The sequence below is a fragment of the Solanum dulcamara genome, chromosome 11, assembly GCF_947179165.1.
Source record: "Solanum dulcamara chromosome 11, daSolDulc1.2, whole genome shotgun sequence".
NCBI classification, from domain to species: Eukaryota; Viridiplantae; Streptophyta; class Magnoliopsida; order Solanales; family Solanaceae; genus Solanum; species Solanum dulcamara.
This window is the reverse complement of record NC_077247.1, coordinates 33,180,808-33,234,349: the sequence shown is the minus strand read 5'-3', so window position 1 is coordinate 33,234,349 and position 53,542 is coordinate 33,180,808. Positions and strand designations below refer to the sequence as shown.

General features: G+C 33.3%; 2 protein-coding genes, 3 long non-coding RNA genes and 2 pseudogenes across 5 annotated transcripts; 2 read left to right on the top strand and 5 right to left on the bottom strand.

Moving 5' to 3' along the window:
* Positions 1-7,462: 7,462 nt before the first annotated feature.
* Positions 7,463-9,399, top strand: LOC129875088 (uncharacterized). Its single transcript, XR_008763071.1, has 2 exons — positions 7,463-7,637; positions 8,827-9,399. It is a non-coding gene; the product is annotated as an uncharacterized LOC129875088 (long non-coding RNA).
* A 3,232-nt stretch (positions 9,400-12,631) lies between these two features.
* On the top strand, positions 12,632-15,302 carry LOC129873917 (uncharacterized). The gene is made up of 3 exons (XR_008762810.1): positions 12,632-13,246; positions 14,111-14,152; positions 14,992-15,302. It is a non-coding gene; the product is annotated as an uncharacterized LOC129873917 (long non-coding RNA).
* Positions 15,303-24,875: 9,573 nt separating this feature from the next.
* LOC129872516 (uncharacterized) lies at positions 24,876-25,373 on the bottom strand. The gene has a single exon (XM_055947483.1). It carries the CDS (start codon positions 25,371-25,373, stop codon positions 24,876-24,878), a length of 498 nt encoding a protein of 165 aa, XP_055803458.1.
* A 2,733-nt stretch (positions 25,374-28,106) lies between these two features.
* On the bottom strand, positions 28,107-29,091 carry LOC129874118 (receptor-like kinase TMK3; annotated as a pseudogene).
* LOC129872515 (receptor-like kinase TMK3) lies at positions 29,084-30,661 on the bottom strand (annotated as a pseudogene).
* Positions 30,662-31,397: 736 nt separating this feature from the next.
* LOC129874281 (uncharacterized) lies at positions 31,398-33,200 on the bottom strand. The gene is made up of 3 exons (XR_008762863.1): positions 32,372-33,200; positions 32,072-32,285; positions 31,398-31,860 (listed from the first exon to the last, which is right to left on the bottom strand). It is a non-coding gene; the product is annotated as an uncharacterized LOC129874281 (long non-coding RNA).
* Positions 33,201-34,444: 1,244 nt separating this feature from the next.
* Positions 34,445-39,952, bottom strand: LOC129875111 (RNA polymerase II transcriptional coactivator KIWI-like). The gene is made up of 3 exons (XM_055950543.1): positions 39,798-39,952; positions 39,580-39,685; positions 34,445-34,694 (listed from the first exon to the last, which is right to left on the bottom strand). The coding sequence occupies exons 1-3, from the start codon at positions 39,918-39,920 to the stop codon at positions 34,612-34,614; spliced, it is 312 nt and encodes a 103-aa protein (XP_055806518.1). The 5' UTR covers positions 39,921-39,952; the 3' UTR covers positions 34,445-34,611.
* Between the last annotated feature and the right edge of the window lie 13,590 nt (positions 39,953-53,542).

Here is a 53,542-nt window from a genome sequence, read left to right as displayed (position 1 = left end):
TCAATTCAGAAAAGATTAAGTAATAAAAGTATTTTTCATTTTATTAAAATAAATTATCGTTATCTAAATAAAAATTAATGATGGAGTTATTATGATCTTATATATATGACATATATTATTAATTAAAAAGGTACATGGAGTTATTCTATTTTAATTGTTAAAATAAAATTAAGAAGAAGAAAATATTATTTCCTACTTATTTATTAGTTAAAGTAATTTTAAAAGAAAAGAATCAAGAGTAAGGTTCTTTAAAAGAAAATTTTTAATTGGAATACCCTCATAGTAATTATTCTATGCCCTCATCGTAACCCCGTCATTTATATTCATGTAGATGATGAAAATGTTTTTTAATAAAATAAAAAATATTTTATTCCTTAATCTTTTTTACGAATTGAAGTAGGATAAATATTTTTCTAACTAAAAAAATCATCATAAGAAATGAATGTGTATAAAAATAATAGAAATAACATATTCATTTGAAAAAGGAAATATTTTGACCCATTAAAGTAACAATAAGACATTTTTGAACCAAACTATTAAATGTAATGACATTTTTAGACTAAACTATCAACTGAATATATTTTTATTCATTTTACATAATTTAAGATATTTTGACCATTTTCCATAAAGTAAAATAGCAGTACTGTAAGAGGAACTCATTTTTTTTAAAAAAATAATTAGACGCAATAAATAAAATTGAATGAAGAAATACTTATGTCAGTAAGCTGGGGCTAGGGGTGGAATAGAGGTGGGTGATTGGGGAATTTAAAACCTATTTGAGCCACAAAGAGATAAAATTGATACAAATAAGCCACATTTTTTAGAATGTAACTAAAATAGGTTTAGTGTAACTTTTTTTTTATTTTATAAAAAATTTCAAACGGCAGGCGTTAAAACTGTTAACGTCTGATTTTGATATACAATGAAACTTTTTCCTCTACTTTATAAAACGGAAGAAATTCTTACACTTTATAAGAAAAGTTTACTTTACTAAACTTTTCACTTTCTTCCTCAAATTTCATAGTCCTACACTGGTCCCCAACCCGATAACCCAACAATTCGAGCCCACATTAAAAATTCGAAAATCGATTTGAAGGTTGAGTTATCATATGTATTTGCACATAATTTTCTCACTTAATTACCGATAATTACTAAACCAAGAATGTGGAGAGTGAGAGAGAACAATTCATGCATTCAAACCGTAGTTGGTTATCAGAATCCAAATGATTAAGCAATAACTCTTATCCATTCTCATTGAACGACGACGGGGGAGCAAATCCAATAACAGTTTTAAAGAAAGTATAATTAAAGCTAAAGTAAAATAACTTACAAAACCATACTAGTTTTATTTGTATAGTTTTTTAAAAGAAAGATAATTTGAACTTAAGCCAATCTAAAACGGAATATTTTTAGATTGAATTCGACCTTTGATTTTTTAATGTGGGGTAAAACTATTGGGTTGTCAAATTGGAGACCAATGTAGGGCTATGAAATTTCAGGAAGAAAGTGAAAAGTTTGGTAAAATAAATTTTTCTTATAAAGTGGAAGAATTTTTTTGTTTTATATCAAAATCAGACGTAACAACTTTAACGTTTGTTGTTTGAAATTTTTTATAAAACAAAAAAAACTACACTAAACCTATTTTAGTTACTGTAACTCCCCAAAAGCCCTAACTCAGACCAACTCAGAAAAATCCAGAAGAAAGCGAGAAAAGTCCCTTAGAACTGTGAACCACGAGTAGTATCTACGGACTGTAGATGGAGCTGTGGATCATAGGTGGGGCTCGTAGCTCACTCCCAAACTTAGAAAAAATTGGTTTATCTCCCAACTTTTCTGCGGATGGCTTTTACGAACGGTAGGTAGTGCCCTAGATAAAGTTCAGAGACTCAGAACTTCAAGTGTGAAGGATGAAGGGCTTCTACGACTTGTAAAAGATTTCACGGACCGTAGAATGTCCCGTAGACCAAAGTCCTGAGGTCCATTCTTAGACCCCTTTCCACGAGTAGGGCCTACATGTAACACCTCAAATTTTTTCGCCAAGACTCAAACCATTTTTCATATGTGTGTAGACTTAAAATGAATGACTTGTAATTTTATATGTGAGTTAGGATAAATTTCTAAGTATTTGAAGGGTATTTGATGTGATTTAGGGTCATAAGGGATTCCTAAAACCAAGCCAAGTCCAAAGAATTTCTATCGGCTAAGTTTTTGAATGAGTTCGTATAAGGGTCAACTTCAAACGACTATATATCCTAGAATATAACGAATTGATGGCCCATGAACTATCAAATTAAAGGTCTTTGAGTCTTCTTTCCAACACCACCAAGATTGTAGTTTTTGGAGTTTGGAGTAAAAAGTTATGATCATTTTACTGAAGCATGTCCGAAAAAGATAATTCGGCGAGCTCACCAGCCAATTTGGTGACTCGCTGAATAGTTCGTTGAACCATGACCTAGCTCGCCGAATAGTGCCTGAAATCCTTCAAAAACTATTGGATTTGGCGTGCTAAAGCACCATTTGGCGACTTGTCGAATAGGTCGGTAAGGAGACCTCTAGCTCATCAAAATTGCCGACGGGATTTATTAAAAGGTGATTTTTTTCAATCTTTCAACATAATAGTATTTTTATACATAGAGATATTCTCAAAATCCCAAATTATCCTTCTCCCAAAGATCAAGAACTTCAAGAAAGGGATTTCTCTAATATTAGGAGACCTAAAGACTCCAAGTTCAAGATCTCCTTCACAAATCCATAGATTGGTTTCTCAACTTCAATCTACAAGGTTCCAAACCCAATACTTTTATCCAATAACTCCTAAGATTCAATTATGTAAGGCTAACACAATGTTGGACCGAGTTCGTCCACGTGTCCCTTCATCTTTATTGATTCAAGTTGAGTTGAGTTGGAGTTTTTGAGTTCCATAAATTGAATTCTTGAGTTATCTATTGTCTTTTGGGTTCCTTGTACATATTTAAAATACGCATTGATGTTGTTCATGGGTTGAGTATTTGATTTGGATGCATTTTCATGTCTTCATTCACATGAACCCTTATTGAAGATTATATTTGAATTTGAGCATTGATTGTACAAGAGTTTGAGTTTTCACATAAGTTGATTTTTTTTCATTATTTTGAACATGGATATCTTGGGAATAAATGATGGTTTTGAGATAAAGTTTTAATGAGTTGTGATTGATTTTCCAAAATATATTTCTGAAAGAACTTGATGATTCGAGCATGAGTCGAGCCTGAGTTGAATTGAAAGAGTCTTTAAGAATTTTAGTCGTTTTGATCGTGATTTCGCTATGCATTATTTTGAGTTGAAATTGCATGTTTTAAAGATATTTAAAAGAGTTGAATATTTAATCTCAATGAGTGGATTTGATTGAGTTGATTTGAAAGAGCATAATGATTGAGATGAGATTGAGTTTCGATGGGAGTCCAATGAGACTAGTCAAAAGTTTTAATTGAACTGATTTGTTTAAGTTGCATGAGCATTTTGAGTTTTGGGAGTAGTATCGAAAATTAAATTGAGCGAGAGTAAAACTCAATAACTACGTAGCTAGCGTAGGAGAGGATTGGACCATTAAAGTTGGATGTTTCCCTATTTCATTGTCCTGAAAAGATAGGACTTGATTGATTGGTGGATCCAGATTAATAGATTTGTCCTTTACCTTGGCAAGTATTGGACAGACGTGGCAATGGCGTCGGTTCGTTGTGCATCACCTACTTATAGGTGGTGGAATTATTGTCGGTTAAGAGAGACTCCCAGATTGTGCATAAAAGTATATGACATGTTTTAAATAAGTTGCATATTAATGAGTCCTTCTTAAAGCATTGTTATATTTTATACTTGCATATCATACTAGGTTGGGTGAGTTTTATTCTATCTTAAGTACCTTTGATGTATTGTCATTTCATTCTGTCATATTATATAGTCGTACATTCCACGTACTAATGTCCATTTAGACCTGCATCATTTTATGATGTAGGTACAGGTGTTAGAAATCATCAACAGACGCTTCGTTGAAGATCTATTTCTTTTCTAATAGTGGTGAGACCTCCTTGCCTTCGGAAGGATCATATTTATTCTTTCCATTGCTTATGAATAGTTTTTTTAGGTAGCCATGAACTTGTCATTGACACCATTTAGGTAGTAGAGATAGAGGCTTCATAGACTAGATAGTGATGGATTTATTTTGATGTCGTTAACTCTTAATTAGTTTTCTTTCAAACTATGTTTTTGATTTAAAAGATGGAGATTGATGATTGAGTTAGCCCACTAAGATTTGTTTTTTTCTTAAACTAAGTCTTCCGCTGAATTAATGAATGTGTGATCAGGCCAAGTGGTTCGCTTGGGAGCCAACAATGGCTTCTGAGTGCCGGCCAAGCCTAGAGTACCCTCTCGGAGCGTGACACTACGACCTGTAGAAGGGTCCGTAGATCCAACTTCAGGGGACCATCTCTTAGTGCCTTCCTACGATCAGGGTCTATGACCCGTAAAAGGGTCTGTAGACCTAGAGACCCCCAATTGTTCAGTCAGCTTCCTAAGACTGGTCTTCTATGACCTTTAGAAGGTTTTACGGTTTGTAGGTCGACTTGTAGACGACCCAATCAGCTTTTAATTAAGGATATTTTCATCTTTTCCCACCATTTCAAGTTTAAATCTTGACGTTTTGGGACCAAAATAAGTCCCTTATCAATATCATTCAACCCTTTCCTCCTCATAATCACTTCCAACACTTAGAGAAAGGATACAGAGGAGAAAAAGTTAGGAATTCAAGAGCGTTCATCGAATTATTCAAGTTTCTTCAAAAAATATTGTTCTTCCAGGTATGTAAGACTATTCATAGTGTTGGACTAAGTTTGTCCTCACGCTCTACATCTAAATTCAGTCAGTAAAGAGATGAGTCTAGATTTTTTACCCTAAAGTTTCATGAATTTCGAGTTTAATTTGTGTGTCACATGCTAAATTTTGATTCTTTTATTTATCAAAATTATGATTTATATAATGTTTGATTTCTTTGAGTTATTGTTCATGCTTTTGGTCACATGAACCCTAGTTATTGATAATTTGATTGAAACCCTTTATGCAAATATTTTCATGCATTGATTTTGGAAAATTAAAGCGATTTTATGGATGTTTTTAAGGTTTTATGGTAAAAGAGTCTTAGAAAACATAAATAATTCCAATTATATTATTTTGCTTTGAGAAAAGAGAAAATATTTCGAAAATAGCATAAATAATTTTCGGAAAGCATTTCAGTAAAGTAGAGTCAAGTAAATTTAAAGTAAAGATCAATTTTTTCCCTAAAGAGGGATTTGAGTATTAACTCAACACAAATGTTATATGAGCATTATTGATATTGCATGTTTTTGGGAGTAGTATTGAGCATCAATCTGGATAAGAGTTCATATAACTCAAAGTCTTATAAACTATGTAGCTAATGTAGGATAGGATCGTGCCGCAAATTCGGGCGCCTCCTCCTTGCCTTTGAGAAAGCCTATTACATGGATCAATAAGTTAAGGTTGTTATCCTATATCCCGGCAAAGTATAGGATGGATCTGACAACGTGGGCAGGACATTGTATCATCACGAGGCTCATAGTGATGGTTGTAAATTAGAGAAATTCTCCAACAAAGTTATTTTAAATCTTTTGCTTCTCTTACATATTTCATTGTACAATTTTAATGGTTTTTATTTCATGTTTATGTCTACTTCAGTTGAGTTATGTTCAGTTCAGTTATCTATTTCTTTAAGCCATATTACATACTGTACATTTCATGTACTGACATTATTCAACGATGCATCTTTTCATGATGTAGATACATGTGTTCAGGATCATCAATAGGCGTTCCATTGAGATCACTCATCCATTAGCTTTGGTGAGCTTCCTTGCTTTCAGAGGAATCTTTTCATTTATGCTCATTTCAATTTTAGTAGACATTAGAATTTTGAGGAAGTCGGAGGTCTTGTTGCAGCACCGACCACCAGTTTAGTAGAGACTTTATGGACATAATTAGAGAGTTAGTTTAACATTTCCTTTTAAAATGTTTTGAAAACACTTTTAGTATTTATATGGATTATTTTCAGACAATTGTTTTAAATTTTTGTTAGATGGTATACATGTTCATTTATTTAAGCTTCTGCAAGTCATATTGAATTATATGTTTTGTAGTTAGCCAGACCAAGGGTTCGCTTGGAACCAACAACGATTTTCGAGTGCTAACCACGCCTAAGGTGTAGACTCGGAGCGTGACAATTACATTATAAAAATGTGACTTATTTGTGTCAATTCTGTCTTGTTGTGGCTCAAATAGGTTTTGAACTCGTGATTGGGATACTAACAAAAGTGGGTTGAATGCACTGTGTCCGCAAGAAAAGTGGTCGAATAGTCATTTTGAGCATTTAATTGAGTTATTTTAGGTAAGAAATTTTAATTCAATGGATATTTTGTTTAATTTTTTCTATATTATTTTATATATTTAACTAGCAATTACCCCTACGTTGTGGAATTTCACTGGATTGTTGTTGTTAACTAGCAATTGCAATTATTTTGGGTGAGCATTCAAATATTGGGGGGGGGGGGGGTGTACCGATCTATTTGGCCTGATTTTGTGTATTAACAGCTTCATTTATCAGTTTTCAAATTGTAAACATGGTAAATAAATAATCAAATAAATAAGATATGGGGGGGGGGGGGGGGAGGGGGGTGTACCGATCTATTTGGCCTGATTTTGTGTATTAATAGCTTCATTTATCAGTTTTCAATTTGTAAACATGGTAAATAAATAACCAAATAAATAAGATATTCGCTATTGGTTTTCGGTTAATCAATTTTTTGATCCTTAACGATTTAATTTTTGATTTAATCGATAAAAAAATGCTCTCTAATTTTCATTTGTTCTTATATACACTACCTTCATGCATAAAAATCTACACAAATTACAAGATAAACAATTATAAAGAAGGCTAACGGAGTTGTTTTCTCTTTGGTTAAGCAGCAAGCTTGAATACAGTAGCAACTATAGTAATCTCTGAAAAAGAAAAACAAGGTGAGTTCACAGTTTACACTGATAGGTAGAATCTTACCTACTCAACAACTTTAGAAGAAACAAAATACCAAGTCAAAAACTTTAAAATGCAAGAAACAATAGGCTATGTACTTAAAATCTCAAGCCACTATTAGGGATAATAATATAATTTTAATATAATTTTATTGGGTTATAGATTCAACTATTAACTAAAACCTAAAAATCGAAAACCAACCCAACAATTCAATAAAAAAAATTCACAAAATCATTTTAAAATAGTTAATCCAATAACTTGATATCAATAAACCAATAACATTTTTTTCAAATCGATTTATCTGTTATAACCGAATTTTTCACGCCCCTAGCAAAATATGTTAAAAGCCCAATGGTCAAATTTGTAGAGCCCAACCTTACCACCAACATGGTGGGCCTTAGCCCAATAGATCAGAAAAAATAGGTTCTGACTCTTGGAAATTAGGTAACCCTAATACCAAAAGTACTTTGATACAGGATGAGGCTGTGGAATAATAGCTTGCTGAAAATCTGTTAGACAAATTGTTCACTGAAGAAAAGTGGAGATCGGAGCCAAAGCAATGAAAAAGGTTAGAAACTTCATTTCTCTCTCAAATCATATTGCCTTTGGTGATAAGATATCTCGAAACATCAACAACACGAATGCTTCTGAAATAGAGAAGATGTTTGTGTCTGTAATAGGCTTGGGTGGAATAGGAAAATCAACTTTCAACTGCAAAATGAAATTCAATATCACTATACAGAGTTAAAGTGATATTGTCTTCAAGCTACTCCATGTATAGAAAGTTTATAGACACAAATAAACACATCTAAACAAATTGTGTTATTATAATTATTATATAATGGTTGCAACATCATTTTTTTTTTGATGGATTTCCTCAAATGTTCACAACTAAGTTTACTTCATGTCACGAAGAAGAAGACAGTCGTCATCCGTCACATAGCATGTTACTCAACCATTGGTGGTGTTATATTTTGCAAGTGGATTTATTGGGAATTAGTACGGGTGTCCGAAGAGAGTGTCGTAGATTTACTCGTAATCCCGCATGTTCGTCAACCATTGGTGTCTGATTACGAGTCAAAGTGGATTTACCTGGGAATCAGTAGTTATAGGCTTACTCTCCCCTTTTCTATTAAATGGATGTTAGCATGTTCAACCAACAATTTCACCATACTTCGATGCCCATATCTTCTGAGTTCGTGCTAGGTCGTGTCTTCATTGTTGTTGGTAATCTTCAAAAATTACTGTGCTAATTTAATGCCACATCTTGAACATCTTCGAGTTGCCTCACTCTTCTCTTTTCAATGGGTTTGGATGAGATTGAAATGGTCTTCCCTTAGCATAAAGTATCCAGATAGCTTTTCATCCAAGTTTGAATCCACTGTAGCAAGATATTTTCCAGAAGATTTTTTCTAACAGTTCAAAATTTTGTATCCAACCAACTTCATTGTCTACTAATTGGTTAACGTCTTCATATGCCGTCATCTCCATGGAAGTATGGAAATCCAATTTCAAGAAATTCTCAAAGTTATTCCTACTCCCCAAGGATCATGCCCGGATGCGACTACATTTATAAAGAAAGTTATTTGTGAATGTTTTGGAAATTTAAGATAGGAAACTTTGTTTTGGATTCATTGTTTGTACAACCTATCTAATCATGTCTCAAAATCCTGAATTTTGGCATCAAGCAACTGTAATCTTTCTCGCACAATATTAACATCAACTATGACATAGTTACTCTTAATCTTCTCATGTAGAGCCATTGGCAAAATCAATGCTCTCCATGTCTCTGCAAACTTGGTCATCTCAAGAATAGGATGCTGGTTTGATCATCGTCAATTTCTAAATCACTGGCCATCTATTTGGCTTTCTTTAAGTAGCTGGACAAGAACAAAATACCAAGAAGGCCGTCAAAACAGAGATGTTTATTGTGCCTGTTACTTCTCTTAGCACTCTTATCACCAATGGCGAAGTGTTGCCCTTTGTCCCCAATAAAAACAGAAGATCCAAGTTTATTTTCCATATGCTTCACTCTTCAAGTTCTCTTTGCACTCTTGCATCTGCAGTTTTTCACCTTAAAGCTGACTGAACTTCTTGAACATTTTCCTTAATCATATGCAAATTAAGTTTCTAATGTTGACTCAAGTGTCAAGCAATTGAAGGGAACGTTCAAATGCTTCTTCCACTCCTTGTTTCTGATGGTATTTAAAAATGAACATGAATCATTTATAGCTAGATTGTATTCTTATAATGCTTTCCAAAATCATTTACTCGTTTATATTTGGATACTTCATTGTAATTTTATTTATCTGAAAAATGATTTATATTTATCTAGGTTTCAAATTAGCATTTACAATACAATTTTAATACAAACCAAAAAAATTAAAATTAGCATTATTATTGTTAGCTGTTTTGATATTTATAAGTTGGTCTGATTTTTTAATTTTTTTTTTTACTCCTCCCTAAGAGATCCCACCATTTTTGCTCTCTTGGGTGACTTGAACTTACAACATTTGGGTCGGAAGTGAGACCATTCAAGCAACTCCCTTTTATCTGTTATTTTGTCAATTAAAAAGTTGAAGTTTAAATTTATATGCAGGATTGCGAATTTTAGACATTTGAATGTTGTTTATTCTACAAATAGGTAATCATTATACACCAATCATGTCGTCATTGATCAAATCAAATTTGACTTATTTGATAAATAACTTATTGTGGCGACCCGCCACATCATCACGCCATATAAGTGCCATGTAAATGCCACATGGCATAATGTTGCCCATGTGGAAGCCTTACATAGGAAAAAGGCTTGTTCATAGTGGAAGGTTCAAGAGACGTGTGGAGAATTTCTTTGGAAAACTTTAGAATTTCATGGATTTGCATGGAAAGTCCTTAGAATTTTCTAGTTGTGTAGAGTATTCTAGAAAGATGACTTATTTGTAAATATAAAGGAACTTATATATAAATTATTATTTGTACTTTAGCCCCTAGGGAGTAGTATAAATAAAATGGGTCATTCATTTGTATCAATCAAGCAACAGACAGTCTTCCAAAGCAATACGAAACCTTCTTCATAAAAGTTTTCTTGTCTTTCTTATAATCTAGCATTTTCTTAGCGATCTAGTCTTAAAGACTTACTCGAGCTTGTAATATCGTAAAATATTCGTGTGTAAGTTGTGAAGTACCGTACGGAGGTCTTAGTTGAAGTCTAATTATATGACATTAGGCTATTTAGGACGACGTGGTTTTGTCACTTGCTTGATCTAAGAAAGTGAACATGCAACTTTAGCTTTATTCATTGCCTAATGGTATGGAGTTGAAACACACTTTAGATGATGCGTTTGTTGTAGAGTTAAATGACAAGACTTTTTTTTTTTCTTACAAAATTTGGTTTTTGTATGTTGGATGGTTGGAATACAAAATAAATTAAAATACAACTAGTTGAATATACTGAAAAAAATTATAATGAATACAATATATTTTTGGAATACAAAACAAATAAGAAATACATTTTTTTGTCATAAAATACAATGTGTTTGTAATACATTTTTTCTGAATCTTACTATGATTATAAATTTGTATGTTTGGATGCTTGGACTACAAATTTTGGTAGAAAAAAAAACTAAATATCTTTCCATAGAAAAATCTTTCTCCACTCATTTTGCTCTCATTTTTTTCACTCAAATCAACAAAATGTCAAACAAAATAATGTAAATGGCTAACTCCCTAACACACGTCCGCCCCCTCACTTGCGCCGCCGCTGCCGCTTACCCATCACGGTTAGTGCCACAACCATCGAACGTCATCAAACGGGTCAAAACTGGAGGTGGGTTTGTTCACAAATCCATAGCACAAGATTCTTGAATCAATGGGATTGTTGTGTAAATCTTTTAAGAGATTTTTTCAATTTCTAAAAAAGAAAGCGGGAATTGGATAAGAGAGAAGCGGAATAATTTGAATTGAAGAACCAAAGAAAAAGAAAATTTGATGAGAGATTTTGAAATATTGTGAAAATTAGAGAGAGTGCTTGTTAGGGGATTGAATGAGAGAGAAATTTTTTTTCAATTTGTGCTTAAAACGTGGCCTTAATATGAGTTAAGTTAGTAACTAATTTAGAATACCATTATTTTGCTATACAACTAAAATATTATTCTTTTTTACAATATTTTTAAACTATAGTTGTTTTCAATAAATAAATTACAATTTTTTCTTAGTTAGATAATTTTTCCTAACAAGTAACTCTAATCTTTTTAATTTACGAACTTCAGCCAGCCCCCATATCTCCTTCCATTAACCCTAGTCTCAATGAGTCATTAAAAAACAATGATCATAGCTAGAGAGAAGATAAAATGTATATAGTAAATATATAATATATGCATATAATACAAAGATTATACATTAAAATTTGCATGATGTAATTTGGTTTAAGTACAATAAGTTGTTTAAATCGAACTGAAATTATAAGTATATGATTTGATTCTCAGTCTCAATTTTCATTAGTGTCTCTTTGAACTAATGATTGCATATATATTCAGATATTGTCAAGAGTACTTTCACCAAATTATTTGTCCAAATATACAATAATCAAAGTATTGTTTTATAATATTGAGTTGCTTTACATTGTGATAGACTCCCTTGAAACTCAAAAGCTCTGCATTTAGTGACGGAAACATGATTTTTCATTAATGGGGAACCCCTTGCTTCACCACTCCCAAGCCGAGGGCTAAAAAGAGCAAAATAAAGTGAAGGTGGATACCGTTCATCAAGAGTTTGGCTAAATATGAAAAGTAAACGTATGAAGAAGTCAATGAGGGTTCAACATCTATTATGTATATATAAAAAATAATTTTAACTTTAAATTAACAATGTACTTTTCCATCGAAGGAGTTCATCCAAACTCCATTAGCTCTATCTGGCTCCGCCCATGTCTGCATTCCACCAAATATCTCTAATTTGACTCTACCCCTTGTAATAAGTGCTTCTGGTTAAGGGTGTGCATACTTTGGTAAGTATCGAATTACTATATTGAAATTGAAATTTTTGATATCATGATTTTGATATTTCAGTATATAGGATCTAGTGTGCATTTTTTTAAAAAATTGATAGTCGTCAGAATATTTGGTTTTTTTATATAAAAAGATACCGCAATATTGAATACAATAACAACATATCCAGTGAGGTTCCACAAGTGTGGTTTGGGGAGGGTAGAGTGTACACACATCTTATAACCTACCTCGTGGAGGTAGAGAGGATGTTGACCCTCAGCTCAAATGCAACAAATTCAAGTACAAAGAAGAAGAAAACAATGCAAAATCATAGCAACTAAACAGTGCAAAGCCTATAAGAATGGAACAAAAGAAATAAAATAATGCAATAATCGAAACATTGTAAAACAACAAACGGTGAAAGATATCAAAAGCAAGAACTATAATAATACAGCTAGTACAACGACAAACACCAACAAGCCTAAAACCCTCTAAGATCAAGACAACAACTCCAAACCTACTGTTACATTCCGTATTTTTGCATTTTGGATTATTCGTAAGCTAACGATTATAAATTCAAGGGCTTTTAATTTTGAATTTTTAAAAGGACATGATTTGTTGTAGATGCCAAGTTATATGAATAAATTATGTGTAGTAAAATACATCTCAAGAAGGACCCTTAAGCCGAATCAAAATAGAAGCCATCAAATATGTTTTTCTTAAAGTTACGTTTCGGGTAAGCTGACTTCGGGAGGCCATAACCTCTTTATAATTTGAGAATTTGGGAAAACTCTCAACATGAAAGTTGTAGATAATTGAAATATCTTTCCAACCATAGGTCGTGGGACGAAATGTGATATCGGAGTAATAAGATATAGACGTTTTAAATCTGACAGGCCAAACTAAATAGTGAATTCGGCCCAACCCAATTCTAATTCGGGTCAGGCCCAATACCCACAAAATTAAATCTGATTTTTTGTAACTATTCCTTCATACAAAGATCAACATAATTCTGGAAATTTCCAAAGAGAGAGAGAAAGGGAGTTCTTGAGAAAAATCCCAAATCCGACCAAAATTAAGTCCCGAAATCCGAAGCTCATGAAGAGAAAATTGTTGTACGTCGTGTTGGCTTCAATTTGAGCTAGAAATCAACCAATAAGGAGAAGATTTTATGTGGTGCTGCAAATTCAAGGTAATATTAAAGTCTCCTTTTCATTGTTAACAAGTTTAGTTAGAGTTTTAACGGATTAGAACGGAGAAAATAGTGTTATAAACTAGTTTGGTGATTTGTTGAGATTTATGGGTTAAAGGGTTGTTTTAGGTAGATTAAATGGATGAAATTAGGTTAGTGATGATGTATAATAATGGTTGATATTGTTTTGATGTTGTTGATGAGTTGTTGTTCTTGAATTTGGAGGAAAAAGGTGTATGAAGATTTTGAATGTTCAAACCCGTTTTTGGAATTGAGTAGCTGGTAGTAATTCTGGAATATCTCATTGTGTAGACCTTCGAATTTAGATATTAAACATGTTTTGGAAAGCTAATACACGTACCTACAACTCTTATGTTTATGTCTTAGTCTATATCTGCTGTTATGATGTCGAAAACTGAGCATGAATCTTAAGACAAATTCTGTCCAGATTCTGGATTGAAAATTCCTTCATGTATAGCTGTTCGTATTTTGATGATATCTCTTTGTAGAAAATGAATTTTGAGTTGATTTCTTTTGCATTGGAAACTTAAGACATAGATCTAAATGTTTCATGAAGGTTATAAAGTCCAGTTTTGCCGTTTTCATTTTCAAAATTTAGATACAACGTGAGGTACTTGACTTTCCGAATTTACTGCTTTGGTAACATGAATAATAAATCTTATTTTGTGTCAATATTTTGGATTGTTGATGTTGGTTGATGATTATATGGCTGGTTTGAAAGTGGGAAAAGTGAGCGGTATAGGGGAGGTGTTGTCCAATTTTTTTTAGAAATAACCTACTAACGATAGACTACGTTTTATTTTTGTCCATAGCTTAATCATAGTGCTTAACGTTTTAATATAGGTTGAGACAATATTGGACAACATATACGTATAAACGCTAAAGGTATGTAAAGTTAACATTTTCTTCTTTTGGCATGATCCATATGAAACGAACGAATGACGTATGCTTAAATTCCAAAGAAACTCTTATTCGTAGATATACTCGGATGGCTACCGTTCTTGATTTTCAAAATTTATATTGTTATGTCTTGACTCATGTGTATAATTCCAGCCATCCTAGTTGGTATAACTCATGTTGTGGTATAATTCATATTTTAGTATAATCCATAATTGGTGTGATTCATAATGACTATTGTCTTGGTTTTCAAATGATGGACTATTTTGCTTATTCTATTAAGTCTCCGATAATGATCAAATTTCGCAAGGTTGCTAATGATACCTTATTCGTGCATATTGTTATGGTATTATTCACCGAGTCCTACGATAGGCCGGGTATGTTATCATGTATGGATTCCACTACATTATTCACCGAGTCCCTTACTAGAGGGCCGGGTACGTGATATGATAATATGATATTATGATGATATGACGATATGATTATGGCACCGAGTCCCATAATGGGCCGGGTACGGTATCAGTGTACACTACTCTATTCACCGAGTCCCTTGCTAGAGGGCCGGGTATGGTATATATATACATATGACGATATATTGATATAATTGTGACACCGAGTCTCATAACGGGCCAGGTACGATATATGATGATGATATGCATGTCTTCATTTTATAAGACATAGGTACAGTGATTTATTGATTATAATACTTGACTCCTGAATCTTTATTTCAGATGTGATCTCCTTTACGGTATTTTATGCTTTATATACTCAGTACATAGTTCGTACTGACCCCCTTTTGTTCGGGGGGCTGCATTTCATGCCTGCAGGTACAAATACTCATTTTGGAGAGCCGCCAACTTAGGATTCTACTCAACGGGTTTGAAGTGCTCCATTGTCTCGGAGCCCAAACTTTGGGTACTAATCCTTATAATGTATATATTTGTGTATTTAGGGGTACGACGGGGCCTTGTCCCGTCATATGCTATTGTTAATTCTCTTAGAGGTCTGTAGACATATGAGTGGGTTGTATATAGATGTTGTCCGATGTACTAGTATGACTTATGTTTTTGGACGTTTACATTCAGAATGGAAGCCTTGTCGGCTTACATATTATGTTATCTTATTTTTGACAATTAAGACTCCCCAAGAAATAGGTGATTTTAGTATATATATAAGTAACAGTTTGAGACAACGTGCTACCCATATAAATTCTATATCGTGTTTAATTGTCGATTGACAAAAGATAATATGTGTGTATACGAGTGTCCAATTCGGACACTAGTCACGGCCTACGGGGCTAGGTCGTGACAAAAGTGGTATCAGAGCAGTTCATCCTCGGAGTGTTTACAGACCGTGTCTAGTAGAGTCTTGTTTATCGGTGTGTTGTGCACCACATCTATAAACAGGAGGCTACAGGACATTTAGGACGTTGCCTTTCTTTCATATCTAAGATCGTGCGATAGAGCCCAGCCATAGGACATGAAATTCTTTTTTTCTATCTTTTGATTTCAGCTGAAGAACGACATCGATAGAAGAAAACGATTGATGATATTGGAAGCTACACAATAAACGGATAAGTAATGATGCGAAAGAGGTATGGTGGATAAGGTAAGCATATTGAAGTATGATTGAAATGTAAAGTTGAAAATTGAAAGAAAAAGTAGACATGAAAGTGTAACAGGTGCAGTTCGAGTCGGACATAAGAGGTAAGTCCATCATTTTCATACTGTTGTTGATATTGGGTGCCCTGTGTGGCTGCGATATGATATGAATATATATATGTTGAACCTGTGAGGCATTGTTGGTATTTTCTGCGTGCAGATTTTGGGATAGTAAGAAATACAGAGGAAACTCTACCCATTTTTTATTTTTTTTTTCAGAAAAAAAAAAAGAAGAGAAAGTGGGACATAAGTTCATAATATATTTTGAAGGTTGATAACCATGAGGTAAATTTATTGTGTTGTAGTAAAGAGTTAAGAAATACCCCAATGTCATCATTAAGGGACACCATTTTTATTTGGGAAATTTTATTTCGGAAAAAACCTATTTAGAATTGATTTAAACGAACCAAGATAACTTCCAATCGCATGTTTTCCTTAAAAGAAGCTTTTGTTGAAGGAAAAAAAAATACGTCTCATAATTAAGTTTTACTTCCATTGAGAAGTACAAGGCACTCAACAATTAGTTTGTGAATTAAATAATTCATTCAAAATTTAAGAATAACCTTGGAGGTAAACCAGGTGCATCAAGCATTAAGAGGTCCGGTGGTGCTCGTTGGATTCTAGCTTCCTTTTGGTGGTGGTTGAAGAATGCCTTATGATAACATTTTATTAGTCCTTAACCAATTAATTGGAGATGGAACTGGTGAATGGAAAACATAAACTTGTGGAATATTCAGGATCATGTATTTCATGTGTTGTTCATGAAATGCTAGGATGATTCGAAAGGGGTTTTGATACTAAGGGATAATTTACAAAAAAGTTAAGTACGCTTAGTCCACCGAGTATAATTGACCCTTAGTAAGAATCGTGAATAAGGTTAAAAAGTGTTACACTATGGGATTGAGTAAGAACAGAATATAATGTGAGTATGATGAGAATCGTTATGAAAATAAGTAAAGTCTAGCGGAAAAGTGGCTAATGGATATGATTTTGAGTAAGATTAAAAGTTAGTATTGGGTACACGACAAGGGTGAAAGCGTATAAGGCATAAAGGAGTATTGTGTATATGTGACTTCACCTCGAAAAATAGTGAAATCCTTAGATGATAGGAAATGTAGATTTGCAAAAATAACGGATGTATTGTGAGTTTACTAGAGGAACATGTGATATTTATTGAGATAAAAATAGCGTTATAAGAAAGCTTGGAACACTGATCACTAGAATATAAGTGCTACCGAATAGAGAATTTAAAACGATTATAAACACTAGCTAATTACTGATTAGAATAAATGGAATGTGGCTTTGAATGAATTGCTACATTAATTATATCATTTGAGTACCATTTATCAGACGAGATTTTGTACTATATATCGGAAATTCTCATCACCTTGTGATTGTGTTAAGGTTTCGTACATGGGTAATCTAAGTTATTGATGATATAAAGAAAGACAGAGATAATGTATTGGAAAAGAATCGCATGAATTTGAAAATTTGAAATGGGGACATAGAGTAGAATATAAATAGATAATGATATGGGTACACCCTAAAGGGGGGAAGTGGATGAGAAAAATATAACTGTAAGATGAAATTAACTGACACTGCAACACGTTAAGGTGAACACATAAATTTCATATGAGATCCCATGCTGGAACAAGTTAGAAAAATTTGAAAGTCAGCAATAAATGGAAAAATAAAACCAAGATGATATTTGAGACGGTGCTCAGAATTATTGGTAAAGATCTTGGATAGTGTGACATCAAAAGATGGATGCTTATAAAAAGGACGAATACAACATGAGAATAGTAACAAGTAGCTCGAAGATATTATAAATGATAGCAAGGTTATACTGGATTAGAGGTTGAGATGTTGGCAACGTAATTATCGGCTAATAAGATTGGGATATACAAGTAGCAAAGGAGAGAAATCTCTCATATGGTAGAATATGAGAAAACTTAATAGTAAGTAAAGGAAGGGATGCAAGTATGACAAAATAGACAGCAAGTGAGTGTTAGTACAATAAGAAATTTATAGCAGAATAAGCCAAGAGAAGGAAAGACTATGATTAGAATTGAATACACGTTGTACAAATTCTACAAGATTGGTTATGCAGCCTATGAATATTGGTATGCTAAGGGTGATATCAAGTGATTACTTGATAAGCAGAATAAGAATTTAGTAACCACAATGCGATTGCAATATTCCGGATACATCAAAGAAAAGTATAAGATGGTTTGAGGAAAAACTATAGAGATATAATTAGTATTGGGGGCAAAAGCCATAGGTGAGTCCTGATATCAACTGAAAGAGGTAAGAGAAAATATAGGGACTGCATAAAGACTAACGTGGCGACATTTAGGTATTTTCTGGGCTGATTTAAGCACCTACACATATTCGTATAAAGATTGCAATAGTATGTGTGGTAAGAGAAGTAAGAGAAAATTAGAGTAAAGGGGCAATAGAAAAGTTTGAGTCAAAAATAGAGAAATGACTCAAGATATTATGCCTAAAATATTGCCAGTTAGGGTAAAGGAAATTATGAAATGACTTAACCGAGACAATCAGAATAGGCGGGTTACTGGTTACTGGATGACGGTAAGGTTATAAGATGAAGGAACCTTAACACTAATTGATAACCAACCCAAAAGATCAAGATCAAGAGGTAAAAACAAATGATAGTTAAAGACCTTCAAGTCAAAGTCAGAAAGTTACACATGATGCCGAGGATTCCAGAATACGGATTGTCATAGTAGGGTAAAGAAAGAATATTGGAGTACCAAAATATTACCCTGGTGAAATTTCGATTTACTAGTAGAACTTGGAGTGCGTTATAATGAACTAAAGCGAGTCGACAAACGGAGGAGGTCTATGCACGGCATAATTAACTAAGAGAACACTTGAGAAAATATTGGGAAGCAATTAATATGATTTTTTTTTACAGGCTTACCTAGCACTCCACAGAAGTATGATTCCATATGGGTGATTGTAGATAGGCTGACAAAATCAACCCACTTTCTTTCAGTTAGAACTACATATTCAATAGAGGACTATGCGAGGTTATTTATCAAAGAGATAGTAAGACTTCATGGGATTCCCATATCTATTATCTTAGACAGAGGGGCTTAATTTATAGCTAGCTTCTGGAGATCATTTCAGAAGGGAGTGGGAACACAAATAAATCTTAGTACAACATTTCACCCTCAGACTAATGGGCAAGCTGAACGCACTATTCAGACGCTAGAAAATATGTTACGGGCCTGTATTATTGACTTTAGAGGTACTTGGGATGACCATTTGCCACTTATTGAGTTTGCCTATAATAACAGCTACCATTCTAGCATTCAGATGGCACCGTATGAGGCTTTATATGGCAGGAAGTGCAGGTCACCTATTGGTTGGTTTGATGTTGGTAAGGCTAAGTTAATCGGACCTGATATGATTCAACAAGCTGTTGATAAGGTCAAGCTTATTCGGGAAAGGTTATTAGCAGCCCAGAGTCGACAGAAATCATATGCAGATAATCGACGTCGACCCTTAGAGTTTCAGGTTAGTGATTGGGTGTTTTTGAAGGTGTCACCCATGAAGGGGGTAATGAGATTCGGTAAGAAAGGAAAGCTTAGCCCGCGCTACATTGGCCCTTATCAGGTTACTCGTAGAATAGGCAAGGTTGCATATGAGTTGGACCTACCATCTGATTTGGAAGAAGTGCACCCTTTTTTTCACGTGTCGATGCTTCGCAAATGCATTGGTGATCCTTCTAAAGTATTCCCCATGGATGATATCCAGGTGACGGAGGAGCTTTCTTACGAGGAAAACCCTATAGCTATACTTGATCGCCAAGTCAGAAGGTTACGTACTAAGGATGTGGCTTCCGTCAAAGTATTGTGGCGAAATAACAATAGAGAAGAGATGACCTGGGAAGCCGAGGAAGAGATGAAGGATAAGTATCCTCACTTGTTTTCTACGCCTACAGGTAATCTAAACCTCTCGATTAATTATATTGATTGACATATGAAACTATTTGTTGTTGCAAAAAAAAAAAAAAGACTATTCCCCCAAATTTCTTATAAGACTTTATGAGGCGGGTTTAACATTCGAGGACGAATGTTCTAAAGGGGGGAAGAATGTTACATTCCGTATTTTTGCATTTTGGATTATTCGTAAGCTAACGATTATAAATTCAAGGGCTTTTAATTTTGAATTTTTAAAAGGACATGATTTGTTGTAGATGCCAAGTTATATGAATAAATTATGTGTAGTAAAATACATCTCAAGAAGGACCCTTAAGCCGAATCAAAATAGAAGCCATCAAATATGTTTTTCTTAAAGTTACGTTTCGGGTAAGCTGACTTCGGGAGGCCATAACCTCTTTATAATTTGAGAATTTGGGAAAACTCTCAACATGAAAGTTGTAGATAATTGAAATATCTTTCCAACCATAGGTCGTGGGACGAAATGTGATATCGGAGTAATAAGATATAGACGTTTTAAATCTGACAGGCCAAACTAAATAGTGAATTCGGCCCAACCCAATTCTAATTCGGGTCAGGCCCAATACCCACAAAATTAAATCTGATTTTTTGTAACTATTCCTTCATACAAAGATCAACATAATTCTGGAAATTTCCAAAGAGAGAGAGAAAGGGAGTTCTTGAGAAAAATCCCAAATCCGACCAAAATTAAGTCCCGAAATCCGAAGCTCATGAAGAGAAAATTGTTGTACGTCGTGTTGGCTTCAATTTGAGCTAGAAATCAACCAATAAGGAGAAGATTTTATGTGGTGCTGCAAATTCAAGGTAATATTAAAGTCTCCTTTTCATTGTTAACAAGTTTAGTTAGAGTTTTAACGGATTAGAACGGAGAAAATAGTGTTATAAACTAGTTTGGTGATTTGTTGAGATTTATGGGTTAAAGGGTTGTTTTAGGTAGATTAAATGGATGAAATTAGGTTAGTGATGATGTATAATAATGGTTGATATTGTTTTGATGTTGTTGATGAGTTGTTGTTCTTGAATTTGGAGGAAAAAGGTGTATGAAGATTTTGAATGTTCAAACCCGTTTTTGGAATTGAGTAGCTGGTAGTAATTCTGGAATATCTCATTGTGTAGACCTTCGAATTTAGATATTAAACATGTTTTGGAAAGCTAATACACGTACCTACAACTCTTATGTTTATGTCTTAGTCTATATCTGCTGTTATGATGTCGAAAACTGAGCATGAATCTTAAGACAAATTCTGTCCAGATTCTGGATTGAAAATTCCTTCATGTATAGCTGTTCGTATTTTGATGATATCTCTTTGTAGAAAATGAATTTTGAGTTGATTTCTTTTGCATTGGAAACTTAAGACATAGATCTAAATGTTTCATGAAGGTTATAAAGTCCAGTTTTGCCGTTTTCATTTTCAAAATTTAGATACAACGTGAGGTACTTGACTTTCCGAATTTACTGCTTTGGTAACATGAATAATAAATCTTATTTTGTGTCAATATTTTGGATTGTTGATGTTGGTTGATGATTATATGGCTGGTTTGAAAGTGGGAAAAGTGAGCGGTATAGGGGAGGTGTTGTCCAATTTTTTTTAGAAATAACCTACTAACGATAGACTACGTTTTATTTTTGTCCATAGCTTAATCATAGTGCTTAACGTTTTAATATAGGTTGAGACAATATTGGACAACATATACGTATAAACGCTAAAGGTATGTAAAGTTAACATTTTCTTCTTTTGGCATGATCCATATGAAACGAACGAATGACGTATGCTTAAATTCCAAAGAAACTCTTATTCGTAGATATACTCGGATGGCTACCGTTCTTGATTTTCAAAATTTATATTGTTATGTCTTGACTCATGTGTATAATTCCAGCCATCCTAGTTGGTATAACTCATGTTGTGGTATAATTCATATTTTAGTATAATCCATAATTGGTGTGATTCATAATGACTATTGTCTTGGTTTTCAAATGATGGACTATTTTGCTTATTCTATTAAGTCTCCGATAATGATCAAATTTCGCAAGGTTGCTAATGATACCTTATTCGTGCATATTGTTATGGTATTATTCACCGAGTCCTACGATAGGCCGGGTATGTTATCATGTATGGATTCCACTACATTATTCACCGAGTCCCTTACTAGAGGGCCGGGTACGTGATATGATAATATGATATTATGATGATATGACGATATGATTATGGCACCGAGTCCCATAATGGGCCGGGTACGGTATCAGTGTACACTACTCTATTCACCGAGTCCCTTGCTAGAGGGCCGGGTATGGTATATATATACATATGACGATATATTGATATAATTGTGACACCGAGTCTCATAACGGGCCAGGTACGATATATGATGATGATATGCATGTCTTCATTTTATAAGACATAGGTACAGTGATTTATTGATTATAATACTTGACTCCTGAATCTTTATTTCAGATGTGATCTCCTTTACGGTATTTTATGCTTTATATACTCAGTACATAGTTCGTACTGACCCCCTTTTGTTCGGGGGGCTGCATTTCATGCCTGCAGGTACAAATACTCATTTTGGAGAGCCGCCAACTTAGGATTCTACTCAACGGGTTTGAAGTGCTCCATTGTCTCGGAGCCCAAACTTTGGGTACTAATCCTTATAATGTATATATTTGTGTATTTAGGGGTACGACGGGGCCTTGTCCCGTCATATGCTATTGTTAATTCTCTTAGAGGTCTGTAGACATATGAGTGGGTTGTATATAGATGTTGTCCGATGTACTAGTATGACTTATGTTTTTGGACGTTTACATTCAGAATGGAAGCCTTGTCGGCTTACATATTATGTTATCTTATTTTTGACAATTAAGACTCCCCAAGAAATAGGTGATTTTAGTATATATATAAGTAACAGTTTGAGACAACGTGCTACCCATATAAATTCTATATCGTGTTTAATTGTCGATTGACAAAAGATAATATGTGTGTATACGAGTGTCCAATTCGGACACTAGTCACGGCCTACGGGGCTAGGTCGTGACACCTACTAACCTTCTGCCCTTATACACACCCTCCACACCCTCCTATCTAATGTCATATCCTCGATAATTTAGAGTTGCGTCATGTCCTGTCTAATCACATCTACCTAATATTTTTTCGACCTACCTCTACCTCTCTTCGTACCTGCTATATCCAGTCTCTCGCACCTCTTCACTGGTGCATCTGCGCATCTCCTCTTCACATGTTCAAATCATCTTAATATTGTTTTCCTCATGTTATCTACTACAAAGGTCACTCCCACCTTATCACGGATATCCACATTTCTAATCTTATCACTCCTAATGTGCCTACACATCCATCTCAACATCCCCATTCCTGCGACTTGCATCTCACATGAGAATTCTTAACTAGCCAACAGTCTCATACAACAATGTCGGTCCAACCACTACTTTGTAGAACTTACCTTTAAATTTAGGTGGTACCTTCTTATCATACAAGACTCCGGAGGGAAGCCTCCTCTTCATTCACGCCGCACCAATATAATGAGTGACATGATCATTGATGTCCCTACTTATTTGGATTACCAATCCAAGATACTTGAAACTATCTCTCTTAAGAATAACCTGAATGTCAAGCCCCACTTCCACTCCAGCTTCATGCACTGTATCGCTGAATTTACACTCCAAATATTCTATTTTGGTCCTGCTAAACTTAAACCCTTTAGACTCTAGAGTTTGTCTCCACACATCCAAATTAGCATTAACTCCACCACATGTCTCATTAATCAATACTATGTCATTCGCAAATAGCATACATCACTAAGGCAAATACGAACAGGCTAAGAACTAATCCTTGATGCAACTCCATCTCAATTGGGAAGTGTTCAGAGTCTCCTCCCACCGTTCTAACCCGAGTCTTGACTCTATCATACATGTCCTTTATCACCCTAATGTAATCCACCGGCACGCTTTTAGCCTCCACGAATCTTCAGAGGACTTCCCTTGAAACTTTATCGTAAGTTTTTTCAAGGTCAATAAACACCATATGCAAATCCTTTTTTCTTTCTCTATATTTCTCCATTAGTGTCATCACCAAATGAATGGTTTCTGTAGCCGATCGGTCTTGCATAAAATTGAATTGGTTCTCAAAAATGGATACACCCTTCCTCACCATCATCTCCATCACCCTCTCCCAATTTTTCATAGTGTTAGCAACTTGATGCCCATGTAATTGTTATAGTTTTGGATATCACCATTGTTCTATACAATGGGATCATTGTACTCCATCTCTATTCTTCGAATATTTTTTTCGTCTTAAAGATAACATTAAACAACCCAGTCAACCACTCAATACATGTCAATATGTGCTCTTCTAAAATTCCACCGAAAATTCATCTGATTTGATCGTTTTTTCCCTGCTCATCCTATTAATAACACACTTAACCTCTCAACATCCAAAATTTCGATGCCTCTCGAGTGCGCCAAATCCCCCAACATAATGTCTCTCTCCTTCTTCATTTAAAAGTTTGTGGAAGTATGTTTTCAATCTTTGCCTAATGAGGTTCTCTTCCACCAACACTCTGCCTTCCTCATCCTTGATGCACTTCACTTGATCAAGGTCTCGAGCCTTCCTCTCTCTCTCTCTCTCCTTTGTGAGCTTGTACAATTTCTTATCTTAGCCTTTATCCCCTAATTAAAAATACATGCATTCAAAAGTTGTTTTTGCTGCTGAAACTGCTAACTTAGCCTCCGTGTTTGCCACCTTATATACTGCCTTATTCGTCCACTTCTCCTCCCTGTCCTTGCACTCCACTAATTTTACATACGTAGCCTTCTTCACTTCAACTTTACCTTGGACTTCTCTATTCCACCACCAATCCCCTTGATGACCACCAAAGTTACCCCTCGACACCCTTATCACCTCTTTAGTTGGTTCCCTAATACAACTAGTTGTGTTATTCCACATGTAGTTCGCATCCCCACTACTCCTCCAAGCCTTCATCGTCATCAAATTCTCCCTCATCTCCCGTGAGAGGGAAGGGTTCAAACCAGCATATCTAATCATCGGCTGGTCATACACAATCTTGCTCCCCCTCTCTCTTAATTTCCAAGTCCATCACCAAAAGATTATATTGGGTAGTAAGATTCTCTCCCGGGATAACCTTGCAGTCATTACAAAGTCCTCTATCACCCTTTCTAAGGAATAAATAATATATTTGAGTTTTAGCCACTGTGCTATGAAAGGTAACCAAGTGGTTCTCCATCTTCGGGAAGCATGAGTTAGCTCTCACCAACTCAAAAGCTTTGGCAAAATCTAAGAGCGAGGCTCCACCTCTGTTTCTATCCCCAAAACTATAACCTCCATGCACATCACCTAACCTGCTAAACGTTGCCCTAATATGTCTATTAAAATCTCCATCAATGAATATCTTCTCGATTTGCAGTATACAACTCACAACCTCATCCAAATCCTCCCAAAAGTCTTTCTTGACCTCCGTGTCCAAGTCCACTTGAGGCGCATATGCGCTAATAATGTTCAAAGTAAGCCTTCCTATGACTAGCTTAATCATTATCGTCCTATCATTTGTCCTCCTAACCTCCACCACTTGATCCCTTAAGTCTCCATCTACTAAAATTCCTACTCCATTCCTATCCCTTGAACCTTCTAAGTACTACAACTTAAATCTGTACGCATCTCGGCCTTGACACCTATCCATCTAGTCTTTTGGACACAAGCTATATTAATCCTCCTCTTCTTTAGGACCTTCACTAGCTCTATGGACTTTTCCGTCAATAACCCTATGTTCCAAGACCCTATCCTTAAACTAGAGGACCTCTTACCCCCCTTACCACTCCTTCCCTCACCCCTGCTCTCGACCGAGGACATAAATATTGAATATTGTACCAAAATATTTAGCTAATTACATATGCAATTCTATATATCATGTTATTACTAACAAATATATAAAATAGTACTAGTACAAAACTAACATTTCACGTCTCATTTGATGGCATTTTGAGCTAAAGAATTGACTAATGTTATGATTTTGGAATTTTGACACCTTATTTTGATTGAAATGTTTTTTTTTTATATGTAGCTGAATAACCAAGAAAATTGTTTGCCATTCTTTTGAATATTTTACATGTGTAAGGTGTCAATTTGATATAATTGAGATGTTTCTTGAAAGTCGAGGTCCTAATTTTTTTATATGAGTATATGTAAGTCAAAGTTGAACAAATTATTATGATTACCAATTTACCGTACCACAAAAATAACAAAATTGAACTTAAAAATATCGAATTAATTTGATATGAACGGCGGGATTCTTACTCCTCAGCGAAAAAGTTGTCGGACTGCTGATACAATACACTCTTTGATTTTCAATTTTCAATTATCTATTTAAATGGTATGCTATTTATAGTTGTATTAAATTTGTATGAATACATTATGAAAGTTATAAATAAGTTGTATATTGTATCATACAGTCTTGAGTTGTATGATAATTGTATTTAAGTTGTAGGTCCATTGGAACCGAATATAATTTTGGAAGCCCGGAAAGAGGGATCTGTTCTTCGAGCGGCAATCCTCAACCATTGGTGTCCGAATGTCCGAAGAAGTAGACGAATCATATTTTGCAAGTGGATTTATCTGAAAATCAATTTCAAGAAGTTACTCCTACTCCTCAAGGGTAAAGTCTAATGTGACTACATACATAACAAAGTTATGTGTGAATGTGTTGGAACATCAAGATGGACACTCTATTTTGGATTAATTGCTTATACAAGCTATTAAATCCTGCCTCAAAAACGTGAATGCAGGCATCAAGCAACTCTAATCTTTCTCGCGCAATGTTAACACCAACCATGACGACATCATAACTCTTAATCTGCTCATTAAGAAAGACAGTAGCAAAATCAACACTCTACATGTCGCTGCAAACTTGGTCATCTCGAGAATAGGATGCAGGTTCGATCAGAGTCAATTTTGAAATGAATGATCAGCTATTTTACTTTCTTTTTGGTAGCTGGACAAGAACAAAACACCAAGAGGGATGTCAAAACAGAGATGTTAACTGTGCCTGTTACTTCTCTTAGCACTATGATTATCTGTGGCGAAGTGCTCCTCTATGTCCCCAATAAAAGATAAAAAATCAAAGTTTTGACCTAAATAATACAAATGTAAAACAAATTAACTTAACTAGCTAGTACAAAATCTGAAAAGTTGACTAAAATAGTACAAATGTATTTCTCAGTAACGAGTTATTGAATATTTAAATAAAAAATATGAATTAGAGTTATCGAATATTTAAATAAAAAATATGAATTACTTCTTTCTTCCTTAAATTGATTAAAGCATTCAGGTTTAAGAAGTAACGCCTATATCATAGAAAGTGCACACTCAACTATATCTAATGATCATGGTCTTCTCATGGTTCTCTGATGTGGTCTGCTCTTTGGTAGACGCCACAATTACATAAGCAACAAGATGAGAATTTCCGCCCATAATGACTTCCACACTATCCTGGAATTTTGGCAATCGTGGATCAAAATTGTTCCCACTCAAGTCCAAGAATCTGAGATCTGTTAAGTTTGGTGGAACTGGATCGTGCAAACTATTTCCTTAAGTGAACTTCAAGCAGTGAATCCAAGTGTGCGAGTGAAGAGCTAAGTGTACCCGTAAGGTTCATCTTTTGTAGATTACGATTGTAATCTGAACTTTAGTAACGCAAACTGATTCCTAACCAAGTACCTGTACATGGATCATTACACAACCATTCAAGACCAAGATTGGCTGAATAATTCCAACCACCAAGAAGATCTAAAAGTGCATTAACTTGAGGAGCACAAAGAACACAGGAGTTGGGTGACAGAAAGAATTTTTAAGGAATATGTAACATTAATAGCCCTTAACTTTGGGATAGGACCCGTTATCATATCATTGTCACGTCTAACATAGTCAAGTTTAGATTCACTTATTTTGTAACATAAAACGACTGAAATGTAAGACCACAATAGGCTGCTGGTGTAGCGGGACGGCAATGGAACGATTGAAACCTTTCTCTTACCCATGTGCCTTGTCCAAGACCAACTCAATGGAATTGGTGGCCTAAAGCCAATATTAAGTAATTTCTCAAGTGAATTGAATAAAAATAGTATTTGTGTGCATCACATGTACATCTCGTGCATATGAGCATTTTGTGGGCTTTACGTGCATCTCGTGACAATTAATACATAATAATTTTTTAAACATTACATATATATATTGTTATACATCTCTATGAGGCAACAAAATTTAAAAGAAATTAGTGCAAGACTCAACTAGTTGGCCAAGCACATTGGCAGTATAACGTCTAGCTAATTCAGCCAAATTCATATATGCTCTTGTGGGTACAAGGAAACTTTCTTTATTTCATTTTATCTTCCAGAACCACTCAATTAAATATGGAGTTTCCTCAGATCAATGCTCATCAAGGGCGATTAGTTCAGTCACAAGTTCCATCAACACCACCCCAAAGCTGAAGACATCTGTTTTAGTTGTGACTTTTTCGGTCACCAGAGAGACAAAGCAAAATTTTAGTTAGGATAAAACTAGAGGGACTAAAACTGTATTAATTCCGGTAGAGATTTGTTCATGTAACAGGCTACTAGAGAGTTAAAAAAACTACTGATGCTAAAATGATAATATTTACCATGTCGAACAGTCGAAATGAAAAGGATATCAATGGCAAAAATGCATACTTACCAGGATATTCAGGAGCGAGGTAACCAAATGTTCCTTCAAGCTTTGTTCCAATATTCTTTTTTTTGTCAAGAGCGGGTATCACTAATCCAAAATCAGAAACTTTTCCTCTAAAAAACATCATCTAGAAGAATGTTTGATGATATGAGATTGTGATGTATGAAACTCTCTTGTGCCAGATTATGAAGGTAATCTATCCATTCAGCAACATCTAGAACAATATTGAGTCTCTTTGTCCATGATAAAGGCTCTAAGTTCAGTATAAAAGTGAAACTAAATGGCGATGTCGAACCTTGGAAAAGCACATCTATTTCTACCTGAAATTTATCCAATGTCTTGCAATTGATAATTGAAGATTCCTTTCTCCACTGCAATTTGAATTCCATCTTCAGTTACACCTTTATAAACAACTCCAAAGCCACAAGCTCATTCTCTGGTGCAAAATTATTGGTTACCCTCTGAATATCTTGGTTTGAAATGAAAAGGCTCTCACTCTTTGTTGTGTACATCTTGGGATCTTCTAAGACAGTAGTAATCATGTCCTCTCATATTTTTCTGCTCTTGAAAAACAAAAAACAACAGAGGAAGAACTAAGACTGCAAAAACCTCTCTCTCAGCGATAATGATTATGGCTTTGGTAGCCGCCACAGTTACTTTAGCAACAAGATGAGCATTTCCATCCGTAACGACTCTCACACTATCCCTGAATTTTGGCAATGGTGAATCAAAAATTGTTCCCACTTAACTCCTACAATCTCAAGAATTTGAGCTGTTTTAAGTTTGCTGGAACTGGATGTTACTATTTCCTTTTAAGTGAACTTCAAGCAGCGAATAAAAGTTTGCGAGTGAAGGTGGAAATGTACCAGTAAGGTTCTTATTTTGTAGATTAACAATTATAACCTGACCTTTAGGATTGCAACTGATTCCCAACCAAGGACCTGTACATAGATCATTATGAGATCACTCGGAAGCAAGATTGACAGGATAATTCCAACCTCTAAGAATATCTAAAAGTGCATTAACTTGAAGAGCAAAAGGACCTCCAGGAGTTGGCTGACAAAGAATTTGAGGAATATGTAGCATTAGAAGCTCTAAACATCGGGATAAGACCCATTAGCATATTATCATTCAAGTCTAACATAGTCAAATTTAGATTCGTCAAACCTTGTGGAATCAGACCACTAAATTGATTCCACTAAAACTAAGAGCCTTCAAAGAAGTCAAATCACCAATTGTATCAGGAATTGGTCCACAAAGATTGTTGCCTTCAAGCAATAACGACGTAAATTGATCCATAATACCAATTATGTCAATTGAACTAGACATTCCAGGAGCATCTTGAGGTAAATGGCCTTTTAACCCAAACCCTTAACCTGAATTTGGGTGACTCTATCACTAGAACAGAACACATGAGGCCATGCTGGAGGACCACAAGGATCATTCCCCTTAGAAGGCTATTGCACTTGTGAAATCATTTGGATTTGTCATACCAGAAACCACATTTACAAGAAATACACCTAACGTACACAATATACAACTCCTTTAATATCAAAATCCATACACTTAATTAATGTGAGTGAATTGTGGAAGAAAGAATAATAGACCAGAGGGAATGAAGGGAGAAAAGGGCAAGGAAGATGGGAGAATTTCGGGGAATATAGATAGAGAAGAGAGGAAACACAAAAGATAAAGCTTATGTAAACAAGAATACACAGGCACAAAGGCCTCTACAAAACTTCAACAATGGAGATCAAGAAGACATGAATCTGCAATCCCGAGCTACTCGGAGTCTAGATCAATATCTAGAGCAATATTGAATCTCTTTGTCCATGATAAAGGCTCTAAGTTCAAGCTCTTCTAGCAGAAAAGATTTCTACTCAGAGCATCCTTTGGCATAAATGCATATACCAAAAGCCTCTCATTTCCTTCAATGGAGTAACCCAAAAGTGAAACTAAATGGCAATGCTGAATCTTGGAAAGCACATCTATTTCTGCTTGAAATTCATCCAATGTCTTGCAATTAATAATCGAAGATTTCATTCTCTTCGCTGCAATTCGAATTCTATCTTCAGTTACACCTTCGTAAACCAACTCCAAAGCTACCACGATCAAGCTCATTCTATGGTGCAAAATTGTTGATTACCCTTCGAAGATCTTGGATTGAAATGACAAGGTTTCCATACTTTGCAGTGTAACATCTTATATAAGAAATATGACAAGGAGTTTTCTTGATCATATTGTTTCTTTGAAATTAGCTCATATTCGAAGTTCATTAAAGAACTATTCTGCCTTAATGGAAAGTCTATGATTTTTGTTGTCAAATCTCTTCTTGATGTTTATCACAGCTATGTTTCAGATTTGATATATTTATTTAGTGTGTATAAGAATGTTTAAAATTGCTTCAAAAACTCATGTCATATTGATTGAAGGAATAAGTCATTGGATGCATGGAATGCACGTGTGACGCACGGAATACACGTGTGATGCATGGAATGCACGAGATGCAAGTGCGGCACACACAAATTTTAATTTTAGTCAATATAGATATTTACTTAAGAGTTGACTTTAGTCCACCAATTCTATTGAGCCACCTCTAAATTATGTCATTATCTCGATTTCATCTTGAAATATTATTTGTAGATCAATATTTTTTTTATAATTTGACCTATTATTTCAACTTCACTTATTTTGTCATACAGAATAACTGAAATGTAAGACCACATTAGGCTACTGGTGTAACGGGATGGCAGTGGAACAGGGAAATTGAAACCTTTCTCCTACCCGTGTGCCTTGTCCAAGGGCAACTCAATGGAATTAGTGGAATAAAGCCAATTCTAAAGTAATTTCTCAAGTATATTGAATAAAAATAGTGTTTTGCGTGCATCACAGTACATCTCGTGCATTTTGTGTCTTACGTGCATCTCATAGTACATAATTTTTTTAAAGAACTACATATATGTTATTAATCTGTCTGAGATATACAACATAATTATAAAGAAATTAGTGCTAGACTCAACTAGTTGCCCAAGCACATTCACAGTGTGTGACATGACAGGCCTATTCATTAGAATCTTTGGCAGTACAATGTCTAGCTAATTCAGCCAAATACATATATGCTCTTGTGGATATCTTCCTTCGCATCAAGAGTTGGATCAACGAAGCAAGAAGATTTTTGCTTTATTTAATTTTATCTACCAGAACCACGTAGTCAACCAGATATCGAGTTTCCTCAAATCGATGCTCATCAAGGGCGGGTAGTCCAATCACAAGTTCCATCAACACCACCCCAAAGCTGAAGACATCTGTTTTAGTTGTGACTTTTTCGGTCACCGAAGAGACAAAGTAAAATTTTACTTAGGATAAAACTAGAGGGACTAAAAATGTATTGATTCTATTCAGATAGAGACTTGTTCATGTAACAGGATACCAGAGAGTAAAAAATAAATAACATATTCTAAAATGACAATATATACCATATCGAACAGTCGATATGAAAAAGATACCAATGGCAAAAAAATGCATATTTACCAGCATATTCAGGAGCGAGGTAACCAAATGTTCCTTCAAGCCTTTGTCAGGAGCGAGTTTCACACTTTCACTGATCCAAAATCAGTACTCTTGCTCTAAAATCATCATCTAGAAGAATGTTTGATGATTTGAGATTGCTGTGTATGAAACTCTGGTGTGCCAGATTATGAAGGTAATCTATCCATCCAACAACATCTAGAGCAATATTGAGTCTCTTTATCCATGATAAAGGCTCTAAGTTCAGTATAAAAATGAAAGTAAATGGCAATGTCAAATCTTGGAAAGCACATCTATATCTACCTGAAATTCACCCAATGTCTTGCAATTGATAATTGAAGATTCAATTCTCTTCACTGAAATTTGAATTCTATCTTCAGTTACACCTTTGTAAACAACTCCAAAGCCACCACGACCAAGCTCATTCTCTGGTGCAAAATTATTGATTATCCTCCGTAGATCTTGGTTATAAATGAAAAGGCTTCCACTCTTTGCAGTGTACATCTTGGGATCTTCTAAGACAATAGTAATTGTGTCCTCTCATTTTTTCCTGCCAAGGATCTGTACATGGATAATTACCAGATCACTGGGGAGCAAGATTGACTGGATAATTCCAACCTTTAAGAAGATCTAAAAGTGCAGTAAATTGAGGGCTGACAAAGAATTTGAGGAATATGTAGCATTACTCTGCATTAGCAGCTCTAAACACTGGGATAGGACCCATTAGCATATTATCATTCAAGTCTAACATAGTCAAGTTTAGATTCGTCAAACCTTGTGAAATCAAACTAAACAGTTGATTTCCACTGAGGGCTGCGGGTTAAGTTCACAAATAATCCGTTATCATATTATTGTCACATCTAACATAGTCAAGTTTAGATTCACTTATTTTTTTCATATAAAATGACTAAAATATAAGATCACATTAGGCCTATTGCGGGTAACATGATGGCAATGGAACAAGGCAGATGAAACCATTCTCCTTCCCTAGCGTCGCCTCGCCCCACGTGCCTTGTCCTACCCGCTTGCTTTTTTAGCTCATTTATTGTAAACAATAATGGAGATGTTGTCCTTTATTTGACATGAAGATTGATGAACAAAATTAAAAAATAAACAAATAATACTTGAAGCATAATTTTGATTGGTATAAAAATATTCTATCCCAATATTAGTTAAAATAGATTATATGATCAATCTTATGTATCGACTCTGTTCCATTGGATCCGTGCCTAATTGGTAACCACAAATAATGTTTGTGTGGGACTCATTTTATATGGCAAGTTAAGTCTTGATGTTAAAATTACCGATCTCTAACATGAACTTACTATCAATTATTTCAGTTACTTATGGAATCATCTGATAAATGAAAAATCTTAAGAAATATATAAAATAAATACTCCTATTAGACTTCTTATAATCAAGAAAATCAAATCTTTTTTGCATCATTATTTTGAGCATCACTTGTTGGATTTAATTGATAGTTTGAATGGGAAATTGAGGGAAAAAGAAGTGGAGAGGAAAATGATTTGTTCTCTCTTGCTTTATTAAATAAGCTTTGGTCCCACATAGGTGGTGGAAAGGAAAAGTCTCTTACTTAAAAATAAAAGGACTCCTTCATGTTGCTAAAGGGTCAAGAAGAGGTCTCCCCTCGCGCCATCGTCGTCGCTCGCTCGGCTACGGCTAATGTGTTGGAATCTTGACATAACCCACCATATATTTGCCGTGACAACAATATTATTCACTTCACTTTTCTTCAAATAGTATGGGAGAAATACTTGAATGATTTTAGTTCTTAACTATAAGAAAAAAAAAATTGCCTGGCTAAAAGAATCTAGAAATAAGTTATACTCTACTACTAAAAAGCGTACCAAAATGTTATAATAGATCTAGAAAATTGTTTTCCGCGAGCATTATTGTAATCTGAGAATGGCACTTGCACTATTTTAGTTTAACTTTTTAGATTTTGTACTAGTTAAGTTTAATTTATTTTACTTTTGTAAGTTATCTTTCAGCTAAGAACTTCCATTGTACATAATATAATAGCTGATGAAGGATTACGATGCTAATGAAACCATGTGCTGCTGAGAGTGGATTTAGTACGTGCTTTTAAAGCCTTCCATATATTTCTCAATTGAACTAAATTCAGGATCTTTGAGATCTGAAGATGTTGGTTTCTCGATGGAAGGTGTTGACAAAGGATTGTCTCGTTCTTCCAACTGCAGAAGATAAATGGGTATCTCTTAACCTATCTTTTGGGCTCATCTGTTGGTGTGATGACAATAAGTTGAGGAAGGAATTCAAGTTGAATATTCCTTCTCTATCAGAGGGGTAAGATAAGTTACACCTACCTCCCTTCTGCATATAGTAGAAAGTTAGTCGGGAAAAGAGTACATGCATATAGGACACACCAAACTGTACTACATGTTTAAACAGAGCTTGTTTTATCCATAATCTAATCTACAACATTACCAAGGAAAAACATCTCCTAGTTCCAATTCCAAAATAACATTATACACCAACTACATGATAGCGGTTTCCAACATTTAACTGTTCTCAGCGACAGCTTTATCAATTTCATCTGCATGATCTCTGAGTACATTCCACTGATCCATGCTCAATGAGATGCCTGAAATGGGAAAAACACTACAGTTAGTTTTGGTTTCCAACTCCTGCAAATACATGGACGAAAAATAGTCACAAAAAGATGGAAGATGAATACAACCACATACCCAGAATATTCCTATAAGTGGGGTCTGGGGAGGGTGGTGAGTGTACCAGACCTTACCCATATAACTTTGTGGTGTAGGGAGGTTGTTTCCGATAAACCCTTAGCTCAAGAAAGGTCTTCTTTAGGAAAAATGGTTTGAAATAAAAGCTATGATAAAAGATTTGAAAAAAGAAAAGAAGATGAATAAAAATATAAATAGACTTGTGTTATAGAATAGAAGATATAATTAAAGCAGTTAACAATTGGTTCACGCTCCCGCCCTCCCTCCCTCACCTTTCTATTTGTTTCTTTTTAACTAAGTGCAGGAGTTGGTTGATGTTTTATTATAAGCATGAAGCACCAAGGAGATGCAGCAGTACATACAGAGAGTACAAGAGCAAATTTCAGGACATGCTGAGGAATTTAAACAGATCAGCCAAAGAGGCAACACAAATAAGTTGTCTCAGATCTGCATAAGATCTTCAATCACGTTTGCTCACTTACATACAACACAAATTTGTTCAATACGTCTGAATTCAGCTATAAGCTGGTTCAATCTAGCTTTGAATAAACCAGCTAGTTCTCTCTTTCTACAAGGTTCCTTATGACCCAATTCAGCTCAATTAACAATGCTCATTTCTAACATCAATGGAAGGAGCAATGCTAAAGAGACAGCATACGGTATCTATCTTCAAGAGTCACCTATGTTGGTCTTGCACATCAATCTTTAAGAACAATATTAATGTGTCTCAAAGTATGTCAGCTTGAGAAAGCTCAGTACTGCAGTTAACATAAGTTAATGTGACTAAACAGCACTACAAGGGTAAGAACTCCTCCCTTTCCAAGTTGAACATACAACCACCGACCTTGTGAAAATAAGTCCACATCCTCCAACTTCACGGATTATCATTTTTTACATTGTCCAAGAGGTAGACCATATAGGAAAAAGGAAATAGCTCTGGAGAAGAAAGCTAACGTTTGGAAGGACAGAGCCACCAAGGCATAGATTAACAGTTCCCTAGCCAGGAAGGGAGCTCCCTATTGTTTAACCAAGTACTAGCATTGTCACAACCTCTTATTCTGACCATAAAAGCCACATTCAATGCATATGTTGATTTCTACACAAAGTAAACTTCAAAATATCTCTAGAGCAATATGATGTTGCTGTAGATTCTTCATTTGCCTAGAATTGCCAGTGTCAACACAGTATGATATGATTTGACTTGATCTGTCCGATCAATAATAACCATGCCAGTTCATACAACACATACTATATGACATGTGAACAAAGCATCAGTCCTAGGCAACTAGAAACACCAAGTCAGCCATTTTCCTTTCTGCAGATTACCTACAGTTCATATGCCAATACCTAAGCTAATGATAACACCTCCCGGGAGGGTATAATTCCGAAAAATACTACAATAATGATACCGGACAGGAACTAAAAATAGTAAGCGAATTATCACAAACAACATTGTGTTGTGGAAAGCCACTGCCTTGAAAGCAATTTCGGCCAAACTCCGGTGCAAATAGTTAAAGCCAGTCACTTCCCAAGGCTCCACAACTCTTTCAAACACGTGCACTCGTGGCTAGAAGTTTGGAGTTGCAGAAATACATTACCCAAAAATTCACAACATGAAGAATGACTATTTGAGATAATGAAAGAATTGGTGAAGAGAGAGTAAATGAAAGAGAGGGTTTTTTTGTTTCTCTTCTATATATTTAGCTCACAAATGATGCTCCTTTCAAACATGTACACTAGTGGCTAGAAGTTTGGAGTTGCACAAATACACTGCCCAGAAATTCACAACATGAAGAATGACTACTTGAGATAATGAAAGAATTGGTGAGAAGAGAGTAAATGAAAGAGATGGGTTTTTTTGTTTCTCTTCAGTACATTTAGCTCACAAATGATGCTCCTTAAATAGGCACATCATTTACGTGAAACATTACTCTTGCTTTAATTACAAAATTGTCATAATCAAAGTAACTTCAAGTCTTCCGAAAAGTTCATATCCTTTCATCACGAAATTACAAATTAAGAAACCATCCACTTGAATAAATATGACCCATTTATGAAGAAGTAACTCTTCCATTCCAAATAACTTATGACTTAGAAATGTTTACATAGATTAATTACGGAGAGTTACAAAATGCTATTATCCTTCGCATTTAATATAAAGGATAATACCCACAATCCCCCACTAATGCAAAGATAAAGAATAGGAATAATGTTTTGAGCAACGGAAAGCACATGTAAGCAAGTATCAATATCTTTCGATTTAAATTGACACGTAGTGAAATGAGGCAACAAATATCCACAACGTGAAGTATTCTTGAACTAAATGGACATAAGTTGAGACCCCCACCACACATACCATATCCTTGATTTTCTGAGAACTCCATGATACTAACAAAGTGCTTTTATGGTCATGCACACACCTTAGGTCTCATGAGTGCTCTAGAAAGACTGCCCCAACGGACTACCTTAAGGCTATGGGATCATTAAGAGCAAAATAAGCTCAACGTATAAAATACCACCTTACACCATAGGGATGGGGAATGTAGTGTATATCGAGGCTTATATGACTTCGTTTGACCACAGATGGGTATCCACCATACTACATCAATCCATGGGCTTTAGAACCATACCCCTCGACATTTCAAGGATTATTTTCCTTGACAAACCCTTGGTTAAAGGATCTATCAAATTTCTTTCGGACCTTACATATTCCAAGGAAATAACACCATGTTTCAACAATTGTTTAACTGCACCATGTCTGATGTGAATACGTCTCTTTTTTCCATTGTACACGCTATTTTTGGCAATCTCAATTTTCGCTTGTCAGTCACAATGTAAAGAGACTAGTAAGCTTATCTTTCCCACAATGGCACATCTGCCAAAAGGTTTCTTAGCCACTCGGCTTCTTGCACTGACAACTCAAGAGCAATGAATTCAAATTCCATCGTAGAACGTGCTATACAAGTCTGTTTCAAAGACTTCCATGAAATAGCACATGCACCCAAAGTAAACACATAGCCACGGGTGGAGCTAACTTCATCATTGCCAATTACCCACTTAGCATCACAAAAACCTTCTAAAATGACAAAAAATTCATTAACATGCAAACACCAACCCATATTACCTCTCAAATACCTTAGCAAGCGATGAAGAGCAGTCATGTGTTCACTATTGGGATTATGCGTACATCTACTCAGCATTAGTGAAGTTACCCATGTAGACACACTCCCTATTAGTGGACTCCTCAAAGTGATGGATAAACTCTTTGTTGGCACAAAAATGCCTTGAAGGGCATATGTCTAGCACCTAAGTCAGTCTTGTTAGACTCCAGGTTTTCCTCAATGACTACAACAACAATCACTTCATTACCCTCAATAAGATGAGCTTGGATATCACCTAGTCCTCCCTACGTTTTTTCCCCTTGTCTTAAATAGCATTAGGCAGCCCTGTGACCAAGTTCTCCACAAACAAAACAAGATCTTTTCAACTTTTAAATTTGGCTCTCTATCTTGTAGAAGTGATTTTTTTCTTTTTCACATGTCCCTTTTTCACGACTTTCTTTTGATTGCCTTTGAACCTGTCTTTCACAACAATACCAAAAGATTCCACAAGATTAGATTTAGAAGAATTAAGAGAAAGAGCTCCCATCTAATCTTTGATGGGATTTGCCTCCTCATTCCTCATGTGACTGATTAGTTCCTAGAGAGTCAATTCTTTTATGCTTCAATTGGTTTATGTAATCACTCCAAGATGATGGAAATTTTTTAAGTAAAACATTAGCCGGAAAAATCTCCCATTTTCATGCCCTCGTTGAGAGCATCATTGGCCAAGTTCTCATACTCATGAACTTGTTCTATGATTGTCTTATTGTCAACCATCTAGAACTTAATCCACTATCCAACAACATATTTTTTCTTTCCTATAATTGCCTAGAAATTCACAACATGAAGAATGACTATTTGATATAATGATAGAATTGGTGAAGAAGCCAGTAAATGAAAGAGATGTTTTTTTGTTTCTTTTTTTGTTTCTCTTCTATATATTTAGCTCACAAATGAAGCCTACTTAAATAGACACATCATTTACATTTTCATTCATAAGAAAAACATATGCAGCTAAAATAAAATTGAAGTAATGAAACATTACTCTTTCTTTAATGACAAAATTATCATAATACAAAGTAACTTCAAATCTTCTAAAAAGCTTATACCCTTTCATTACGAAGTTACAAATTTAGAAACTATCACTTGAATAAATGTGAACCATTTATGAAGAAGTAACTCTCCCATTCCACATATACTTACAACTAAGGAATGTTTACATAGATTAACTATAGAGAATTACAAGATGTTATTTATCCTTTGCATTAAATTAAAAGGAATAATACCCACAAGATGAACACCTAGATACACAATTCCTAAAACAGAACATGAGGAAAGCAGAGAGAAGATAACAAAAGATACTGAGAAACCTAAGAAACTTTTATTACTCCTATTTCTCAGTTAACAACAGAAAAGCCGCTTCATACTTGTCACGGCCAACCAGAAAAACAGAAATTATAATTTACTCCCACGTCTCGTCATCATAACCCCTACTACTAATAAAAACCCTAAATACAATTCGATAGAATCATCTGGAGTTTCATATGTAGCCTAGCATCACCCAGATCAAAAACATAAAAGGAATGAAACAACGAGAACTACTAAAAACACAGATACCAAAACCAAAAGAAAAATTAAAACTGGCAACAAAATGAAAATGAAAATAACTAGCAGCACCTACCTTTTCTGCCGGGCATTTGCTTGCCATCCTTAACATAAAACTCCCGAATATCTACAATTATCTTGCCTCCAAAGCTCCTAACTGATACTCTTCGATTCTTAGAAATCTGAAAGAAAGGTACACCACAAAAAATCAGAAAACAGTAGGAAAGTGATACAAAAATCAGAAAAACGGTAGGAAAGTTATACAAAAATGGTTGTGGGAAGCGAAAAAGAGACCTCACAGACGACGATGCCATCTTCATCGTCAGAATCATCGGTTCTGGAAGATTTCTTAGGAGGATTGTCGCCTTCAGAAGCGTACTCATTTTCTTCCTTTCTCTTTCCGAACCTTCTCGACATTTCTTCTGCAAATACAAAAAAAGGTGCTTTTGGGGGAAGGGGTAAACACCTTTAGGGCGTTCGAGATGGGCCCTTGGCCCTTTCATTTTTTTCGTTATGGTAAGTGCTGTTGGGGCTAGAATGGTTCAATTTTAAGCCCAGATCAGTCAGTTGGAAGGTATCCTACTTTATCCATCTATCTGTAATATATTTTTGAAAAAATTACTTAGAGCCCGTTTGGATGGGCAACTTATAAACCCTTTTTAGCTTATTGTGTTATTTGTCTAATGCTAACTTTAAGCCACAAAATTCTTAAAGTCAACTAAAAATGAAAAGTTAGGATTCCTAACTTTTTTTTAAGTGGTTAAAGCCGTTTTCTTTGACCATGGAAATTACTTTTATATCCCTTATATTTTAATTAAATTCCCAAACTACCCTTTTTATTCTTTTAACCCTAAAATTCACATTATTTTCCTCATTTCTTTGGCATAAGCACTTTTATCCAAACACTCAACTGCTTATTTATAAAAATAACTTTCAGCACTTCAAAGTTCTAAAAACACTTCATACATAAAAGTTACTTTTTAAAGTCCATCCAAACGGGCTCTAAAACTAAGTGCTTATAAGAACTTTTTAAAGCTACTCAAACACTCCAAAAGTGCTTAAAAGTTGTTTTGACTTAAAAACACTTAAAAGATGTCAATCCAGACGAGCTCTCTATCTCGAAAATAATGTTTTTTGACATCTCATTTTGGGGGAAACATCTTGAATATTACATTGCATACTCATATTAACATTGTTGATAACGTGTGAAAGAACGTGAGTTTTACTTCTTTCTCAACTCGTAAAAGGCCAAAAACTTAACTAATATCTATTCATAGGCGAAAAATGTGAAATTCTATGTGAACTAAATATTTAATGATTATCTTTTTAAGGTATTTTTAATTGTATTTTAAAAATGCATAATAAGGATAGTCATTGTATTTTTATTTCACATTAGAGTTTTTACATTTTTTGCCAATGAAAAGATAAAATTTAGGCTTTTAACTTTTTTTTACGAGTTGAAAAGAAGTAAAAATTACGAGCTTTCATATGGTGACATTAATGAATATGGTAGCGGTGGCTCGATAGGAAAGGGAAAGATTAGGATAATGTAACATTAGTGGTTATGATAATGGTGGTCGAATTCAAAGAAAAAAATAGTGGTGATGTTGCTCAAATATAAAGAAAAAAAAGAATTAGGTTGTGATGTCATCCATACTGTGAAGAAAAAAAATTAGATAATTGTGATGTTGCTCAATTCCAAAAAAAGAGATGGTGGTGATTATCGAATCTGAGAAAGAAGGCAATGATGGTTGAATGTAAAGGAGGTGATTGCACACAAAGTTGATTAAAATTTAACATTTATGATAACCACTTTATAATGTACATGCAAGTCACGTGCATTCATAGAAACGAGGTTGATGATTCAGTCAGAAAAAATGATGGAAAAGATAGTAATGGCGATGATATGAGACCAATCAAAACAAGCAATTTTTTTTTGGTGATTGATAGTGATAATCTGATCTGAAGAATGAAAATGATGATCAAAGGAGGTGGAGCAGAAATGGATAACGAATAGAAATAATACTTTAAAAATGGAACAAAAATAAATAGTCATTGAATATTTGTTCTGCTTGGAACTTCACTATTTAAGTAAAGATAAAATATAAATTAGACGTTTATGAATTGAAAAAAAATGAACATCACATACTTTGACACATTATGAAATTGTGTTTAATATGTGTACGCAATGTTATATATGTCCAATATATGTTTCTCATAAAATGAGAAGTGAAATATTTTTTATTTTTTTTGGATGCAACATTTATAATAAATTCTCTATAATGTATGTGCAAGTTATGTGTTCATGATTCATTTTTGTATGGATGGGCTTATAAGTTGGTCAAACCAACTTATAAGCCTTTTTTAGCTAATTGTGGTGTTTTCCTAATGCTAACTTTAAGCCATAAAGTTCTTAAAGTCAGCCAAAAATAAAAAGTTAGGATTCCTAACTTTTTTTCTTTTAAGTGCTTAAAGCCATTTTCTTTGACCATGGAAATTACTTTTATATCCCTTATATTTTAACTAAATTTTCAAACTACCCTTTTTATTCTTTTAACCCTAAAATTCATATTATTTTCCTCATTTCTTCGGCATAAGCACTTTTATCCAAACACTCAACTGCTTATTTATAAAAATAACTTTCAGCACTTCAAAGTTCTAAAAGCACTTCATACATAAAAGTTACTTTTTTAAGTCCATCCAAACAGGCTCTTAGTTGAATGTGTTTTAAAAAATATTTACCATTTTTAAACATACTTTTAGTTTATCACCATTTTTAACAATTACTAACAATACTTTAATTAAATAAGACATTATATACACTTTTTTATTTGGGAAAAAGTAAAAGGGCGTCATTATCTTTCTCTTTCTCTTAGGGCTTTTTCTTCATTTTTCTGGCTCTCTCTTTCTCTTCTCTTAGGGCTTCTCTTCATTTTTCTGGCTCTCTCTTTCTCTTCTCTTAGGGCTTCTTCATTCTTTCCTTATTTCTTCATCTTTTTATTTGTTTCAGACGAAATTCGTAGGTTTTAGGTGCACAATTGTAATGGAAGGTCAGAGATCTCCTAGAAGAAGCCCACGAATTCAAATTGTTGATTCAACCGGTGGTGGTGTAGTGAATAGCGGTCCTACTTTTAGTTTGGAAATTTCTGCAAATCAATCTCCAGAAGAAGTTGGTGGTGAGGTTAATCAAAATTTTCAAGCAATGCATGTGAAGAAAAAGGGCGATAAAAGTAAGAAAAAAATCATTGAGTTGAGTTCTAAATCTAAATCAAAAAGAAAACGAGTTGATATTGCATCGACATCTAAGAAAGTTGTTGACAGTGATGATGATTTTGAGGATTTACCTCAATTTCAGTCAAAGAAAGTGAGACCTACAGTTGCTCAGGAGAAGAATCCAAAAACTCGAAATCGATTGTGCAAAAATACGGTTCTGCCGTAGAGTCTATATCCGATATGTCATTTTACCAACACATTATTTAACTGATAGCATTTTTAATTTGTTTATGCATATTTTCTTAGTTTGTTGTTGTTCGAACTTGTGTGCTAGATGTTGAAGAAAAAATTGTGTATTTGATACTTTTATTATAGTCTAAATTTGTTTGCTCAAGTTTATTATATCAGTGATTGTTGGGAGTTTTAGAAGAAATTGTTAGATCTTTTGTGTTGCAATTTGTTTATTTTTTTAAATAAATAAATATAAATGAATTAAACTTTGAACTAAAATGTATTACACATACATTAAAGTTGAGTTAGAAGAGAAAATAAAATTTGTAGTTAATTGAAAAAAGTTTTTTCACTGATCTGTACACCACAAAAATGAATTAAACTTTGAAATAAAATATGTATTACACACACATTAAAGTTGAATTAGAATAGAATTAGGATGTTTCACCAAAGTTCTGTCTTGTTTTGTTTCCAAAGATAGTGTTGGAATCTAGTTTGACTATATAACCATTCTTCTGATATTTCTAAAGAACATGATCATATGATATTAAGATTCTACAAGTATACTAATTCTATGATCACGAGTATAGAGGAATGGATTCAGTTTTTGCTCTGAGGCATAGTTGACGAATTGATTGAAATGTGGCTCTACTCGGTCTATATTCAGTTAAAATTATACATGTTTACGAATTGCAAGCCTGTACTCCACAAAGAAGCCACATATATCTATTAGTCCTGCTGAACATTGTCACAGTTTTGCTTCTGTTCTTTTTGGTGCAAATCACAGACAACACATCTTGTATTTGATTACTGCTATGAGGGAATGAATTTATTCTTCTCAAATATATCATTTTTTGCTTTATTTAAGCCGAGGGTCTATCAGTTACAATCTCTTGATCTTCAAAAGGTAGGGGTAAGACTGTGTACACATCACCCTTGTCGGATTACATTGGGTATATATTGTTGGTTCAATTCTATGAAGCTTATGAAAATAAGAAGAAATTTAGAATCAAAGCTTCGGATGCTATTGCTGAGTATATATGCGGACGCCGTTTGTTGGAAAGCACCCCATGGGACAAAGTGAATTATGTTCTCTTTCCAGTAAACATTAAAGAGGGTTATCATGGGATTTTTGTTGTGTTTGATATTGTTGAAAGGTGTTTGAAGGTGTATGATTCATTTTCGGCTAAAGGGTGGGTGAATTTTCTGACTCAAAACGCTGCTGGTATAATTTCATCGATTTTACCATACTACTTGAGTGTGGTCAAGTTCTATGATAAGCGTCCTGAATTGAAGAAATCACCTAAATATAATGGAAAAAATGAGTTTGAGCTCATTGAATCTAAGTTCATAACTGAAGAGATTCCTAGACAACAAAAAGATTCATTGTAAGTTTAATTGTTTATCAAATAAATATTATCTTTTGTATTGATCTTATTAAACTCAATAGTATTTTTATAATGATTTTGTATGTTAAATTTTGAAGGGACTTTGGAGTTTTTGTGGCTGCATTTGCGGAGTTAGTGAGCAATGGCCAGGATATTGCAAATCAACAACTAAGTGCAAACAGTCTCCGAAAGAGGTTTGGGGCTCTACTATGAGAATATGCAGTGAAGAAGCATAAGAGTAACCTTCAAAGTGAAGACGAAAGACCACATAAATAAATAAATATAGTTATATTAGTTAAATGTCTATGAAAACTATGTTGTCTAAAAACAGTTTATAGCTGATGTATTAGTTAGGTTTTGAAGATTGTTTTGTGCTATCTTTTTTAAGATGATTTTTGTTCATGTAAAATCAACTTTTAATATAGTTTTTTATTCATGTAAAATATATCTTCTTCTTTTTTATAATACAATACATAGCTACGTTAATGTTAAAGTGTTGCAGTAGTGTTATCAAACTGAAACCTGCATTATGAATTAAACTTGAATGAAAAATAAATTACATACATATTAAAGTTGAATTAGAATAGAATTAGACACGAATGGAAAGTGTAGCTAATGAAAAAGCCTTCAGTGATCTATAGAAACACAAAAATGAATTACATACACACTAAAGTTGAATTAGAAGAGAATTAGACACGAATGAAAATTGTAGCTAATGAAAAAGCCTTCAGTGATCTATTTCAGTAGTGTTACCAAACTGAAACCTGCATTATGAATTAAATTTGAATGAAAAATAAATTACATACATATTAAAGTTGAATTAGAATAAAATTAGACACGAATGAAAAATGTAGCTAATGAAAAAGCCTTCGTGATTTATAGAAACACAAAAATGAATTACATACACACTAAAGTTGAATTAGAAGAGAATTAGACACGAATGAAAAATGTAGCTATTGAAAAAGCCTCCAGTAATCCATAGAATACAAAAATGATTAGACTTGAACTAAAAATGAATTACATACACACGAAAGTTGAATTAGAAGAGAATTAGACATGAATGAAAATTGTAGCTAATGAAAAAGCCTTCAGTGATGTGTTTCAGTAGTGTTATCACACTGAAACATGCATTATGAATTAAACTTAAATAAAAAATGAATTAAACTTGAATGAAAAATAAATTACATACACACTAAAGTTGAATTAGAAGAGAATTAGACACGAATGAAAAATGTAGCTATTGAAAAAGCCTTCAGTAATCCATAGAACACAAAAATGAATTAGACTTGAACTAAAAATGAATTTCATACACACTAAAGTTGAATTAGAAGAGATTAGACACGAATAAAAATTGTAGCTAATGAAAAAGCCTTCAGTGATCTATAGACCACAAAAAATAAATTAAACTTGAACTAAAAAATGAATTCTTGTAGCAAGCTAATGACCTAAAACAAATAGAGTTTATTCTTTATTTTAAATGTCATTCTTTATTCTTAATCCAAAGGCCTAACATTCTTGCAAGTCTTCCTGTTGTGACCTTGTTATCCACAATTGTTGCATGTTATTTTTGATTTTTTGAATCCATCTTTCTCAATTGCTTGTGTCTTTTATATTTTGGCCTCCCAGGAGGTCTCTTTCCAAGTGGTGGAAGTACAACCTCTTCAAGAACGTGTGTTGGTATATTTCAGGTGCTTTCATCAGAAAGAGAATTCAAGTGAAACTGGTATATCCACAATAAATCTCCTCTTGTGTAGTAATCAGAGTAATATTTTTCATAACTAGTGTGTTTTGTTGTTAAAACAGCCAAAGTGTGTGGACATAGCAGCTCATCCAATTGAAATCTCCACATGTGCATGTATGTTGTTGAAGACATACCGTGAATCGTGTAATGCCATCAAGTACTGTATACACATATTCATTTGTCTCCCTAACCTATGAAAAATAAGAAGAAATATAAGGAAAAGAGATGTTACATATGAATCAAAAGGAAACAAATTAGCAAAAAGAAATTTACAGATACCATACTCTTAATTTCTTCGATGCAGTTTTGTTACGTTATAGAATTTTTTCATATTTTTTTCCAAGGTAAAATCCTGAAAATATTTCCTTTGACTTGTTAGTGTTATTCCATTTTTGAACAAGTTGTCTCATGAATTCTAGGAGGTACAAGACTGTAAGAACTTTGGCATGTCTTGTTCTTGAATTGACTAATTCTGCAATGTTTGATGTCATCATCCAAGTCCTATTTACCTGAGCATGAACACGTGACCATTTGTTGTATCCAATGTTCAGCAAATAGTCTTTAATCCTCTTGTCTATCTTTTCAACAGTTGCCATATGTTGATTAAACTCTACCGTGGTGTATGTTTTTGCCACAGAGTAGAACAATTTCGTTACCTTTTACTGACTCTTTCTAAAGTTTTTCATTATGTTTTGCAACAAGTGCCATATATATGCAAAATGAGGTATTTCATCATAGACAGTTAAAGTTGCCTTAATAATGCCTCCATGTCTATCCAAAATGATACACATCTCTGATCTTTGACCAAATGCCTCTCTGAATTATTCAAAAAACCACCTCCAAGATGCATCATTCCCTGAATCAACAATGGCATAAGCAAGAGGCAGTATACTCCCTATATCAGGTATAATGTTTAATATATTTTTATTTCATGTATAATACACTTTTAATATATTGTGTAGATTTTTAATACAAATTAGAATTTTATTTATAGAAGCATTAGTATTGTATTCGAAAAGTCTCACCTGCTGCATCTAAGGTATTAGCTGTTAGCATTGTCCCTTTATATGCTTCTTTTAGAAAAGTTCCATCAACAACTACAATTGTTCTACAATACTCCCATCCTTTTATCGATGTAAACAAAGCTACAAATGCATACAGGAAATGATCACCCTCTGATTTGTGCAATATTATATAAGAACTAGGGTAAATTGCCTCTAGTATGTGAAAGTAACTTGGCAACTTTGCATATGATTGAGCAGGATCACCTCAGACTAATTCAAGAACTTTTTCTTTAGCTCTCCAAGCTTGCATATATGTGAACCGCACACCATATTCCAGTACATGTCATTTTGTATATCTCTTGGTGAATAGTTGGCATTTGGATCAATATATTTGGCAACAATAATACTCCCAACAACTGTCTTTGTTGCTTGTCTTTCTGATAGTGAATTATGTAGCAACAAACACGTGTGTTCGCTTTCAAAATATCTAATAGCGAACATTTGAGATTTATTCACTCTTGAAGCGCATAAATTTCAACTATAGTTTTCTCTGAGGCATTGTATTGAATAGCTGTTGAATTTTTTTTATTAATAGACAATCAATAGTATAAACTAACTTGAATTTGAGTCTTACCATGTTGAGCTTGATCTCAATGTCTTGAATTTGAAGTGTTTAAAAATGGAATGTCTTTTTAGTGCACTGGTAAAGACATATTTATTTTTGTAAACTTGATCTTTATCAAAAAAAGATTGATTGGGGTTAATAATGATGCCTGGTTGTATTTCTTCTTGCTCATCAACTTTCTCACATGATCCAAAACCAATTAACTCTAGCGCATCACCGATACCACTAAATGCATTAGAAAAGTATGAATTGTGTGTAATCCTTATGTCTTCTGAAGTGTCTGAACATAGTGGAATTAAGGTGGAATCACTCTCCAAGTTGATTGATTCAGTTGTTGTGACACATAAAGGGTATTTTGACATATATCTATGTTTTTTTTTGGTTTCAATATACACTTTTACTCCCATATCGTTATGAATTTGAATTGGAGGAGACCTTTCATCAATCTTATATCTGATTTCAACTTTACTTGTTGATGTGTCTATTGACAATTGATCAACAATCACAGAAACGAGGCTAGCAAATATTGAATCGGTATTTATCAACACACCATCTACCAAGTAATTAATATACTTGTTGCTAGAATCCCATCGGCCATTGAAGTAAGGTAGTACAACTAGATTAGCTAGGTTTTTCTCCTGCATATTTTTTTGTTGAATTAGAAGAGAATTAGACACGAATAATTAAACTTGAACAATAAATGTATTACACACACAGTAAACTTGAATTAGAAGAGAATTAGATACGAATAAAACATGTACTAATGAAACCAACCTTCAATGATTTGTAGGCTACATAAATGAATCAAACTTGAACAACAAATGTATTACACACACATTAAACTTGAATTAGAAGAGAATTAGACACGAATGAAATATGTAGCTAACAAAACCAATCTTCAGTGATCTGTAGGCCACAAAAATGAATTAAACTTGAACAACAAACGTATTACATACAAATTAAACTTGAATTAGAAGAGAATTAGACATGAATGAAATTTGTATCTAATGAAATCAATCTTCAGTGATCTGTAGTCTAAAAAAATGAATTAAACTTGAACAAAAACTGTATTACACACACATTAAACAAGTAATTGTGATAAACGTAAAAACAAAAATAAACTTTCATATTGAATCACAACCAAATACAAATCGTGTATCACTAATGAATTAGGTATGCAATCTAATTCAAACCTTCAAACAATTAAACATTCAATCATTCAAATCTTTAAGTAGTCACAAATCTCTACTCAGAAATCACAATTCTTCAACTCATTCAAATGTGCATTCACCTAAATTTTGTCATTCTTCTACAATAACATACGCATTAATCATTATATAACACAAAACGTTCATTCACACATACAAATAAACTGTAAACATAGGAGATCAAAGTTAAATAGATGAACATACGACGAATTTAAGAAAAAGACAGGATTTGCCGACAGAAGAATCGTCGATTAACAACAGTTTGAACAAGTAATCGTTGCAATCAAACAAATGAAAATCACTAATAAAAATGAAAAATTATGGAGAAAATTTTGCATGAATATTGTTGAATATCGTGCTTTTCGTTGCTCATGTTTCTTTCTTCCTCTTTTTGGCTATAAAGAACAAAAAGTTTTCTTCTGAGAAGTGAGATTCCACCGAATACACATCATTTAATTTCAAAATTGAAGTACAAATATTGTAAAAAATTGTGGTTGATAAGCTATGAAGCTAAGTATTGCCCTAATTTTGGAGAAAATTATGGGTGAGAAGATTGGAGAGAATATTGGTGTAGCAAATTTGGAGAGAAACAGGGGAAGAGAAAATAGCGAGTGAGAGTTTTAGAAGACCGTATTTAATTTAATTCAAAGAATTTGCTATATATGGTTAAAATAATTATGTTGCTCTATGTGATAAATATTTTTTGAATATTGTACATTTAGGTGATTTATCCTATATTTTTTGGGGGAAAACATAGGGTAACTTACAAAAATTTTACTAGTATAGAAGTTAATTACTTAGATACATAATAGTTTTTAATATTACAAATCTTATCAAATTTTAGTGCTTCCAGATACATACATCTCAAAATACATGGGGTCAATATTAGATGTATCCAAGTGAAAATTCATATGTATCTGGATAGATAGATAAATTTCGCTCACCTTAGTCTCATCTTACTCGCGTATCTGGTATCTCAGATATATTCAAATCACACCAGATATGTGTATCAAGTGTGTATCTAGTGTGGTGCACATGTATCTAGTATATATAGATAAATCTCGCTCATCTCCCTCTTATTCTCGCTCATCTCTCTCTATTTCAGTGTATCTGATAGTAAAAAAATATGTATAAATGTATCTGACTTGAAATCTGATGTGAAATTATTAATTGATGATATAAAATATAATTATTTCAAACTATATGGACAATTAGTAAATATGATAGGAATGTTTGTGTAATTAGGTAGTTTCTCCAAACACATAGAGTCTGTTTGGAAAGTCACATGGTAATTGAAATTGGTGTAATTATTAGGGTAGTAATCACTAGCCTAGTAATTACATAGTTTAGTAATTACGATGACATATTTGTTTGCCACAGTATAATTACAATTATTCTGTTTGGTTGCACAAGTGTAATTACAAGATTATATTAAATTTTAAAAATAAAAGTTAATTTTCTAAATTTAAAAATTTATATTAGACATTATAAGGATCTTGATAAATGATATTAAATTAAATATTAATTAATAAATATATGTTCTTAACTAATATTATAAAAAAATAATTTATTTATATTTTTTAAATTAGTATATTTTAAATAATTTAATCAAATAAACTAAAAATATAAGATTTTTATGAACATCATAAAATGTATGTTTGACAAAAATGTTAATATTATAAATATAATATCATAAAATTATTGAAACATTTGACAAAAAAATAATCTATCAAGTTTAACTAAAAAATAAATGTTTTACAATGTGAAATATCAAGTCAATAGTGTTATGTCGAAAAAAGACGGTTTAAAATTAATTTTAACTTTATAAAGAAAAAATCAATTTTAGAAAAGAAGAGTCGCCACTTAATTTTTTAAAGAAATTAAAAAAAACTTAATTTAAAAGACCCTAACAGATTTAAGTCTTAAAAATTCAGAGAAAAAGGTACGAGGTTCTTATTTCCACTTTGACAAGGTGTTAAGAATTCAAAGTGGCCGCTAACGCGCGGTTATCCGACGATCTAAAAAATTATTTGACTACCTTTTGAAAATATTAAAAGGAAACGAAGACTTTAAAATTATTATTTTTTTATAAAAAATAATCAAACATAAACATTGAAAATAATATAGATGTGTATAAAAAAAAGTAAAAGCTTATCAAATAACTAAGTAAAGGTAGAAAATCATTTAAAGAGTAAATTAAATAAATTGGTTTATCTTTAGGGAAATCTAATTAGGTTAAAACAAATTATAATTAATATCTAAGTAAACATAAATAACATAAGTAAATAAATTATTACAACTCGAATCAATATAAATAAATAATAAATAACAAATGAAAATATGACCCAACACTTAGTTTCTGTACGCCTGGATTAAGTTGTTGGGCTATCTGCGTTTTGGACCTTAAGCATAATTCCACTGTATATCGCGACTGTATATACACCATATATTGGACTGTATATACATTGTATACAATGTATATAATATTATTTTTGTATATCAAACTGTATACATACAATATACCACCTATGTGTTCCATGTATCTACAGTATATCACTGTATATCATAGTGTAATATTATTTTCTTACATATTAGACTGTATATATGCTATATATTAGTATATACAACACTGTTTTCCACCTTTATTCCGTGTATACAATCCAATATCAATATTCAAACCATGTATATTAACTTCCTTTTCATGTATCAACTTTTCAGCAATTTGAGCAAGATGATGGGAGACTCAAAATTCAATGATATACAAGGATGAAGTCCAAAAATGGACTCGAATTGATATTATATGCACCAAAATAAAATTACATAAGCATTTACTCATTTTAAGCTAAACCAAAGAATATATTATGATATTTTAAGTTATCAAATTGACGGGCATCCTAGAAGTGACTAACAATATGCATATATGTAGACAAAGAAAAGAAAAGAAGAAATATATTCAAGTAACTAAAGAACGCGGATTTAATATATACTCTATATTAGCTCAAATTTTAAAGAAAAAAATTAAATCAATTAGGCAATGAAAGTTTTAATCAAATAACAACTTTAAGCATATTTTTGTTATCTAAATCATGTTAAAAGAAGAAATTAAAAATATAAAAATCTATATTGTCAAAGAAAACTATTTGGAAAAATAATGAACAAAACTAAGATCTTTCATGAAATAATTTTAACACATGATAGCTAATTAATCCTAACACATGCTAACTATAAGAAATTTCTATCATTGATCTAATTATTCTTAATATATGCTAACTAAAAAAAATAAGACTATGAATCAACTAAATATAAAACATGAAATAATTAAATAAAATAAAGCTAAGAAATTTTTTTACCTCTTTTCGGGCAGCGAGACAGAAGACGACGAGCGGAAGACAACTTCACCACCATCCAAGAGCTTGATGGAACTCCAATCTACAAAAAGAAAAATTGAAAATTTAGACTCAAATCTTCGTGGGTTCGATGCTATAAGAACACTGTTCTTAGCCTAAATTTTGACTTCAATCTCCTATTTTCTTAAAAAGAAATATAAATTGAAAGCTAGATTTTTTCACAACTTTTAGGTTGGGGACAAGAGTCCAAAATCCTAGTCAAGTTAAGAAAATTTCTAACTTTGTGGTGGCTAAAAAACCTCCCACTTCTTCTCCCTTCTTAATAAGAATATGAGCCTTTATATCGGCTCCAAAAACTCCAAATTTTTCATTAATTTTCGATGGGGGAGATTTGAATTAATTTTTTTTAGAAAAAAACTAAAAATTTCAAAAATACAAACTATAATTAAACTAACCTAACTAATATTGTATTTAGTTAAAAATAAAATCTTTTTGAGATGATTTTCAAATAACCACATAAATAGTAATTAAAGAATAAATTATATATAAAAATATGTATATTATACTAAAATTTATATAAAAAAAGTAAAAATAGTTAAGAATAACATGAAAATATCTTCTTCTTCTTTTTTAAAAAAAGCTAATTATTTTTAAAATATTCAAAATTTAAAGAAACTCGAGTTAATTTGCGTTGTGGAGGGTCAAAATTGGGTGTCAACAAATAGTACTAAAACAAATGAAGTTAAAAATATGACATAAACCCTAAATTCAAAAAAATAAATTAACATAATGCTCTTATATTAAATTTTAACATAACGTACATAAATATGATTTTAAAAATTAGAATACTAACAAAATTATTTTATAAAAGAAATAGAATAATAAATAAATAAATAAATAATATGAAAAATTGCATGGATTGAAAATTAAAGGTTGAGAATGAGAATGAAATGAAATACAGTTAAAAATTTAAAAATATATATTTAGAAAATATTAGAATAATAAAAATATTTTTTAAAAAAATAGTAGAAATAAAAAAAATTAAAATAAAAAAATATAAATATAAATAAAAGAAGAATTTGAAAAAGCTTAATGTAATTACACCAATTTCTTATCCTCCCTTGAAAATTGAATAGTGTGATTACTCTCCTTCAATTACACTCAATTCGTCTCTTACCAAGTAATTACTTGGTCTACCAAAAATGCCAAAGAGTGTAATTACACCTAATTACACCAAATTTCAATTACATTGTGACTTTCCAAACATGCTCATAACTACGCA

Coding starts and splice junctions, on each gene's coding strand:
- LOC129872516 (XM_055947483.1), bottom strand. CDS start 25,373: ATGATTAAGCTAGTCATAGGAAGGCTTACTTTGAACATTATTAGCGCA.
- LOC129875111 (XM_055950543.1), bottom strand. CDS start 39,920: ATGTCGAGAAGGTTCGGAAAGAGAAAGGAAGAAAATGAGTACGCTTCT. Junction 39,686..39,797: donor ATGGCATCGTCGTCTGTGAG/GTCTCTTTTTCG, acceptor CCTTTCTTTCAG/ATTTCTAAGAATCGAAGAGT. Junction 34,695..39,579: donor GCAAATGCCCGGCAGAAAAG/GTAGGTGCTGCT, acceptor TTCCCATTTCAG/GCATCTCATTGAGCATGGAT.